General features: G+C 31.2%; 2 protein-coding genes across 2 annotated transcripts; both read right to left on the reverse strand.

Moving 5' to 3' along the window:
- Positions 1–622: 622 nt before the first annotated feature.
- mmy (UDP-N-acetylglucosamine pyrophosphorylase mmy) lies at positions 623–4,035 on the reverse strand. Its single transcript, XM_075371932.1, has one exon. It carries the CDS (start codon positions 3,798–3,800, stop codon positions 2,331–2,333), a length of 1,470 nt encoding a protein of 489 aa, XP_075228047.1. The 5' UTR covers positions 3,801–4,035; the 3' UTR covers positions 623–2,330.
- A 12,546-nt stretch (positions 4,036–16,581) lies between these two features.
- Positions 16,582–32,655, reverse strand: ND-B15 (NADH dehydrogenase (ubiquinone) B15 subunit). The gene is made up of 3 exons (XM_075371476.1): positions 32,442–32,655; positions 30,813–30,956; positions 16,582–16,785 (listed from the first exon to the last, which is right to left on the reverse strand). Exons 1-3 carry the CDS (start codon positions 32,574–32,576, stop codon positions 16,717–16,719), a joined length of 348 nt encoding a protein of 115 aa, XP_075227591.1. The 5' UTR covers positions 32,577–32,655; the 3' UTR covers positions 16,582–16,716.
- Between the last annotated feature and the right edge of the window lie 39,434 nt (positions 32,656–72,089).

The raw sequence follows: 72,089 nt of genomic DNA on the forward strand, positions 1-72,089 counted from the left end.
TTTTACTTAAACTTGAAAATCTTAAATAAATAAAAAAGGTAACTTTTTCTAAAGATTTTGTTTTGTTGAAACCAACAATTATTAAAGATATTATTCTAAGGTGAAAATGGACCAAACTTTCAGTGAATCATGACAATCTAATTACATGAACAGTAATATCAGTCTGATGAAAGCTACCATTACAGCTGCAAATGTTCTGATGCAAGTAAAAACTTTGTTATAACTAAAGTTTGGTTCAAAATGTCTTAACTTATCAGTTTAAATGAAGTTAATCTGATAATTTTATGTACAGAGGCAATCAACAAAATTTTATTATCTTTACAATCTATATATATAAAGTATTTATTTTGTTTAGTGTATGTATGTTAAATATTTATTAAATCCAATGTATCTACGTATCGATAAAAACAAACATTTTATTAATCACAATGTTGTTATGAAGGCAGTATTAATGTTGATTACTCACAGGCTAGTAAAGGGTAATTAAAATTTTTAACTATCAAATTCAATTAGAAGAGAAAAGAACACTCTTAAAGTAATAAATCTACTACTTTGACATATACATTACCACTATATATATATATATATATATATATATATATATATAGTGGTAATGTATATTTGTAAATATAGTGTATATATATATATTTGTAAATGTAGTATAATAAATAAATTCCTGACCTACCATCCACCTTAAAAACAGACTCTTTTTTGTTAAACTATTTTATTACTGGCAGATAAAATTATAATTTTCTCTTAAAGAAATTCCTTGTACTAGAGCTGGCTACTGGCCATGATTCCCTAATTTCAACAGTAATCTTAATTTAAATGGTCAATACAAATTATAATAAAAACAGATTACTAGTTCAAATTTATAAATACACCCTCTAATGGATGCAGGAAGATATAATCTGTTTTTTTAGTGTTAGAATGCTTAATTTCAATCAATACATAAAATAAATACTGTCCTGCTTTACATGTAGTCTGCCATTTTCAAGAAATTTGACACTTTTCATCAACAAACCCCAAAAAACCAATTTGTTTCCAGTTAATGGTATGACTTGTTTTATAGGCTGTTGTTAATGTAAGATGAGTTCCAACAAAGAATAGTATTGTTAGATGGTTTAATGATATCTGTGCTACACTTAAGAAGCAGCAGAAGAGAAAATGCTGCAGAACAGAGTAATAGTATTAATTAAAAAATTATAATAGAATTAAAAATTAAATCTAAATCTTTTGACAAAGACTATGAAACGTAACTTTGGAAAAAAATATAATATGGTATAAAATTAAAAACATCATACTTTAATTTGGTATTAGTGCAGGTGAATCATAAACATATTTTATTACACTATTCTTATTATTGAACTCAACTTCACACAATATGTCATATGTTAAATTTATACTTTTTACAAAGTTCAGGGATGGCTGTTTATACCATGTTTTACCCTAGACATTGATTACAAAAATAAAAATATTATCAAGTACAATTTTATAAAAAAAATTATATAGATAAATATATAATTTATAAATATAAATTAACAACTAATGACTGAGAACTCATCAGTAAAGGCAGATATGGAGAAGTAGATGAATAATACAAAATGTTTTACTTATTATTCATTATTATTATTTTGTTGAATTACATTCCTGAAATTTAAATTTTATGTTGTTATATTCTACATCTACATTACTAAAAAAGGAGCCTACTAAAAGCTCTAAAGAAATTTTTTAGTCTAGTTTTAGCTTACTTCACAAATTTGTAAGGTGAGTCACCTTAAATTAATTTTTTCAAAATTTTACTTACAATTGTTTTTTTTTTTAACATTAAACTGCTTTAGCAGTTTAATGCTTCAATTTCAAAATAAAAAATATATATTTTAAAACCTTTCTTCTAGTAAATGAGTTAAAGAAAAAACAATTTGTTTAACAATTTTCTTTTATATGAAAAATATTCTTAAATATAAAAAAATTTCTACCTTCTAGTTTTGTAACACTTTTATTATATAATTTGCTAAAAACACGGAATAGATAATCTAGGCCTACTCATAATAAGTAAACAATATAAAGCATTCTGATTCAGGAAACAGAAGTATCTTATTAAAAGCAAGCACAAATCAGTTGTAATAATACTTCACTTATGAAGTATAATCATTAGCAAAACATAAACTCAGTGACAACAAACCATCACCTATTTACAGTTTAGTATTTCATACCAAAAGGTACGCTTTTTTTTTTTATAATAATCAGTCTGTAATAAAAATAGTCTATATAGAAAAATAAATTTCTCATTTTACATAATGTATTTAATAACAAAAAAAAAATACAGTCTATGGTGAATTTCCATTTAAAACAATTGACGATTCATCATCAGCCTTTAATAACAATGGTGATGTAAATGTTTTGGTTTTAACAATATTTTCTAAACCTTCTCCAGCATATGACAGAAGTGGTGATATTTCACACACAGCTGGAGTACTTTCAAAATTTCCACCAGCAGCTATAATATACTTTTCATGTAGAGAATAAATGTCTTTCCTGGCTGTTGTCGGAGTATCTTTTTCAGCACCATCTGCATTTTTCAAAGCACTGAATTCTTCATCACGATTCACTTCCCAGACAACTAAGTTTTCACTGAATGAAAAGACATCAAACACAAACTTTTCCATCTTAATACCATTTGGTTTCTCAGGAATGCATAGATTTCCACTAGCATCTACATAAGGTATTTTCTTTTTAGCAACATGAAGTTTTAATTCTTTTTCATGTTTGTAAGCAATTTTTTTAAGAAAATCTAAAGTAAAAAAGTGATTGCAGATATTACCTGCACTAAACATCAATCTTCCGTCATTGTTACGCATTTCAGCAGTTTTTTGTGTCAATTCACTGTATTCTACCACCTGATATTTACCATCTACATTACAAACAACACCTAAAGCTTCAGATGGAAATGCTTTTTCAACAACTTTAGCAGCACAGTCAGCTCCTTTCTGAACACAATAACCGATAAAAACCGGGTCAGCTACCTTAACTAATATGTTATCTACACTGTGGGCATGTAAATATTTAATACCTCGCCTTTCTATTTCATCTAACACTTTCCTATCCCTCAAAGCTCTATATAAACCTCCATTACCATCAGGGGCACGAGATACTTTGTATTGTTTATCTAGAATAATTTTTCCATCAAATGTAAAACAGGGAAGTAAGCCTTGTTCAAACAGTATCACATCATCTTTGTTCAAACCAAAAAAATTGTGTTTCCTGAAAAAGTTCAGGGTTGGCTCCATAGTATGTTCACTGGTCATAATGAGCCAAGTAATTCGGCCTGTTTTGCCAGTACTTTCTTGTGCCAACTGTGTCAACCTTTTAATTCTTTCAGCTTGAATCTGATAAAGTGATTTATGAGATGGTAAGCCAACATCGTACATACCTTTAGGTTTTGATGAGCCCAGTCTCGTACCTTGCCCTCCAGCCATTAGAAGAACGCCAACTTTACTTTCCGATACTTGAATCAGGCCGGTTTCTTCGTAGCTCGAAAGTAAAGCAGGAGATGTTCTGCTGACAGCACCATACAGATGAGGTGGAATGGGCTTCAAACGGTTATCTAATTTCTCCTGATCTTCGGCTAATGACTCAACTGCACGTTTAAAATAACTGCATACTTCCTCGATATCTATTTCTGAAATATCTTGCAACAACGATTTTCTTTCATCTTCGGTTAACCTATCCCAAAACTGTAAAATATGAGCTTGATCGTACTGCTGCAATGTAGATTTTATTTTATTTAGGTTTGACATATTAAATTAAACTGATACACTGACAGATACGAACACCAGCTGTTACCGAGAGAGAATGTTGTTGTGGTCGAACACAGTCGCGAGGTGTGTAGAAAGTGAGAGCGGTGAACACCAACTCTTAACGGTACAATCACATTTTGACAACACAGCAGACGACAAACAGGTTTTTGTTACTCGGAGAAAAGTCATGGCCTTCGAGATCCCGCCGGCTATTGCGGAATGCATTCTCTTTCAACAATCGACTGCATTGGCTTGTCATGTAATAAAATTATTTATCGGTCAGTTTATATTAACTTAATGTATAGTTCAAATAAAAACTGTTTAAAATGTGCCTCTAATACCACATGACCACTCACCATAAAATTTTGTAATAATGTTACAAATATCTAGTGCGAGACCGTAAATAAATGATTAACTGTTACATAAACATAAGTCAAATAAGAAGGGGAAAGTATAAGTTTGATAACTGTTTTAGAACGTTTACAATATTCGTAATCTCAAAATGTTTCCGACAACAATATGTATACAATAATCTTTACATATTTTTTGTCATTATTTTGTTATTAAATTTGATAAAAAACTTGTGAAAATAATTTTCTGAAGATAAAAAAACTGCTACCGTAATATTGGAGGTTAAACCACCGATTTTAAATGGGAGTTGTTTTCCTTGAAAACTTTAATAAACACATTCCAGACACACCTACTACAACCACATTATGATTTAGTTATAACTGATACAGACAAACAGCTTCCTTATTATAATTTTATTGCATCCAAGGCGATCAAGTACGAACAGTTTTAAATTGAACGAAAGTACGCTTAAGGTACAACTCAAATAATTAAATCGTTTGTATATAATTTTTTTAAGAATTATAAATTACAGTAAACGTCCTGAACGTGAAATTTGTTAACTTGCTTCCTAATAAAATCTACGAACTCGCGCTATCTGTGGTTTACACTCTTAAGCGATGTAATACATCGCTTCACAATAGAGAATTCAGTTACTTGTAAATGGCGCGTTATTTGAAACCACCTCTCATCCAAAGGTCAAGATTACGTATATATAATCGTTAAAACTTTGTTAAACAAACGGTTCACTATAATAGTAGTTGTACAGATTTCATCATATGCAATTGATATAATTACAAATTGATATTTTATTATTTTGATAGACTATTTGTACAGCTAACAAAATATGCCGCAAGATTTTGTTTGGTCAACCCAAAAAAAATCTTGGAACAACTTAAAACTTATGTACTTGTTAATAATTTCTGTGAATTAACTTCCTACATAGCTATTTTGAATTGCTAATAAACTACAACCCAAATTAAATGAGAATATTATCTTTAACTTTTTTAAAAGATCTAATAAATAATTAAAGATTTTTGATAAACCATAAAGTAAATACAATTGACAGTTTGTCTGGTAAATTAGTGTAGTGTAGACCAAATAAAGTCATAAATTGTTAGATTGAATAATTAAAGATTAAGTACAGAATTTTATCATGATCTCATTATAATATATAAAAAATAAACATAGAGTTACATTTCAGTATAAATGAAACAAATCAAGTACGTAGACAGGTTTTGTACAAGATTTATGTTTGTTTGCTTATGTAAGCAATAATTATTAACTTCAAATTATTAACAATAATTTATATTATTGTTTGCTTATGTAAGAAACTGTTGTACATACACAACTTTAAACCTCAAAAGAAATATATTCTTTACCATAATATAAGAAGAGGTAAGGATAATATCTAAATTGTGCAACATAATTTGAAGTTATTTTGAAAGATCCCATCATACATGGTGACTAAATCATTATAAGCTCTACAATATCATATATTTAAAAAGTCACCATCAAGGACATTTTTAATTGATAATGCAACCTATTTAATTGACCATATAGCTTTATATTGCGATTATTTTGGCAATGTATGTTTAGTTTTTGATACTTCTTTGAGGTCCTTAAGATTTTATTAAAAAAACAAGAATGTAAAGTACAACTTCAGTATGTTAAGAAAGATGTATACCAGTAGTTGTATAACATTATTTCTGTGGAATAATTAATTTCTCACACAATTATGTTAATTGGAATAAGTTTCCCTTTCAATAAAGATTTATTGAAATCTTAATTCATTATTTATTACTACAGATGTGATATCTGTTTTATTTAACGATTCATAAGTGATGCGCCCAAAAATGAGTGGTTTTTACTATTTAGAACTTATAAAGATTATAAGCAACTTAATGGACATTTTGTTAATAGGAATGAGGACCTTTTCAGCAGACAAATTAATTGTGCATTATACAGGATCCGGCATATAAATCTGACGATTTTGTAGTAATTGTTATGTTGGCACCACTGTCAATGAGAAGGCGGGAGTGTTGTCCATCGACAGGTCTATTCATGCTATTTCAGTAGCCAGTATGTCGTGGTCGGGTGAACAACGAGCGTTTGTGATTGAAGCCTATTTTAAAAATAATGACTTGGTTATTGTAGCACAGCGTTTATTTCGTAGACATTTCAATTTAAATCGACATGCGTCTGTTTCTAGTAGGAATACGATATTGTTGTGGGTGAAGAATTTTAGGAATACATCGTCTGCTTTAAAATGAAACCAACAGGACGAAAACGGATTGTAAGAACGCCTGAAAACATTAACGCTGTAAGGTTAGCTGTTACGCGGTCTCCACGACGTTCAGCAGCTAGACATACTACTGCGCTAGCCATTTCTGATCGAAGTGTACGATGAATTCTTCATGCCGACGTAAAATTCCATCCGTATAAGATGATGTTAGTGCAGCAACTTAATGCAAATGATTGGGCGTCTCGCAAAGCAGCTTGCGAGGTGATCTTCAAAAATATCCACCCGGATGCCATTATTCTTTTAAGTGACGAGGCACATTTTCGTCTGTCAGGATTTGTGAATAAACAAAATTACCGTTATTGGGCTTCGCATAATCCATGGCAAATTCTTGAAAAATCACTTCACAGTCAATATGTTACAGTGTGGTGTGCGGTTTCAAAGTTCGGCAAAATTGGCCCATATTTTTTTGAGGAGTTAAACCGCAGAGTAACTACACCTCATCGATACGTAAACATGTTGAATGAATTTCTGCGACAGAAACTGAATGACTTTCAAGGACATGAAATTTGGTTTCAACAGGATGGTGCCACCGCCCATACGGCGAGAATCGCAATGGATGTTCTGCGAGAAACCTTTCCTGAACGTTTGATTTCCCGATTTGGCGACATTCCTTGGCCAGCGCGTTCACCTGATCTGGCTGTTTGTGATTTTTTTCTGTGGGGGTATCTCAAACATAAAGTCTTCAGTAGTCGACCACAGTCAATTGCAGAACTCAAGGAGGCCATTCATTCAACGAGAAATTGAAGCGGTTCCACAAGTAATGATTGAGCGAGCTATGTCAAATTTTAGAATGAGGTTAAGTGAATGTGTGAGGAGTAATGGAAAATATTTGGACGACATAATATTCAAATAAAAAAAAATCTATGTAATTAATTCACTATAAATTGAAAAAATTGAACTTAATTTGATACATTAAATGTTTTAATAGTTGAAACAGTTTAATTATTATCCCTCAAAAATCGTCCGGTTTATATGCAGGACCCTGCATTAATAAAAACTGAGGATTGGCTTTTTTTAATATTAGTGTGCAGTGAGGTACTGAGAATAATTAGTCAGAAGCTTCTATGACTATATTGTTTTAATTAGGAAAGAGAAACTTACTACAATAAGAAAACTAAATTTACTGAAATTGATAGTTTTATATTATTTTAATAAATTAACACTTTTTCCCAGTGTAAGTACAGACTACTTAAGTTATGTATAGTCAATCAACGTGGGACTTAATTTTAACTCTGTATTTAGTGAGAGCATGAAACATCATGTCACTGACAAGCATGCGATTCATTAATGTAACTACTGTTACATTAATTTTTATTTGCATGCCTTTAAGAGCTACAAATAATTATTGAGCTGTTAATCTATCAGTAACTACAATAAGACAGCAAATGTAAAGATCTAACTCCTTGTCTATACCACAATTTTACTGCAAATCATAATGATTTTTTATTATACTGCACCTTGATTATAAAAATTGCTCATGTTTAATATTAATAGTTTAGTTTCATTCTTCTTATGTTTATTATCACTATTTTGATCCTATTCCTTATGTAGATTTTTAACAATTAATGTTATACAACTGTATGCTAATGAATATTAATAATCATATTGTAAAAAGACCAGTATAGCAGGCCTGAGTAACGGATTCCTACCAATTATTATGAAAGTAGGAGAAAATATAATAATGGGAAAAATCCAGAATGGGACAATAAAAGAAACTCTTCTATTAAACGGTACAGGATTGTTTAACAATCGTCTTTTATTAGACTGCCCGCTAACAAACAATTAGTACCTGTTGTACTGCGAGAAGCTACCGGACCTGGATATGGAATTCTTGGGAATGAAAGCCATTATTCTCACACTTCAAGCTGGGTCCAGTTCAGTAGGTAAAGAGGCTAGAAGTAAAAATATCCCTGAGAAAACCAGCTACAAAAGAGTACGGGCGAATCAGCCTAGCGAGACAAGACATTATGACGTCAGTTTTGCGAGGAGAGGCTGCAAGATGTGAGTTGTGAGAGTTCAGTGAGTCTTCGAGAGCATTCTGAGACAGTAAGGCAGAGAATTTCCAGTGTGAAGTAAATTTGATACAATTTGAGTGATGCCATGGTGAATTCCAGTAAACAACAAATACTATCAGTAAGTTACAGTAAAACTATATGTGAAAGAAATAATGTAGTAAATCTCACTCATAAACTGTTAGGGTAGTTTTATTTGTGGACAGCAGAGGTATTTGTAAGTGAACTTCATATGATTATTTGTTAATAAGTCTACTGGTTAAAAAGAGTTATGACTAGCGGTTTCTTTTGTTAATGGGTTTGAATTCAGGTCTTCTATTTATATACCTGGAATAAATTCCAAACGATTATTTATTTAAAACTGTCTTGCATGTAATCTGTATTTATTATGTACTATTGACATTTATGTGTAACATTATGATTGTTATTCTTTGTTATGTATTAATTGATTTGTTGTTACTGACATAATATTATTGTTTACTATTATTACCCTGATTATTATTGTGGTTGTAATTACTATGATTAATATTTGTGTTCATTAATGCTGTATTATTGTCACTTATTATGATAATTATTATCATTATTAATACTGATTTGTCTTGTAATAACTATGAACATTTTAAACCAATAGACTGTAATTATATAAACAATCTAAATTGTCAATATCTCAATATCCTGATCGAGCCACGAACACAAGACAATACATTTTAATGGCATTACCACCAAATGAGATGAATGACTACAGTGAAATGAATGACTAAGTATTATTACTTAGTAGAAAGCAATAATAAAAAGTCAATAAACAACAAATTGAACTTTGTATAAATGAATATTGTAAATGAAATAAATATCTTAGGTTAAAATTTTATTAATTTTGAAAAAAATATTGTTCAATACATTATTCTTATTTTACAACACATTTCAATTAAATTTTGGACATGTTTTCTTCTTTCTTGATTCATCACAATTATATAATTTTTTTAAAAATAAACAAAACCTACTGGGTTGGTCTAGTGCTTAACTCACCGCAAATCATTTGTTTAATGGCTGATTTTTGAAGTTGAAGGTTATGAGATTCAAATCCTAGTAAAAGTTAGTTGCTTTTATACGGATCTGAATACTAGACAAATGGATATCGTGTACTGTGGTGTTCAATTAACACCTTTATCCGTATACGAATAGACTTTATTTACATGTCATCCTCATCTCATTGGACTGTATGCGGGGGAGGTCACTTATTATTCACTAGTTGAACAAATCACAACATAAAAATTGTAAAAGAAAAAAATAAACATAGTAAATTTACCAAAACGATGGGCAATTTTTGACATCAGTTAAAAAAAAAAAAAATTATGTTAGCTGTTGATACATTTAGTGGTATCGTGTGTAGTCCAAGTTTATTTTTTTTTGTTTGCTTTATTTCTGCCTAATATTTACCACGCATTTACATAACAGTCAATGTATTTTAATAATTTCTCTTACCCTGTGATGAGAAGAGTAATATCGTAAAATTGAATGGGTAGTTTTTTATAACAAGTTGTAACAATCATAATTTTAATTTAATAATTATAATTTTGTGTTATAATCATTCTTTTGTGATAGTTCCCACCAATTGTGAATGTGACTTCATAAAGATATAAAAAATTTATAAAAATTATTATAAAGATATACTAATAATAATGTAAAGGGGCACATGACATAGTGTTTGAACTTAAAAAATACAACAGATGAAGATTAATTTGTTGGCCATGTTAAATTTACAGCTCTGAAGATTTTAACAATAAATACTTTTTAATTTTATGTATGTATGTATGTATGTTTTTAATTCTATTTTAAATACTACAAATTTTTTCACTAAACTTCTGCAATACACACGAAAAATGATTAATTTATGAACTACACTGCTAATAAAAAATGAATCATTAATTTATTTTACACATATATATATTTTGATAAATATTTAATGATTATTAAAAATAATTGTACTGTAAAAGAAGAGGAATTCTCAATGATTTGTTAATTTAAAAGTTTCCTCTGCAAATTAATTGTTATAAACTTAATATGCAAATCAACTGGATGCTAAGGGTGGGTATATGGTGTGTTAACAACATGCTCATTACATATTGACCTAAGATTACATGTTTTTATGTTGTATTTACTGTAACAAAAAAAATTTCATACATATCAATCTAATTCATTGCATACTTATGCTTTCTATGCTTAGTATATACTTCTTCCCAGAAGCATATACTATGTGATATAACAGATAATTTAATAACCAGATAAAAAGTATATGTAAACAATCAATGTATTTTCTTAGTGTGTGTAAAATAATAATACTATTAATTAGCCAGCTGGATAGTTCCATAAATAAACTCTACAGGACAGGTTTTAAATTAAAAAAAAAAAAAAAAATTGTTCACTAGATGATATAAGAATGAATTTGAAAAACAATTAACTATTCTTACTATATTTACAAATGTGTAATAGAGCTTTCAGAATGACTTTAAAGCTCGATTAGTGATGATGTTTGGATGTTTCAGAGCATAATTAATTTATTGGATACCTTTAGCAGCATATCTACTTCAGAACTGTTGGCTGTGTTTAACACTCTTTTCTTACTAATTTCTCTGATAATATAAAGATTTATTATCAGAGTATTATCTGCAAGTAGTTTTGCTTCCAAACATTTCCTGAGAAACCCTATATACCCACTGCATCAAAGTAATTTTTAATTACTTCTCCTTTCAATTTTTATATTGAAGATTAATATCATATGAACAAGTAGAAGCTGATGGCTTTAGTTCACGTTGAAATTTTAGTTCTACTGGTATGAATAAATATGCAGTAAAATATGTTAGTACCACATCGGACAAAATGTAGCTGAAATATACAAGCAACATTACCTACAAAACAGAAACTAGGTAAATGTTCACAAATGTAAAAAAAAATTCCTTTGACATACCGAGTAAATTAATACGTAATATACAAATTTTATTATTAACTTCAAAATAGAGTAACTGATCATAACTCACCAACTAACAAAGTATCTAAGCACTTAAAATGAATGAATTTAATCTTTGGCATGATATATTTTTTATTTACATACAGATATTTTCAATTACTTTTTTTCAGCTGTATTTTATTAAATAATATTTAACATATACCATAATAATTTAGGAATATTCTACAAAAAAAAGAAATATATATATATAAACAATAAGTACCAGACAAACTAATCTAATTAATAAATAAATGAATAATTAAAATGGTAAACACTTCCATTTGTTAAACAAGATTGCAGAATAGAAGAGGGTCATCAAGAACTTTCTTGACCCTGTTCCAATTCTTCTGCTGCAACCAGAAAGTTTATCAAATCTTTAGATTAAATTTTATTCTTATTAACATGTTGAGCACTAACACTCGTTAACATTTCATACTGAGCTCTGCCAAGGACAGATGATGTATTAAATGTGATAATTAAATGATAATTAAATGATGATGTATTAATCTGATATTTTGTATTGCTGTTATTCGAGTTCAGGCAGCTGGCATGAGTTAGTTTATGTTGTGTCATCATGTGGAAAAGTTCTTCCAATGCTATTGTTAAAGTAGTCCATAGATATCTACCCCCATAATTTTTAATTAATTTTTTTTCCTAGTGCTTATTTTGCCATCATAAATTTCTGTATTTTTGTAATCTTTTGTTTTTTACATTTAAAAAAAAAAATATTAAAATAATACAATATAAATATAAAACATTATTTTGACTGAGCTGATTAGATAGCCTACGAAAATAATTACCAAATGGAAAGTGGTCACATTCTATATAGTATAGACGGAGGACATGTCTAGTATTAATAAGAATTTATTTTTTCATTCTAATGAACTTATAATTTTCTTAATAAAAATGTTGCTTCAAATAAGGATAGTAAAGTACTTCATAAATTATGGTATAATATAAACTAAACTGTGAAAAAAGGTAGTTCACCACGATAGGTGATGCTCTCAATGAGACATGTGAGTTTTTATGAGCATGCTCAGGCTTAGCAAATACAGTTGTTTTCCTGCAACACGCTGAAAATGTTAATATTTAAATAGAGAATGGTCAAAACTGATAAATCAAAGTATAGTTTAACATTGACTAACATAAAGCACAATTTTTTTAATATTTTTTCATGAAATTATAATTTTTTTATTTGGAGAGTTAATGTAAATAAATGAAACTGCACAGCTCTATCAGGAATCATTTCCAGATGGATAACAGCCAAATCATGAAACCTTTCTCAATTGTTTTTTTTTTGACTTAGAGAAACTGTAACATTAAAACATTCGCTAGAAATCAAGGAAGGGAGAGTAAATCAAAAACCTTAGAATTGTCAGTCAAAATCCTAGAGTGGGCACAAAGTCAGTATTATAACTTAGTTGTATTACAACTATTTTCAGACTATGAACAGAATATATCAACAGTTACTCTTATCTTACTACATGCAGGGTACTGCATGTCAACTACTGACTTCCCAGTATGAGTTCACTTTTGCCAATGGTTCCTCTGACAAACCATAAATCCTTAGTTTGTAAAGACATTGATGTTTACCAATGAAAAAAATTTCAGTAGGAATGGGACAAACACAAATATCAGTGGGCAGATAATGTTCCATAGGAGCATCAGCATAAATTGAAAGATAACATGCGCTGAAAGTGTAGGTCCTCATATTCTACTACTTGACTTGATTTTCAATCAAACATTCTTACCCATCTCTTGGAAAATGTACTATTGCATGTTAGAAAACACTTGTAGTTCATGCAAGAGGGGTTTCCAGTTCACTTTAGCTAAAACATAAGTGAGCTGCTGAACAACACATACAGTGAAGAGTTAGTAAGGAGAGTCATTTTGATTCTCCTGATATGAACTCCTTTGAAACAAAATTCAAAAATGTGAATTCACTACCATTTTGAAATTTGTAAAAAAAAATTTACATTTTTTTCCATTAACAATGTCTGTTTAACGTACATATAAAATTTTATTAAAATATCTCAATGCATTCTTGAGATATGAATTTATACTACAAAACACAAAATAGCAAACAGATGCAAACCAAGCAGTTCTATAACATAAGAATACATCCAAAAACTTTCATAATATATATTCTTGCATAATATATTCTTCAGCTTCTCTATATACTTCAAGGATGTGTGTGTGTGTGTGAGTGTGTGTGTGTGTGAATATATATATATATATATATATATATGAGGGATGATAAATAATGAAAATGTTAGTAAAATTGTGATGATGTAAGAGAAGGCTTCCGAGCAAGGGTGGAACATTAATGCAAAGGGTTTACGAGTAGTACAATGGTTTCAAGAATGCTGTGAAGATGTAAAAAGGGGTATTGTCCAAATATATCAACAACCAATGAAAATATTGACAAAATAAAGGATATTGTGATCAATAATCATTGAATCACTACTAGAGATCTTGACTGACCTTTTGGGGATGTTAACAAGTAGTTAATATTAACTTTATATAATAAATATAATATATACATAAATAATAATAATAAAATAATTAATTATTAGAAAAATAATTAATAAAATAGAATAATATTTATTTATAGTACTAAGGTTAATAGGTGATAAAATTTGTTCCAAAACTGTTGAAATTTCAACAAAACCAACAGTGCAAAACGATAGCCGACATCACTGATTATTCTTATTACTTACTGTGTCATACAGATAATGAAACATGAATGTACAGTTATGACATTGATACAAAGGTCCATTCCAATGAAAGTTTCCTGAAGAACCAAAACTGAAAAAAGCATGCCACATTTGATAGAATGTTAAGATTCTAACTGCTTTCGATTACAGTGGCATCTTCCATTATGAGTTCTTAGCAAAAGGTTGTACGGTCAACAAACAGTATTATTTTACACTATTTACATAAGGCATCCAAAGAAAAAGACAACACATATGGGCAAATAATTCTTAGATTGTACACCATAATGCTCCAGCTCACACTTAACTACAACTAAAACTATTAACTGGAGATTATTAATCTGATGTTTCAGCCTCTGTATTCTTTAGATACAGCATCCTGTGACTTTTTCTTGTTTCCACTGATTAAGAAAATATAAAAAAATATGATTTATGATGATAGATGAAATAAAGAAAAAATTGCTTAAGAATGAACCAAAACATGTTTTTCCAGAAGTCTAAAGGATTGGAAGAAACACTGATATAAGTGTGTTGCATCTGTGGGAAACTACTCTGAAAGGGACAATAACAATACCATAAGAATAAAATAAAAAATTCAAATATATATATACTCACACACACGAGGTGTGTGAGAAAAGTAATCAGACTGGTAACACTGCAAGCGATTTGGCAATGCTGTGTCTATTGATCTGTGCTAGACCAGTTTGTTCATCCCTTCTACATGCTCAGTACAAGTTTCAACTCCATTCAGCCAACACATTATTTTTGACATCGCCATCAGTGAAGAAAAGTTGAAACAGACCTATAGGGAACATTGTTTATCAAGAGCATGAGTTTTCCGCTGGCACAAATCATTTTTGGAAGGCCGAGAACATGTTGAAGATCAACCTCGCTCAGGGAGACCTTAACTTCAAAATCTGACGAAAATGTTGGAGCGTGTGAGGATTCTTGTGAGATTAGACCGTCATTTAACAATAAGGATGAGTGAACAGTTAAATTTAAACACATTCACCGAACATCAAATTTTGACAGACGATGTGGACATGTGAAAGGTTTGTGCCGAAAAACCTCACAATGGAACAGAAGGAAAATCGAAGAAATGTGTGCGTTGATCTTCTTGAGAGGATTGACAATGACGAAGAATTCTTCAATCGTGTGATCACAGGTGTGAAATCCTGGATATTTGAGTACGATCCTGAAACAAAGTGAAGAGTGGCACACTCAGTCATCTTCTCGACCGAAAAAATGTCAAATGAGCTAATCAAAGATCAAAACCATGCTGATTTGCTTTTTTGAAAGTAGCAGTATTGTGCATAAAGAATTTGTAACTCCAGGGCAAACTGTCAACCAAGTGTTTTACAAAGGTGTCCTTGAAAGGCTCAGGAAAAGAGCAATTCGCGTAAGACCAGACATTGCAGACAAGTGGATACTTCATCATGACAATGCCCTGTGTCAAATGACCATTTCGATCAGGGAATCGTTGACTTCAAAACGCATTCCTACGGTTCCTCAACCCCCCTATATTCACCTGATTTGAGTCCTTGTGACTTTTTTCTTTTCCTGAAATTGAAACATGTCTTAAAAGGACATCATTTTGGAACTCTGGAGAACATTAAAAAGACTGACTGACCAGTCCAGGAGTGGGAAAAACGACTCTGCCGGTGTATAGCCGCCCAAGGGAACTACTTTGAAGGGGATAATATTGTTGTTTGAAAAAATAAAAACTCTGGTAAGTAAAAAGTCAGTCTCATTACTTTTCTCACACTCCTCGTGTGTATATATATATATATATATATAAATATATGTTTATATATATAAATATACACGAGGCATTAAATATGATAGGCTAAAAAGTATATAAATATAATTTATATTTATTCATATTTAATATAATTATATGGTAATTCTAATTAATATGGTAAGTTTAACTTGTCTATTTACTGTGTTTTGGTGATTTATATTTCATTTAATAAAAAAAATATATATATAAATTATAATTATTATACATATTTTATAAATATAATAAAATATATATATATAAATACATATGCAAGCACACAAAAAAATCATACCTAACAAAATTTATGTTCTTATAAATCAGTTCATGAATAGGTATTTGAGGATATGATGGTTATTTCACATCCAGTTGTATCAATAATATGATAAAATAATTCAAACATGAAACTACAAAAATCCTTTTACCCATTCACTTTCTTATCTTAATTTACTTTCACATTTCAATCTTAAATATAATAATCCTTAAAAAGTTATGCTAGCATACACCGTGAAACAGATCTAAACTGTTGAAAATTAAACTGAATAAAACCTACCTAAATTCTATCCAGTAATTAAATACTCAGTTTACTAAAGACACTGAAATAATTAAGCGAACAAAATATTAACAATGTATAGAAACATTATTTATTTTTATACTTGATAATTAATAACTGAATAATTACAAACAATAAATATATACAGCTAAATTACAAGCATTGATAACTACAATGCTTACTTATGAAAATTTCTTATATTTCTAAATAAATTTGTAGTTCCTGTCTTTGTAGGCTACTTGTCCTGAGCGAAGCAATGCTTCTCTCGTCTCCTATAAAAAACAAAACAATATAAAATGTAACATTGTTGTTCAAGTAGTGTAAAAAATATATTAAATATAAAAACAATGTTGATTATGCAATTTTTAGTCTAATTTATCTAGTTTAAGACTGATTTTCTATTCTACTGAGAACAAATATTCTTTAAGTAAAAAATTACATCAAGACTATAATCATCTTTGATCTACTGAACCATCCATTACATACATACAAATTGACAGAAATATTTTGAACAATAAACAAGAGAAAATTGAAAATTGTATACTTCTAGAGCCAAAAAAATTGAAATTGAAGAATTAACACTATTGTGGTAACTTTTACTAGCCACAAATATTTCAAAATTATAAAGAAATATTTTCAAAATATTCTTTAGTGACTTCACCATTAACATGTTTAACAATTTAATTAACAGAAGTATTTGAATAGAAAACAACATAAATTAATACTCAAAAGTATAAAGTAATAATACTACACTAAAGACAACAAACAGTGCTACTGATCATAATTATATAAAAAAATATTTGCTCCTTGTGGTGCAACTTATCATTTTCAAAATAACTGAAACATAACTCATCTCTATAAACATTTCTGTTATGCACTACAAAATACAAAGGTCATACAAATATAAATCAGAATTTTGCATAGACTGAGGAAGAGAGAGGTTAATGTCATGGAGCACTACGGGTAGTTAGTTGAATATGTGTGGAGGGGAGCAACCAGACATCCACACCCTTAGATCACATTCAGTAATAAAATGTCTGAGCAGGAGATACAATCATCCGTTGTGCAACAAATTATAATCTGATTTCTTGCCAACTCCAGGCAGTTTGGAAATGCTACCCTAACAAAAATTAAGTGTTTGATTGGGCAAAAAAAATTTGAAGTGGCCATGATGCAGTGAAGAACGAAAATTGTCTGTAGACCAGTGTCAATGATGACAGCAGTCACTTGTGACCTTGTAGAAGGTGACTGTTGCATATTATCACTGAGATTGCATCACAGGTGAGCATAAGTGTTGGGAATGTACATACAATGTTGCCAGCTGACACTCATTGGATACAGAAAAGGTTAGTAAGTTCCACGTCTTCTCACTAAGGCACAGAGAAAAGTCTGGAAAGGCTTTCTGGACTTTCAAGTCAGCAGCTTCTGAATTGCTTTGAGGAAGGAGAGGCATTTTTAGACCATAATGTGACCTGCAATTAAACATGGGTCCACCACTACATCCCAGAAAGCAAGAGAACAAGTATGGAGTGGTGGATAAGTGAAGAGGAGGCACTGATCAAGGCCGAGAAATGCTTGTTAGCCGGAAAAGTTCTAGCAAATGTGTTTTTGGACTCAAAAGGTGCTGCTGACTGATATTCTGCACAAACAATGGACAGTAAATGTGGCTTATTATTGCCAGTTTTTGGATGTCAGAGCTGCTTATTGTAACAACAACAGATTCTTTTCAGGAGGGAAAAGATTAGAAGATGATGCCGCAGTCGAGCATTATGTGTGGCAAGCAAACTTTATTTTATAAAAAAATTCTAAAACCTTATGTAGCATGAATTTAATGTGTAAACATTGGTACCAATCTTATGTTACAGTGCAACTTTTATAATAACTATTTTGTATTATAAATGATGCATCAGCTCAAACTGCCTCCTTAAATGTACTGAAATTGGTATGAATGTGATAAATATATGAATATACTTTATTATTATTCACTGAAACCAGCAACACAATAATTATATCTCCTCAACTGTAAAATGTATCATGATCATTATAGAACCATTATTACTATATCTATAGACTCTTATTGGATGGTTGATTATTTTCCATTCTGCATGCACAAAAAAACAGAGCTAACAAAGAAGGAGGTGGAATGAAGAAATAAACTGGAAAGTAAAGATAACTACAAGTGGATAAAGCAACATAAACTAAAATGATCAATGAATAATAAGCCATACATAATATTATGAGGCACATTCATAAAGTAAGGGCTGTTGGCTTACATTTAAATATTAGCGGGTTTGAACACAGTTTCACACAGCAGGGCCATCTATCGGCTATTTACAAAGCCACTGCAGTTGTTTTCATTCAGTACACCTTTGCATGACAGTGAATGCAGATTGCAATGTCTGCGACAATCGTTTCTCCCGCCAGTTGTGAAATGTGCGCAGTGATTTGATTTTTGTGTGCAAAAGGATCTTCAGATGCTGAAATTCATCAGAAGTTATGCCTAGTGTATGGAACTACAGTAATGAGTAAAGGAAAGGTTTGACAATGGTGTCAAGACTTTAAAAATGGCCACACAAATATGCATGATGATGAGCAGTGTGGCAGCCCCAGTATTCAAACCAATGAAATTGTTGAACAAGTGAACCCAAAAACTGTGATGTGATCAGCAATTAATTAGTGTTCTGGCTGATGAATTTCTGCATGTTGGACGTACCTCTATCTACAAGATTGTCACAGAAAAGCTCTGATATCTCAAACTGTGATATCTGAGCTTCACAACTTACCGACCAACACACAGAGCAAAGAATGTGCAGTGGATGAGTGTTTTTGAATCGCTATTGACAAGATAGAGATGATTTTTTCCCACAGGTGATGAAATGTGAATATCCTACACACCAATGCAGAATTGAAACAACAGTCAATGCAGTGGCGCCATTCAAGTTCCCCAAAACCAGAAAAGTTTAAGCAATCTCCAAACTAGAGTCAAAAATTGCTGGCTACCATTTTTTGGGACAAAAAGGGTATCATCTTGGTTGATTTCGTGGCACGTCATCAACAATTACAGATGACGTGTATTGTGAAACTCTCACCAAACTGAGACGTGCAATCCAAAATCAATGATACGGGAAACTGTCATCCGGTGTAATCCTCCTTCACAACAATGTGCGTCCTCACACTGTTGCCTTAACCAAGAAGAAGATTTTTGTTGCGAACTTTTTATGACCATCCTCCATACAGTCCTGATCTTGGACCTAATAATTACTTACTCTTCTTGCATTTGGAGAAGTGGCTTGGTGGACAACAGTTTCATAACGATGAGGAACTCGAGACTGTCATTGTCAACTGGTTCAATTTCTAGGTGGTAAACTTCTATGCAGAGGGGTTAAAGACTGGTGCAACGTTACGAAACATGTTTAGAACTGAATGGCGATTATGTGCAAAAGTGATGTAGAAATGTAGTAAACTAAAACTGTTAAGTAAAAATCTTTTCTCATGAGTTAATTTTTTTTAATAATCAAATGGCACTTACTTTATGAATATGTCTCATATTTACTCTATTAGTTTAAAAGTTACTCAAAATAGTTATTCATTTTAATCAAAATGATATGAACACAATTAGTCTGAAGTAAATTATTACTTCTATGTGTTAGTTGAATTCACATCCTATTTTAAAAAACACAATCACCGCTGTCCGAACTGATCCGTGCAACATAATAATGCCACATAGCAGCATTAATTAATAACTTTCTTGCATGAACTGCATTCAATAACTATAACTATACTGTATTACACCTTAGGCAGAGCTGTAACCTCAGCAGCAACTCTTGACAAAAACTACCATATTTACTCAAATATATCCCCTCTTCTATTTTGTAAATAAAGAGAATAAAACAAATAAATGTAATTATATAAGACTAAAATTGAACGTTAAGTGACACCCTTAAATGAAATTTTTAATTTTAAGTAAGAGACTAAATTATTGAATAGAACTTATACATTTTACATACAGGAGTAAATATCATACATAACTTTGAGCTCAAGAAAGGTAGATTCCTAATTTTTAAACTGGAAGGTAGAAAAAAGTACTTATTACCAATGGGAATTAATGCTTAAATTACCAAATGTTTAATATAACAAAACTATTATTCTCTGTTTTCTTTTTACTGTCAGAGTTGTCAGCCTTTTCTCTGTTACACTGAATATATGTCAAACTGGATAATCAACATGATCAATAACGACTTATGTTTCTCTTTTTTAATAGTAAATACAAAATCAGTATTTGTAGAAATTTCACCCTTCTCTCTTTGAACATTATACCAGAAAAAGTGAAGATTGAAATTGTAAAAAAAAAAATATGATGTCTTCTTCACTGAGCTAAATATATTATTGCATATCAGCAGTTCTAGTGAAATATAGCCATTCTGCCATGTAAGTGACACTGTACTGTCATTATAATGAGTGGTTCTATGTTGAGAACTGTTACTTCAAAAAAGTATTGGAGCTGATTGGCGTTCAGTTGGTGTGGCTAGCAAGATTGTTTCCTTAAGTGCTGGGTCTGGAAGAACTCCATGATGGATGTAAAAATGTTATTAAATAAATTAATCTAACTTACTACCTCATTTATTTTTTCAAAATTTGCATTTACAGCTCAAATAAGACATTACAGATAGGTCTGCATATCAGCACAGCTTTCTTTTTTTCTTTTTTTTTTTTTGTCTTCAGTCATTTGACTGGTTTGATGCAGCTCTCCAAGATTCCCTATCTAGTGCTAGTCGTTTCATTTCAGTATACCCTCTACATCCTACATCCCTAACAATTTGTTTTACATATTCCAAACGTGGCCTGCCTACACAATTTTTCCCTTCTACCTGTCCTTCCAAAATTAAAGCGACTATTCCAGGATGCCTTAGTATGTGGCCTATAAGTCTGTCTCTTCTTTTAACTATATTTTTCCAAATGCTTCTTTCTTCATCTATTTGCCGCAATACCTCCTCATTTGTCACTTTATCCACCCATCTGATTTTTAACATTCTCCTATAGCACCACATTTCGAAAGCTTCTAACCTTTTCTTCTCAGATACTCCAATTGTCCAAGTTTCACTTCCATATAAAGCGACACTCCAAACATACACTTTCAAAAATCTTTTCCTGACATTTAAATTAATTTTTGATGTAAACAACTTATATTTCTTACTGAAGGCTCGTTTAGTTTGTGCTATTCGGCATTTTATATCGCTCCTGCTTCGTCCATCTTTAGTAATTCTACTTCCCAAATAACAAAATTCTTCTACCTCCATAATCTTTTCTCCTCCTATTTTCACATTCAGTGGTCCATCTTTGTTATTTCTACTACATTTCATTACTTTTGTTTTGTTCTTGTTTATTTTCATGCGATAGTTCTTGCGTAGGACTTCATCTATGCCGTTCATTGTTTCTTCTAAATCCTTTTTATTCTCGGCTAGAATTACTATATCATCAGCAAAACGTAGCATCTTTATCTTTTCACCTTGTACTGTTACGCCGAATCTAAATTGTTCTTTAACATCATTAACTGCTAGTTCCATGTAAAGATTAAAAAGTAACGGAGATAGAGAACATCCTTGTCGGACTCCCTTTCTTATTATGGTTTCTTTTTTATGCTCTTCAATTGCTACTGTTGCTGTTTGGTTCCTGTACATGTTAGCAATTGTTCTTCTATCTCTGTATTTGAACCCTAATATTTTTAAAATGCTGAACATTTTATTCCAGTCTACGTTATCGAATGCCTTTTCTAGGTCTATAAACGCCAAGTATGTTGGTTTGTTTTTCTTTAATCTTCCTTCTACTATTAATCTGAGGCCTAAAATTGCTTCCCTTGTCCCTATACTTTTCCTGAAACCAAATTGGTCTTCTCCTAACACTTCCTCCACTCTCCTCTCAATTCTTCTGTATAGAATTCTAGTTAAGATTTTTGATGCATGACTAGTTAAACTAATTGTTCTGTATTCTTCACATTTATCTGCCCCTGATTTCTTTGGTATCATTACCATAACACTTTTTTTGAAGTCTGACGGAAATTCCCCTTTTTCATAAATATTACACACCAGTTTGTATAATCTATCAATCGCCTCCTCCCCTGCAATGCGCAGTAATTCTACAGGTATTCCATCTATTCCAGGAGCCTTTCTGCCATTTAAATCTTTTAATGCTCTCTTAAATTCAGATCTCAGTATTGTTTCTCCCATTTCATCCTCCTCAACTTCCTCTTCTTCCTCTATAAAACCATTTTCTAATTCATTTCCTCCGTATAACTCTTCAATATATTCCACCCATCTATCGACTTTACCTTTCGTATTATATATAGGTGTACCATCTTTGTTTAACACATTATTAGATTTTAATTTATGTACCCCAAAATTTTCCTTAACTTTCCTGTATGCTCCGTCTATTTTACCAATGTTCATTTCTCTTTCCACTTCTGAACACTTTTCTTTAATCCACTCTTCTTTCGCCAGTTTGCACTTCCTGTTTATAGCATTTCTTAATTGCCGATAGTTCCTTTTACTTTCTTCATCACTAGCATTCTTATATTTTCTACGTTCATCCATCAGCTGCAATATATTGTCTGAAACCCAAGGTTTTCTACCAGTTCTCTTTATTCCGCCTAAGTTTGCTTCTGCTGATTTAAGAATTTCCTTTTTAACATTCTCCCATTCTTCTTCTACATTTTCTATCTTATCTTTTTTACTCAGACCTCTTGCGATGTCCTCCTCAAAAATCTTCTTTACCTCCTCTTCCTCAAGCTTCTCTAAATTCCACCGATTCATCTGACACCTTTTCTTCAGGTTTTTAAACCCCAATCTACATTTCATTATCACCAAATTATGGTCGCTATCAATGTCTGCTCCAGGGTAAGTTTTGCAGTCCACGAGTTGATTTCTAAATCTTTGCTTAACCATGATATAATCTATCTGATACCTTGCAGTATCGCCTGGCTTTTTCCAAGTGTATATCCTTCTATTATGATTTTTAAATTGGGTGTTGGCAATTACTAAATTATTCTTCGTGCAAAACTCTATAAGTCGGGCCCCTCTTTCATTCCTTTTGCCCAGCCCGTATTCACCCACTATATTTCCTTCCTTGCCTTTTCCAATGCTTGCATTCCAATCTCCAACTATTATTAAATTTTCATCTTCTTTTACGTGTTTAATTTCTTCATCAATCTCTTCGTATACACATTCTACCTCATCATCATCATGGGCGCTTGTAGGCATATAGACGTTAACAATCGTTGTCGGTTTAAGTTTTGAATTTATCCTTATTACAATGACTCTATCGCTATGCGTCTTGAAATACTCCACTCTCCTCCCTATTTTCTTGTTCATCACGAAACCTACTCCTGCCTGCCCATTATTTGACGCTGAGTTAATTACTCTAAAGTCACCCGACCAAAAGTCGCCTTCCTCTTCCTACCGAACCTCACTAATTCCTACTATATCCACGTTTACCCTATCCATTTCCCTTTTTAAATTCTCTAGCCTACCAACCTTTTTTAAGCTTCTAACATTCCACGCTCCGACTCGTAGAATGTTATTTTTTACTTTTCTGGTGACCCCTTCCTTAGTAGTCCCCACCCGGAGATCCGAACGGGGGACTATTTTACCTCCGGAATATTTCACTAAGGAAGGCGCCTCCATTATTGCTTTTGAAAATGCAGAGCCACATTTTCTTGGAAAAAAAAAAAAACAGCTGTAGTTTTCCATTGCTTTCAGCTGCGCAGTACTCAGAGGACTGAGTGATGTTGATATGGCCGTTTAAGTCATTGTGACTTACGCCCCTAACAACTACTGAAAGAGCTGCTGCCCTCTTTCAGGAATCATTCCTTAGTCTGGCTCTCAACAGATACCTCTCCGATATGGTTGGACCTTCGGTCCAGCTACTCTGTATCCCTGAGCACTCAAGCCCCCTCACCAACGGCAAGGTCTCATGATTCATAGAGGAGCTTTCTTTATTAGGTAGTAAGTGGAGTAACAGTTTCAAGACCATAACTCCTTCACAACGGTTGGTATACTTACTGTGCAGAGTAAAGCCATAGATATGAGGTGCAAAGAGCTTCAATCATAGACCATGAACAAAAACAAAGCTTACTTACTGGCTTCAAATCCTATCATCCTTCAAAGTACTTCCTCCTGACTTCACACAACTAACCGAATGGTTCTTTTATTCTAGAAATATTTTCCATAATTCTCTTTTGGATTAGCTGCAAGCAGTGCTACTGTACTGGTCTTTATGTCCATCTGGCTAGACAAATGGGACCATTTTTCAGTGGCAACTTCACCCTTGGATAACTACCTTAATGCCAAGGAGTCATGTCTGGCAAACCTGATGTATTCCATCCTTCATAAAGAAATGCTGGATTTGACATGACAAATAAATAGGTATGTTCTACGGGACTTCCTTTCCTAATAAAATTACATTTTATGTGGAAAGTTATTGTGTCAAATGCATGGTTCTCCCACAGGTCACTATGGGAATAACACAGATGATGCACAACTCCGAAGTAGTTGAAAAAATGCATCACTTTCAATCTTTTCCTTATTTTTCTTGCTATCTTTGGCCTTATATAAGATTATGTTTTCCAATGTGATTATGAGCTTTTGTTTCTGGATTGTATGTGTACACCCAAGGTTCATCACCAGACATGATCTTAAGAAAGTTACAATCACTGTTGGTGCACTCCAGCATGTCCTCTAGAACATCAAAATGAATCTTATTCTGTTTCAAGTGAAAGCAGATGCAGAAATTTTACAACCATTCTATACATGCCCAAATCATCTGTTAAAATCACATGTATAGAAATAATATTAATTCCAACGTCACTTGTAATTTCTCAGACGGTCAGCCAACTAATTAATTAATCTGTACACAGTACTAATAACATTCGGATTTCAGTTTGTTGATGGCCTAATTCGGATTTTAGTTTGTTGATAGCCTGCTGGTCACTCTCAACTGAGGTTCAGTTATTATATAATGCACTCTTAACTTGTGCAGAAAACCCAAAATATTTTTAATAAATTATTATCTTATCTTCTATCACTTTCATTTTCTCCTATACATCTGTATTAAGTACAATTGGATTAAAACAGACTAAGGAAACATTATTGAGCTGAGCTAGAATGTAGTAACCAAAAGTTAAAAAACAATTTCAAAATTCTCTAATTATTACTTTCATACATTTCACATTTCTAATACTAGGCGATTCAAAAAGGACTTAATGAGTTTAATGAGATAACTTACAGATTTGGCTGAGGTCTCATTTCATAGAAAAATACATTAAGTTTGTCAGTCAACATTCACTTTGGTTTGATATGGCTTCTATTTGTAATGTGAAATACATCCCACCTGAAGCTGATTTCATTCTGGATTGTAGCCAGCAAGTTTGGTATTACCTCTGCAGCTATGGCGTTAATTCAAAGTCTTAGCTCAACAAGATCAGCAGGTAAAGGTGTGGTACTAAACCTGATCTTTAATGAACCCCACAAGAAAAAATCTAGTGGAGTCAGGGGAGAGAGGTGGGCATGCAATCAGACCTTCATGACCAATCCACCAACTTGGGAATCAAGTATCAAGAAAATCTTGGACTTCTAAGTGGGGGTGGTGCCCCATCTTGCTGATAGTAATGGTATCTTACCTTGGTCATCATCATCTAACTGAGGAATTAGAAAATTTTGAAGCATGTTCAGATAAACAATACCATCTACAATTGCCTACTGGAAGAACAGGCCAGAGAGTCTTTGTTTGCTTAGGGCACAAAAAACATTGACTTTAGGGCTATCACAAATGTGCTGAAAAGTTTCATGAGGGTTTTCGCTACCCCATATTCGGCAGTTACAGGTGTTCACCTTACCCCTGATGTGAAATGTTGACTCATCATTAAAAATTATATTGTCTAAAAGTATATCATTGTCTGCAATTCTATTCATCATTTCTACACAAAACTGCAGCTGAGCAACTTCATTGTCATCTGTAATGTGTTGAACATGATTAATTTGTATAACTTCAAATGCAATCGTTTATGTAATATGTGCCAAACAGTCGTTTGTGGAATGCCAGTCTCATGTAACACACAGAGAGTTAGTTTCTTTGGACTACGTGCAAAGCTTTCTCAGAGTTGTTTCACAGCAGCTTCAGGGACATGTGGAGATCCTGGTGATTTTGTATGTTTAACCCAATAACCTGTCTCTCTTTTTCCTGTTTAGCCTCCGGTAACAACCGTTTTAGATAATTGTTCAGAGGATGAATGAGGATGATATGTATGAGTGTAAATGAAGTGTAGTCTTGTACAGTCTCAGTTGAACCTTTCCTGAGATGTGTGGTTAATTGAAACCCAACCACCAAAGAACACCGGTATCCACGATCTAGTATTAATAACCTGTCTCAATGATAGTTTGGTGTCAAAAGTAAATAGTATGCCTACAAGGAAGCTCCCTATCATAAGCTCTATGAAAATTACATCAAATAGTAGTTACCGACTGCAGTCATTAAACCTAAACAAACAACGAGGACATTTTGAACCAGTAAATGTATCCATTTTTAACAACACTGGTGATAGCGTTGGTGGTCAAATTCAGTACTAATAAACTAAGCGAGTCAAAACTTGATATAAAGTAAAACTTCCCAATATTGGATAAGAATTATTGAAAGGAGTCTGCTATGCAGTAAAATGTGATTATAGTATTATGCTTGATTATTGTACAGAAAAAAAAAAAACACTGAATACAACAGTATTGTATATATATTTTAAGTAAAATTAAAAAAAAAAAAAAAATAGTTGCTAATTAAAATGACTTACTCTATGTTCTCTATTTGTACTCTTATGTTCTTATTTGAATAAAAAAAAATGATACTGTACTACTGTAATCAACCAATATAATACGAGAATAAAATTACTGTGCTATACTACAATGGAATAAAAACAATGTAAGCTGCAAAAATATTAATAAAAAAGAAGTTACAGTATACAAGAATATTAATCAAAACACATGTACAAAAAATGATGTAAAAATCAAATTTGGATATGTACAATATGGATACGTGCATTGAAAAGAATATGTTAACAGGAACTAGTTCAAAGTAAAATAGACAACTATTTTACACCATCTAAGTCCTGTTACATATTTGTTTTAATAAGTGACTGTACTTCTGATAATCCTTTTTTAAGAAACATTGCTTTAATTTTTATACCTCTTCTATTGCTTCTTTACTCATGATTGTAAATCCAGGTTCATTGTCATTCGTTTCGGAAGTAGACAAATCTGAGGCAACAACAAAATTATGGATGTCAGTCGATACATCCTCTGAGTTAAGCATGTGATCAATGTTCGGGTACTCTTTGTAGTTTCCAAATGGTTTTATAAGTTCTTGTAATTCACTCCGATCCACAGAATTTTCATTTGGTTCAGTAAGATTTTTAATGTCAAGATTGAAGTAAGTTTGTGGAAGTTTAATACCTGCTTTTACGAAACAATTTCTCACTGTCACAGTAGGAACCTGCTTTACAACTATATGAATCTGTAAAAATGCATTCCACACACTGATTTCTTTAGAAAACTCAACAGCATCCTTAACTTTCATTGTTGATAATAAATATTTTAACACCTTTTTATGTACTGAATTTTAAAGTTCTGAATGAACCCCTGATCAAACAGTTGACATACTGCATTAATATTTGGGGGAAGAAATATCAATTTTACAATTTCTAAGCTAACGTTAGGGTGGGATTTTGCACTGTCCAGGAATAGTATGATCCTCCTATTTTTGCCATCCCAATCTACAATTAAAACTTAACAATCAGTCCATCATTATGTCCCTAGTCATCCATGATTTTTTATTTGAATACCATTCAATTTCTAATGCCCTTAAAACATTGTGGCTTTGCAGTTTTGCTGATTATTAAGAATTTTTCAAATTCACCTGACATATTTAGTTACTCTTTCGATATCGTTCCCCTGTACATTTTTTCCCCTTTCAAAAACATTGTTTCACAGGGAAAACCCCAGAAAAAAGACCAGCTTCATCACAATTACAAATGTTTCTTTCATTATAACTCGCACATATTTAATTTAACTTTTCTTTCCACTAGAACACCAAAATCTCATCTACTGCACCAACTTTACCACAAACATTTTTATTATATGAAATGTTGTCATCAAAGTTAGGAAACATTATGTAGTCAAACTCTGAATTTATCTAACCAACCCCCCTGATGCTTTACACTCCTCATAACTTAATACCTTAGCAATCTCTAGGGGGCTCTCTCATGTATCAAGTTCCAGAAACTGGAATGTTATTAGTACGAGCCCTGCAAAACCACTAATAAGATATTGCTTATCTGAGTTTTCCTGACATCAAAATCTTTTGCCATATCATGCACACTGAGTTTTTCTTTTTCGTAGACATTTATGTTTACTACTTTTTCCTTTAATCTCAAGTGTTTATGATTTTGAGATATTTTAACATGCAGTAATGATTTTTATAAAATACACAGAGTTGAACATACAGTAAACATACATATACAAAATGTACTAAGAAAAAATACAGTATTATACCATAAAAAAAAACAATTATACATGTTCATGTATAGTATACACTTGCACAGCAACTGATGATGAATCATGCTGGTTAATGAATTGATTGAAATCATAACATCAACGTCTAGGGAGGAAGTGATGCAATTCACAGCAGTTAAACAAATTAGTCATATCAAGTATAAAATAAAAAAGGAAAATTACAATTTTTATTCCAGCTGTCTGTTTTTCAGAATTGATTGAACAGTTTTTATAGATAAATTCATTGTTGGCTTCCATTATTTAGAAGTCCATTATTGAGAAGTATTATATCCATTAATACCACTATAAAACTGCTGGAGAGTCTAAAAGAGTCCAATATTAAGATGAGTCTGTTATTGGGAAGTGTCTGTTAAGGGAAGTTTCACTATATTTTGCTATAAAATGAGACCTCAACCAAATCAAAAGTTATCTAAATAAATTTTTATATGCTTCTAGTCATTAAATCCTTTTTGAAATAGCTGGTACTGCAAGTTAACCCTTTAAACAAAAGAAAACATAACAGTTATATCCAAAGGCTAGTTCCCTATCTTAATATTACATCATTCTAATGTAGGCATCTAGCTATCACACATTTGAAAATTAAGTTCTTTCGTTTATAAATAAAAAAGATATTTGCTTGTGATCATACTGCCACTTTTTTGATGCAACTTCTTTGTCAAATAAACAACGTATTACATGCAATATTACAATGTATTAAACAAAAAATATGTCTGTTGGCGAGTGACGTGAGTGTAGGTTGTTTGTTTAGATTATGTTGACTTTGTGTACCGATGAATCATATGTATATCAATTAGCATTAATACCATATAACATGCATATTTAATGGTAATTAGAAAGGTTAGTGAGCGTAGGTTAAGTTATGTTGATATAACACAATTCGTCAGTACACGAAGTCAACATAAGCTAAATGTTTTGTAATTTTTATTTTTCATTATAAAATGAAATGAAATTTGTCCACCTTAAATATTATCTGTTTTCTCATGAAATCTGAACAAGTTGCATAAAAAGTGAAAAAAAAGTGGCGGTGTGATAACAAACAAATACCATAGAAAAGAAGTATTTAGATTAATGTACCATTTGTACAGCAATTAAAAATGTTCAAATTTATATCTGGATCGTTGTGGAAGTAACCATTTCCAAAATTTAAATTTGGTAAATTAGTTTTTTATCCATGTAAGATATCAAGTATAAAATATGTAAGTTTTCATCATTTCAAAAAAAAAAAAATATATGTGTATATATATATATATATATATATATTACTACATATTATATATGCTACTACAGCACATTAGGAAATTTTAATTTTTTTCTGCAATTTATAAGATATTTCAAATTTTTATAATTATCACCTGTTTTCAATAATTAAAAAAAGTCATTGATATATTTGAGCAACAATTGTTATTTGTTATCAATTGTTCAGTTTGCTATCTAAATATTAAAAAAAAAAAGTTTTTCAAAGTTAAAAATGACAAACTTCAGCAAGCTCTGTGCATGAATTTTGTATTTTGATTAATATTTAAAATTTTTTGATCTCTGTAATTAAATAATTTTTGTTGCAATGGTGGGAGATGGGCACACTAAAATCCTTTTGCCTTGGATACAAACCACCCTAAGGTCAGGTCTATGTGTCTTGTATTAATGTTATTTTATATACATATATCCTTGGTTACTAATATTTGATAACTTACCCTATCTTTTTTAAACATGTATACTGTTGCAGAGAATGGGACTACAAACATAGCAAAAAAGAGGAATCCATTCCAAGCAGTTGGTCTAAAATTCTTGGACCTTGTAGCATTCATTGACACGTATCTTTGGTGTCCTGGATCAAACTGAAACATATAATTTATTTTAATAAATGGAATTATAAAAAATCTTATAACATTTTATATACTATAAGCAAAAACAGTAAGAAACATTAAAATTCATTAAATGAACTGGCCAGAGCAGTAAATTCAAGATTGGAAAATGAGCTACAGCAAATACTAAGTACTTTTCCTTTTTACAGAGACAAAGAAATCCCAAAATGAAAGATAGATATCAAAGCACAGGAAGGTAACTCTTCAATAAGATAATGCAGAAAAAGTGGAATAATTTAGAAGAGAACTCTTCTTACAATAGAACACGGGTCTTTTCTGTTATTCCCTCAGACTTTTATTTTTTCCAATTCATCACATTTGCATGAAATTTAATTATCAACAGTAATTTCACTGGAGAAACACATTTCTAAATTGTAGAAATCAATTTATAATCTTACCAAACTTAACCTATGCTTGCTAATCTTGGCTAATTAACAGTATTGTTTTGATTATTTAAATAATTGCAACAGTTACTAAAGATGACATGATTGGGACTAATTGACAACACTGATATAAGTAATCGATGTTGTAATATTTTGAAACATAACTATACAGTTATCTGTATTTCTAAACAATGCTTGGGGGGGGGGGTGTCTTTTCTGTGATTCACCCAAATATAAAAAAATGGGTTTCTCCACCGAAATTGACATTGATAATTAAATTTCATGCAAATATGAGTGAATTGAATAAAAAACGTAGGCAGGGGGGAATAAAAGAAAATACCTAACACAAATTAACAAGATTATAACAATTCCTCAATTAGTGAAATGATCAAACCTCCCATCATCAATGTTTGGTATAGCTAAGATCTAAATTATCTGGGCCTTGAACTTGTCAATAAATCACAGCAGTATGTGGCAAAGTTAAAACTTTAAAGGAAGCAATGGAAGTGAATAGACTTAGTTCATACATAACAGAACACAACAAAAGTATTAATACCATTAGGTTCTGCATATTATTCAATTGTCCATATAAATAAATATGTAGAATAAAACTTTTTTTTTATCCGACAACCACTTTTTTCAATATTTTCTTCCAAATCGGTGGGCATTTGCAGAAAAATTATAAATATAATCTAACCACCAAACTTAACCTCCGTTCAATAGTCGAGGTAAGCGAGCGTAGGTTAACTTCGGTTAGATTACATTTATAATTTCTCTGCAAATACCCACAATTTAGTAAAAAAAATTGAAAAAGTGGTTGTCAAATTCCGACTACTCGTATGAAAAAGAGCACAGTACCAATCAAGAGAAAATGAAGATAAGACTCGATGATATTGTTCTAACGGAAATAAAGAAAAGAAGGATGAATTAAATACTGATTGGGAACAAGATGTAACAAATAAATTCAACAGTCATTACTAAGTGCATTTACATGTGGTATGTGTAAAATTCTATCACATATTTTACATAACATAAAAAATTAAAAGAACAATTTTAAGAGGAGTAGATACGTTACGATAGTTTCTCCGTAAACATCAGTAGGTGGTTTAGTGATTTTTTTCCAATACTCCTGACGCAATGCATTCCTTAATTTCTGTTTTTGTTGTTGTAGATGTGCGGAAAGATGTTCAGTACCAGTTGACGGGTTCATGTTTAATATGAATTTTTCTCCACTATAAGTTCCAACAACTTAACCTAGAACGGTTTCAATGTGAATTGCAAAGAGATAAGAAAATGGAATTTGTTAAAGGTCGTAAATCATAATGGCACAAGTAATCGAATTATGTAAATTTACCCTGATACATTTTTATTGTAATAATATTAAATAAACTCTAAAATAAGTTAAAATTAATGTGATTTAATACCGTAAAAAATTACTACTTCGTAAAATGTATGTATGTTTTACAAAGCCTACACAGAACAACATTAAAATTATCATTGTGACTAGAAGTTAGTTAAGACCATTGCTTTGTTCACAAATTAAATTCTTAATGTAAAAAAGTCAGGAAACTAAGTAGTTTTTGTATTTTATAAAAAACAGAATCCATTCTTTTAAAAATATAATATATAATAGATTTCTAGCCTTATTTAATAGTAAACGTAAATTATTTTTTCTTTAAATCAGAATATATGACAAATATGTAGTCTTCTATAAAACAACATAATACCACAGTGAACACAGAAATATAAACAGTACATAACATTAATAAATTTGATTAATAATAATTAAAAATATATAAATATTCTTTTATATACCAATAAATGAATTACCATACTTTATGTAAATTTTTGCATATTAGATATTACTTCTTTAATTTATTTCATAATGGATAAATCAAACTAATTTTTACCTACTTACCTTTGTTGTGAGGGCCAATACATTGCTATGCCTACCAATATTTGTTAAATCTTCATTGCAATGTTGATGCTACAGTCAGATGAATATACTGGTGCTCTGCTTCTGCAGTACTCCTTTATTATTGTGTTTAGGCACTTTCCATGTGCTTTCTCTATTATTAGAATATTATCACCTGTTAGAGGGTAGACAGAATTTTCTTTGTGTGTCATGGCTCAGTGAACATAATTACCTAGTAAATTTCAAATAAATATATTACCTCGCCATTCATCAGAAGTAATGCAGTACATAAAATAATAGTTGTAAACACATTTCTTAGATTTTGTAAAATATTATACCATGCAGGTGTAGTCCAGAACAATTATGACAGAAAGAAGCCAGTAGGATCTTTATGAAAAAGAAAAATCTGGTGGAATCAAACTTAGAATTAGAATTAGAAAGAAGTTCTTAAAATATATGTATGGAGTGTTAGCAGCCTTATTCTATTGCACCATCTTTGTACTAGCAGACTGTTAAATGATATGATACAAGATCATAAATAACAATAAACATACAGACATGTAACACGTGTAGACAGAAAATGTGCAGTGTTTATAGTTTTGAATATTTGCTGTATTATAATCATGACTCAATAATAGCAAAAACATTTATATTGTAAGGAGATTCATTTCTTGAGATAACTGGATATTTTTCTAAAGTCAATACATGTAAGTATTGACTTACTGCTGTTATAAAATCAGCAACAGATGGCAGCATATTTTTAGATAAAAAGAGATATCAGAATGTACATAAATAATTTCAAATCCACTCAGTAATGTAACACTGACTGGCCAGGTTACATGGTATAAATATTCCAATTATTTCATTTTAAAATTTAATTTTAATTCTTAATTGACATCATATTTAAATATATGTAATTATTTTATTTAATTGACTTCAGGTTTTGAATATATGATTTTAATTTTTATTCTAAAAAAAAAAAAAAAAATATGTGTGATATGTAATTTTATATAATTTATATACAACTGATGATGTGGGTTACCACAAAAGTGCTGTTGGAATAAAGAAACGAAAAATAAGGGAAGTGTCACTTCATTTACTTTGTAATTCTGTACTTGGGTTGTTCAAGTTGGTTTTTAATTATAAAAAAAAAATACAACTGGATATTTATTCAAAAATAATTATAAATTAACTTTAATAAATAAAATAATGTTAATGATTTACACAAACTAATATAATACATAAAAATCATTTTAGCACTAGGACAATTGTTAAATTATTGAAAGCTTAAGTTCAAATCACTTAAGTTCAAATCAATACTTCTTAACTTAGTAAGGTAGCCTCTTCAATAACCAATCATTCTCTACAACTTTAATTTTACTGATAATGCAAAATGAGTAAAAACGAGCTGTTTATTGAAAAATGTTCCTGTAAACCTGAGCATTCGTGATTTTTCTGGAATTTACATTGAAAACCATTCAATTGTTTGCTATCTACGATCTAGTATTCAAATAGATATAACAGTAACTACCTTTACATGGATTTCAACCATAGAACTCTGGACTTTGAAATCAGCAGATTTACGATGACAAATTCACCACTAGTGCCAAATTCATTAGACCTGAACTTACATAAGTGAAACTGCTTTGTAATAACCACTAAAATCAATCAATTTTTAAAGAAATTTTAGACATCACATTTCAAAGATAAACATAAAGGGGTCTCCATGAAAATATACAGGATATTTTGATAACATTCACCTAACAGTGTCGCTTTATATGGAAGTGAAACTTGGACAATCGGAGTATCTGAGAAGAAAAGATTAGAAGCTTTTGAAATGTGGTGCTATAGGAGAATGTTAAAAATCAGATGGGTGGATAAAGTGACAAATGAAGAGGTATTGCGGCAAATAGGTGAAGAAAGTAGCATTTGGAAAAATATAGTTAAAAGAAGAGACAGACTTATAGGCCACGTACTAAGGCATCCTGGAATAGTCGCTTTAATATTGGAAGGACAGGTAGAAGGGAAAAATTGTGTAGGCAGGCCACGTTTGGAGTATGTAAAACAAATTGTTGGGGATGTAGGATGTAGAGGGTATACTGAAATGAAACGACTAGCACTAGATAGGGAATCTTGGAGAGCTGCATCAAACCAGTCAAATGACTGAAGACAAAAAAAAAAATTCACCTAACTGGAAAATATTAAACTCTTAATATGACTATTATTAAACATTAAATAATGCTTAGAATAAGAATATGCATAGGAATCATTTTACTGCATCAATCCTGTCAGTAATACTAATTAAGAAATATTATTGAAGAAAGAATCCAGGAGAGTTTTTATTCAAAAGAGAAATCTGGTGGTATCAAAGCTAGATTTAGGAATCAGAAAAAAACTTCTTTAAAATACAGGTAGCGCACAAAATTATCCAACATTTGGTTTTGTTAAAAAATATTTATTTGAATTGCAATACAGAAAAGTAAACTACAGTGTATTTACTATAGACCTGGAGATTATGTTCTGGTTATTACATATTCAATATGACCACCATCACGTCTAGCAACTTCTTCAACACTAACTCCTACGTTATTAATATCTCAATGAAACATATCCTCAGTTAACTCATTACATGCCTCGTTGATCAGCACTCACAGTTCCATCACTGTACGAGGATATTTAAGGAAAATTTTTTCCTTTAGAATTCCCCAAAGAAAATAATCTCACAGATTCAAACCAGGATTGTTCGGGGGCCAGTCCTGTCCACACGCAAAACGATCACAAAATCGGTTTCATACAGAAAGTGTAAAATAACATTAGCTATGTGCGGTCTGGCTCCATTCTACATTAACCACTCGTTTTCTAATCAGAACCCTTTTTCCAGAAGCTGAGGAACAAAGTTATTACATAGCATGTTTAGATAACATCCACTGTCTGTTCAAAAAGAATGGTCCTATTACCCTGTGACTTGAGATAGCAGCCTGTACCATTATTCATGGAGTGTGATGCACCTTTTCATGAAGTATGTGTGGGTTTTCGGAAGCTCAAAAATGCACATTTTGTTTATTAGCAACCCCGTCTAGGTAAAAATGTGCCTTATCTGAAAACCAAACATTGTTCAACAATATGTCTCGGTTCACAGCTCGTTCAGCAAATTCCATTCTTTGATATTTGTTATCAACCGTTAATTTAGGCGACACTTATTTTTTACAGATAGAAATGCAAAGCGGTTTTTAAAATTCGCTGTACAGGTCATCTAGAAATTCCTAGTTGTACTGCTACTTTTCTTGTTGATTTGTCTGGGCTCCTTAGCTATGCTGCTCTGACAGCTTCGACATTCTGTGAAGAATGAACATCAGCAGGCCATTTACATTTACTCTCAAACACTGAACCATCACTAAAAGATTTTTCGTAAAGTCTACATATTGTTTTAAATAAGGGCAACCACCAAGTTTGGAAATGTGCACGAAACTGTGTTTGTGTAAGCACCACACTTTTCATTTCATTAAAAAACAACACAGTCTTTATGTGCTGTTCAACAGTCAGTCTTCCTTTGTCAGCCATCTTGGAATGATACACAAACAGCGCACTCGGAAAGAGAAGAAATTCATGGACTGCTGTCACTTCTGCCAACATAAAACATAATAATTATTAACCTAAAAAATTATTGCCGAAACAAATGTTGGATCATTTCGTGCACTACTCTGTATGTTATGGAGTGTAACAGCCTTATAACAATAAGATAGGGAAAGTCTATTTGTACACTATAGTGTAATCCAGAATTTTTTTCAAATGTGTAAATAACATTGATAATTATAAATCTATTCCGTCAACCTTATACTGTAATAGTGAATCTGCTGATATATGTACAAGATGTTAACCGTTTTGCTAAGAAATTTAGAAGTGTCTATATTTCTAATGATTTTACTTCAACAAAAGTAGATTTTAATTATAATGATTGTCTCAGTGAATAACACTAACAAATGTCAAGGTTTCTTCTGAAGTTTCTAGATTTAATGATAAGGGGGTTGCTGGTCTGGATAACATCCATCTGAAATTTATAAAAAAATACTTCTTTTTTTGTAACATTTTTAGTGAACTATTTAATTTATCTCTTTCGACTGGAACATTATCTGAATGTTGGAAAGCTTCATTTATAACTCTAATACATAAAAAAGATGATGCCTCTGATATTAATAATTATAGTCTCATTAGTAAGTGTAATGTTTCTAGTAAATTAATTGACCATCTTTTTGCAATAAAATGACATCTTATATATTGAAATTCATTGTACACAATAGCATGGATTTTTTGGACAGAAATCTTGAATGAATCAAATACATATATATTGAAGATGCTGTTGACTCAGTTACAGTGTTTATAATTTGGATTCAATTTATGCTGACTTTTGATGTGCCTTTGATATGGTTAATAATTGATTTACTTGTAGGAAAGTAAGATGCTTTTGGTATACATGGTAATTTACCCAACTGGTTTGCTTCTTTACTTGTTAATAGAATTCAATATGTTAAAGTAAATAATTTCATTTCTGATCCAATAAAAGTTACTTCAGGAGTTGGTCAAGGTACACACCTTGGACACCCTTTTTCATTATTTACGTAAATGATTTTTGCCAAAAATTAAAAAATTCTAAATGTTTGTTATTTGCTGATGACATGAAAATTTATAAGCAGATTGCTAATCTCATTGTTACAGATGTTACAAATTGATTTAAATTATGTACTTGAATGGTGTAGAGAAAATGGACGTTTGTTGAACTTAACAAATGCTTTCACATGTCTTTTGGTGGAAGTACTTCATATATTAATTATAATTTAGATAATAATATTGTTTCATGTGTTTCAATTATTATCAAGGAGTTATTTTTTTATTTAGGAGTTACTTTTGATAGTAAACTATCTTTTCAAATTCACATTGAATTTAGTGTATCAAAACATACTAAAACAATTAACTTTATAAAAAAATTTTCTAAAAATTAAAAAAAATTTGATAAATTTAGAACACTTATTTTTTTTTTTTTTGTTTACCCATTTCTTAATTATTGTTCTGTTATATGGCATCCACACATTGCAGTCAAAAAATAAGTACTAGAAAAACAATTGTCATAATTTTTTACATTACTTGGCATTTTGGTTCTCTGATGTATTATTCTGATCACAATTTTACAAACAACTCTAATTTATTAAAGATACCTAGTAATGTGAAATGCCTATGATAAGAGCTGATCTTTATGCATACAGTTTACTTTTAAATCCTTATAATTATCCTGAATTGCTACAGTTGTTTGATTTTTATATACCTGATCTTTTATTAAAAGGTAATAATTACTATTTTATCTTGTCTAGGGGTGAAATTTGGCACTCAACTATTGGTCTATCATACTTTTGTAATCAACATTGTAACTGGTTTGATATTTATAATTCTAATGTATACTTTATAGATTTATTTTCAAAAAAATGTTTTGTGATATGAATGATTTATTTTGTATTGTATCCTAACATTACTTAAGTTATTCTTCTAATTTAATTGTGTCAATGGCATATTTCCTGCATATTTGTTAATAAATAAGTAAATGTTGTACTCATTTGGTTAATGCAGTAATAGTATTACATATTTAGTTAATAAGTAAATATAGTAGATTATTACTAATTCAGTAAAGCATAGTACATATCACCACCTAAGTTCTAATTAATGACAAATGGTCAAGAAGTGTGTCACCTATTAATCCAGCCATTTACTGCATGGAGAAACAGGGAAGGTAGTTTGAAAATTTAATATGAGATGAGAGGAAAATAACATTATTTAACAGAAATAGTTTTATTAGGCAGTATTTTTGATTCATGAGATTAAAGGACTTTTTTTTTTAAATAAAAGATAGAATTAATTACACATGAAAAGTAATTAAATTGCACATTTTTATTTATTTAAATTAAATTAACTTCTTCTAGACTGTAAGTTTAATTAAAAGAAATTGCTTGTGTCACAAAGATCTTCAAAACAGGTATCACATAATTATATGCCCTATTCAAAATTTTTGAGCCATCCCTATGCCTAGGCTTAATACTATACGAGATGTGTGAGAAAAGTAATGAGATTGGTAACACTGCGAACGATCTGGCAATGCTGCATCTATCGGTCTGTACTAGACCGGTTTGTTCATCCCTTCCACATGTACGAGTACAAGTTTCAACTCCGTTCAGCCAACACATTATTTTTGACAGCGCCATTAGTGAAGTTGTGTTTTTGTTGTGTATAACGAAAATGGAGAATCGGAATTTAAAGCAACGTTGTGCAATCAAGTTTTGTGTTAAACTTGGGGAATCCGCGAGTGTGACCTTTGAAAAGTTGGCCTATGGGGAACATTGCTTATCAAGAGTACAAGTTTTCCGCTGGTACAAATAATTTTTGGAAGGCTGAGAACACGTTGAAGATCAATCTCGCTCAGGGAGACCTTCAACTTAAAAATCTGATGAAAACATTGAGCGTGTGAGGGTTCTTCTGAGATCAAACCGTCATTTAACAATAAGGATGAGTGAACAGTTAAATGTAAACACTTTCACCGAACAACAAATTTTGACAGGCGATTTGGACATACGAAAGGTTTGTGAGAAATTGGTGCCGAAAAACCTCACAACAGAACAGAAGGTCCATAGAAGAAACGTGTGCGTTGATCTTCTTGAGAGGATTGACAATGACCAATAATTCTTCAGTCAAGTGATCACAGTTGATGAATCCTGGATATTTGAGTACGATCCTGAAACAAAGCGGCAAAGCTAAGAGGGGCACACTCCGTCATCTCTTCGACCGAAAAAATGTTGAATGAGCAAATCAAAGATCAAAACCATGGTGATTTGCTTTTTTGACAGTAGGGGTATCGTGCATAAAGAATTTGGAACTCCAGGACAAACTATCAACCAAGTGTTTTACAAAGGTGTCCTTGAAAGGCTCAGGAAAAGAGCGATTCGCATAAGACCAGACATTGCAGACAAGTGGATGCATCATGACAATGCCCTGTGTCAAATGACCATTTCCATCAGGCAATCTTTGACCTCAAAACGCATTCCTATGGTTCCTCAACCCCCCTATTCACCTGATTTGAGTCCTTTTTCCTTTTCCTGAAATTGAAATATGTCTTAAAAGGATGTCATTTTGGAGCTCTGAAGAACATTCAAAAGAATGTGACCGACCAGTTAAAAGCCCTACCAGTTGAAGCCTTCCAGCGCTGCTACCAGGAGTGGGAACAACTCCGCCAGTGTATAGCTGCCCAAGGGAATTACTTTGAAGGGGATAATATTGTTGTTTGAAAAAATAAAAACTTTGGTAAGTAAAAAGCCAGTCTCATTACTTTTCTCAAACACACCTCGTATAATACTTAATACTATATATGTTCTGGGTCTAACCCAGGACATATTTTTGAAATTACTTAAACTTATTTTGAAATTAATTACACATACAGTTTACTGAAACAATAAACTTTATTTATTCAGTTGCATTTTTCACTAGTCATGACTTTTTTTTCAGAGATGGCTTGTTTGTTTTAATTACATCATAAAATTCACAACAAGAAAGTTCTGAATTAATTTTAACATTTAGCAGATGTTTAACAGTAGATACTGAAAGTCTACCCCTTTCTGCAACCAAATGATCCCTGTAATTGAAAAAACTCTCTCAACAGCAGCAGATGTCCCAGGCAGAGACACCACAAACTCAGCCATTTTAGAAATATTGCAACATGAAATATCAGTCATTTGAAACGCATTAAAAATTGCTTTCCACTTCTCTTCAATAATATCTGGTACTTTTTCAGAACTTTAACCATAACCTACCCTTTTGTTTTGAATTACCTGGTTCAACAATGTGCATTCATCAAATAGATCATCAATATTTATGGATTCTTTCTCAGTTTGTAAATTTATCCACTGAAACTTATTAACTTTATCAAAACTGGTTCTCCACAACTCTAAGGATTGGATACTAGAGTTATAAAAATTGTCTATGCTTGAGAAGAATTTTTGTTCTGTACATCATTTTCTTTTAAAGTGCATAGCAATTCTTTGGCAGAAGATGGTATAAATTTGTGGGTTTTTCTTTCCTGAAGTTAACAAATTAATTCAGAATATGATGAAATGCTTCTTTTGCTGTGATAGAATTAGCTTCCAATTTCAGAACTACATTATTAAATAACTATAGAGTTTCATATAAAAATTTCAAAAACAGTTCACCTTCTAGATTTTCAAAAAAATCAAATAATAATCTTGGGCATTTTTTACAAGATAAGAAGTATGATTTTACACCATCAAAAATGGAAAGAATTCTTTCTACTGCAGATAACAAACTAAGGAACCTTGTGATGCTATGAGATAATACTTTTTTGTAATCTGTTTTCATAAATTCACAGAACTCTTTAAATTCGTTACTCTTACTGTATATGTATGAAAATATTTATAAATTTTTATAACAATAAGTTTTATGTCCAGGGGTATAGAATCACATGCTGTTTGTATTGAATTGTGTATAATATGGGCTGAACAACCAATTCCTAAAATAGGTCTATCTAAATCACTTTGAACTTTTCTGAATACATTTTCATTCCCCTTTCTTTTCACTCCACCAGAATTACTGTTAGTGTTATCAGCAATATAACAAGACAACTTTTCTTCAGGTTTGTATTTTTTCACATACTGCAAAAGATACCGAGTCAAAATTTGAGAAGTTTCACCTGACAGTTTGTTGAAATTTAAAAGTTTAACTTGAATTTCCTCCTCCAGACTGAAATATCTTACAACAATCGGAACAAGTTATACATTGTTAGTGTTGCGTAATTAATGTTTTCTAAAGAATGCAACATATTTTCAAATATAAATGATGAAATAACGTTAAACAATAATTGCTTTGGTTTTGGTTTTAGCAGATGAAAATATTGGGTCATATAACCCTTTTTAAGCAGCTTAAATGTGGAGTCTGATGTTTTGAAACTGAGTTCATGTCTAGCAGTGTGGTATGAGAATGTAGCTTCTTTATAGCACCACACTCCAGATCACTGTTATTGTTATTCCCATCTTTGGCTTTAAAAATATATCTTATATCTACTGAAGCAGTATCATTAATAGCTCTCCTATGTTTAGCTGTTTTCATGTGGTCTTCAATATCACCCTTTCCTTTATGTGCAACAAAAAATTCTCCAGCACATAATTTGCAATAAATACGTTCATTGTTATTATCATAGAATATCAAAAATTTGTATTCTGTTGCAGTTTAATATTAGACACACATTTTCTTTTGCCCATTGCCCAACAATGAGACAAAAAATAGATAGAGATAAAATGTGTAGACAAGTTACTTCACACACGAAAACAACATAAACACATTACCCCTGTTGTGTTGCCAAATGACTAAGTAAAACATTGTGGCGGGACTGGTAGCCATGCTTCTGTCAAAATTGACATCAGCATTTGCTCCAAGGTTGGCTGAGAGATGCACGGCTGTAAGAGAATGTTTAAAAACAAAGTGCCGAACATATAGGTCTAAAATTAAAAAATATCCTCGTCAGTCATAAAATTCTCAAACCCTGGACATTTTTGCAACCATGGACATTACCTTGGACAGCACTATAAAACCAGGACTGTCTGAACTAATCCCGGACGTATGGTAAGCCTACCTATACCCCATCCATAATGAAGTTTGAATACTCTAAACTAGGGCTTACTGAGTTAGTCTCTTAAATTTCCAAAGAGAAAATTGGGATAACTCAAAAAAAAAAATAAAGGGGAGCACACAACCACAGTTCTAACTATCTGAAACAAACACATTGCTGGTCACCATTTTGCACAGGCAATCAGAATTTAATTTTAATTGTATCAGTTTTCTCGTCTAATCAAGCTCTTTAAAATGATATATCAAATGATCATTGGTCCCATTTGAATTCTTTGAGTTTCCATGCTACTCCTGCCACCCAAAAATCAGAATGATGTAATACGAGTATATGTTAAATGAAGTAGCCCCTCAGTTCAAAAAATAATGCCACAAACAGCATCCAGTTATCTCAATTATAAAGTGGAAATAGTCACCTTAGCTTCAGTTGTGAGCCTTTGAGCAGGTGGATATTACTAGTTTTGTGCTCTGTGTTACACATGTTGCTTTCATGTGTTTAAAAGTGGATATTACTCTGAGAGAGCGTACAAAAATTATTGCTGTTAAAGATCACACTTCTATGACAGTAAGAAATTTGAATTCTTTGAGTTTCCACGCTACTCCTGCCACCCAAAAATCAGAATGATGTAATACGAGTATATGTTAAATGAAGTAGCCCCTCAGTTCAAAAAATAATGCCACAAACAGCATCCAGTTATCTCAATTATAAAGTGGAAATAGTCACCTTAGCTTCAGTTGTGAGCCTTTGAGCAGGTGGATATTACTCTGAGAGAGCGTACAAAAATTATTGCTGTTAAAGATCACACTTCTATGACAGTAAGAAATACAGCTTCTGGTGTAGGCAAATCAAGTGTATAAGAATTCTGATGACATTCAAAGAATTTGGATCATCATCTCCAAAACGGAGAGGAAAATGTGGGTGCAAATAGAAAACTACTCCAAGAACTTATAAAATTCTAATAAGAATGTAAAATTAATCATGTTAATGTTCAAATGATGTGAGTAGTTAGTAGTTCAAATGTATGCCGTAGGCTTCTGGAAGCTGGCAAGAAGACCAAAGATAAAACAATTTTTAACTTCTAAAATGAAGAAAAACTGTTCAGCATGGGCCCAGAAATACAAACCATAGACTGCTGATGACTGAAGAAGGTAATTTTTAGTGATGAAACTCATTTATTTCTGCAGGGTTATAAAGCAAATATCATGAGATGAGGTTACAGTGAACCTTTGAGACTTTAGCAAATCCAACAAACTGTAAAACACCTTCTGAAACAGATGTTTTGGGTTTTTCACGACAATTGGCACTGGAAGTTTAGTTTCTGTTCAAGGTATGTTGAATTCAACCAAGTACATAGAAATATTACAACGTAGGATTGTTCCATTCATGCAAAATTTTGACGGGACATTTCAACATGACTTGGCCCCCGGTCATAATTCAAAATTGGTCAAGACTTTCACACTGGAAAATCAAATTAATGTGCTTGATTGGCCTGGAAATTCATTATACTTAAATCCCATTGAGAACTTGTAGAATATTTTGATGAGATGATTAGGTAAGATGGATTGTACAACAAAAGAATGCATGATAAATAATGAATGCTACAAAAGTTTTCTTCCGTGATGATGAATTCAAGAATATGTGAATCTAGCGGAGTTAATACCAAAATGCCTTAAAGGAGGACATACTTCATACTAATACATGCATTTATCAATATATATATAAAAGCATAGAAAGAATAAAAGTATAATTTTTTTGAAAAAAGAATATTTCTTTATATTTTCCCAATTAATTTGCACAGTATAGTATATATTTATAAAGTATTTGAAACATTGTTTTGTTGCTAAGCATTCTTTTGTTGCTAAGCAATCACAGTAGCAAAATGGCAGCACTTCGGTATGGCATCAAAATTTTCCGTACAGTTTCAAAGCCAAAGGTAAGTCTATTTAAGCATAAATTTCATTGAAAAAATAGTTTTTATTTAATGTTGTTACTTTTTGCAATTATGCAAGTTAATTTATTTTAAGTGGCTACAGTAATTATTTACCAGCACATGCCATTAGAACATAGTAAAACTGGACCCCACCTTGTTTAATTCAGTGATCTATGGAGATCAGTTTTATAAACATGGCTTTGTCCTCTGGAATGTTACTTTATTCCATTCCCTTCAAATTCAATATACAGTAATGCCTTGACATGTTCATTTTGAGGAACCATCAGATTGCAATGATTGCAGTCTATTTCCTTACTTAGGACCTGAATGCTAATTATTTATTATTATATATTTTTTTAAATATTTATCTATTTATTTAATCTAAAAAATGTTATACATTTTATAGCAGTATAAAATTCTTTAGATGTAAATGTGGTTTTTTTTATATAGGTTGAGAATATAGTTAAAACTACAACTACAACTATAATAAAAAATAAAATTATAATTATAAACTAAGAATGTATTTATCATCATACAATGTAATATATCATCATACATCATAATGCATCATCATACATTATCATATATCATAATATTTTACTTGATAATATCTCATTATACATCATAAAATATCATCATACATCATAATTTATCATCAATCATAGTAGGGAGCGTTCAAAAAGTGACAGAACTTTATGGGAAAATAAGTAAGTTGCAATAGTTATTGAAAGTGGCCTCTATATTATGCAATTCATTATGGAAACATTCTTCCATAAGGTTGCATCACTTTTTGAACACTATATTTTAATGTACATCTTCATTTATCATCATGCATCATAATCATAATAAATCTTCATATATCATCTCATAGATCATAATATTATTTTTTTTATTTGTTATTATTTCCATTAATAAATTATAAATATTTCTAGTACACACAAATTAATACTGCTTGTAGAGGTAAACATTTTACTTAATGTAAGGCTGGAAAATACAATAAAAAAACAAAGTTCAAAATGATTCTTACCCAACTAAACTTTAATGGTCCTACCATGTCCAAACCAGACATGGTAGGACCATTAAAGTTTAGTTAGACAAGTTTAGTTAAATTAGTTGAACCCACCGGGTTGGTGGAGTGGTTAACGCGTCTTCCCAAATCAGCTATTTTGGAAGTGGAGAGTTCCAGCGTTCAAGTCCTAGTAAAGCCAGTTATTTTTACACGGATTTGAATACTAGATCGTGGTTACCGTTGTTCTTTGGTGGTTGGGTTTCAATTATCCACACATCTCAGGAATGGTCGAACTGAGAATGTAGAAGACTACACTTCATTCACACTCATACATATATCATCCTCTGAAGTATTATTTAAACGGTAGTTACCGGAGGATAAACAGGAAAAAGAAAGTTAGTTTAGTTGGACATGGTAGGGCATTTCTGTGAATAAATATTTTAATAGCTAGTAAAATAAAACACAAAAAGAACATTTTAGTTAATGTTACAAAAATCATGTCAACCAGAATGTTTAGTTAGTTATTTTTTCATAAAACTTTAATCTTTTGAAATGTGACATTTAAAAAAAATATTTATTTAGAATTTTAATTAGTAATTTATAAGAATGGAGAAACCCGCATCCAGTGTTCCTAGTTTTGGTAAACCATGGAATCCGGTTCATCGACCGTGACTTTGGCAATCGATAATTTACCTTACTTCGCATCCTTGATTTCCATGATTGTACTCTCTGAGAAATTCCACATACTGTGGAACTATTATGTTGTAAAGGGGATGCAGTTTACTAACTTATCAAGGATCTAAAATATAGTTTGTTTTTTTCAGTTTTTCGAGCCATATTCCAATCCACCATCTACATCATCAGGATGGTCATCGTCATCATTAACATCATCAATGTCATCAAGTTGTATAACTTGTAGTCGAGCAGCTCTATTTTGCATAAAAACCAGCTGCTTGATTACAAAGGAAAAATATTCGATCAAGAATAAAGCAAATAACATTTTGTATAAATCATTATGCAAATGGATTTGCAATATCTATAGTTTTTTAAAAAATATTGCCATAGACGTAGAAAATTTCTGTAATAAATATCCTTTTCGAGAAAAGGATAACAGAAATCTTTATTTAAATACCCTGAGTAGTGTGAACATACCTGACATGAATGATATCCAAGATACTACACCTTTGACGACAGATAAACGCAAACTAGATGATAAAGAAACTGACGATAATTTACCAAAAGAAATATCGAGCAATATAAAAAGGAAAAGTGATGTATGTTTAAAATCTACATTAAACAATGAAAATATTGATAATAAATCAGTAGATATGATATCAACTATTAATGAAAGTTTTCATTACGATTTAAATAAGAAAAAGAAAAAAAGTAACGATATTATTACAAATACTAATAAAGAGTTGTCTAAAAAGCGGGCGAAGATGTTAGTGACAAATATTTATACATTGAAACAAAATAATAATAATGAAGAAAATTATTATTGTAGATTACACGGTGATAAAAATGAAATTAGCTTATCAATACCAGTAAGTGATGAAGATGGTAAAACTGTATCCTCATTTAAAACTTTAAATACAATTAAAAACCAAGATTTAAAGATAAGAAAACTGGTGCTACCAGATTATAATAGACAAATATCAACCTACAAAAATATTTCAGTAGCTGAAAAAGTGACGATCGTATTAAATTGTGGGAATGAAGTGAATATGGCCTTACGAGAACAATTTAATGAAACTCATATAAATAATCGTATAAATGACTACAATGAGTACAATTACAATATCTTAAAAACAGCGGTAACAATACTGCTGATGAAAAATCGGAATGAATTATTGATTAGTAAATCTAACGCGCTATATAATAAATTATTAAAACTAGTCGATAATCCTCATTTATTGGTAGATAATGTTAAAAACAAACGGATATTGGATGTAGTTTATATACCCAAACTAATCGATGGTGATGATAAAATGATTTATGCGTTAAATAAATTGATAGAAATATTCTTTAAAAATGCATTTGTATCTTTCAACGAAAAAGAAACATTGGAGAAAACCGAAAGAGATATAGGTCTATTAGAAATAAAAAATAGAAAAAATATTTCTAATGAAGATAAAGAGCACATTTGTTGTATTGAGAACATAAAATCGTTACGAAGCGATAGAGTAATAAAGACTTATACAAAAAATGTTAGAGACATAACTTATAACACGACCTTCTGTATAAACGAGTTACTAAATAAACAATTAAAGGCGGAGAAATCCTCAAAGCCAATAATCGAAGAAAAAACAGCGGTTGAAATAAAAAATAAAAATTTAGAGTTAGATAAAACGGTGCAGAATAAAACGATCGATAACTCTGGAATTGATAATTTGGTTCCTATCGTAGCAAAGTATTTGAAATCGGGTGATATACGAAAACCTCAAAATGAAGTTATAGTGTACAGAAATTTATCAGAAGGAAATAAATCGGTTAACATACTTGCGAAGTTCTATACGACTTTCAGCGATACGTTAACGACAAATGTATCGGAGAAACATAATTCCATAACAATGCCATCAGAATCTTTAAAAACATCATTACCGTCTCAAGATGGAAACGATTCGAAAAAAATAAACTTAAATAAAACACAAAATATAATGAATAATATAACATTTGAGAACGAAACATGTAATAAAAAAGTAAACGATGTCACCGATAAAATGAGGGAACTTATTAAATATACTACAATAGAAAAAAGTTCTAATGTTTTCACAACAAAATCGACGCAGATTTTAAAACATTTACTGATGTGTAAAAGAAAACTAGAAAATACGCTTGCAGAAAAATCATTATCTCTGATATCACCGAAAGGAGACGGTAATAATATTTTATCAGATAACAAGGAAAACAAAGGAAACATGTCATCAGTATCGCTTCCACAACGATCAAGAGAATTTAATTTTGACAGAATAACGAAAAGCAAGAAAAAAATAAAACAAAAAGATGAATCTTACGATAAAAAATGCGCAAAAAACACGAATCGTGAATTAAAAGTTAATCCGACGGTACAGAATTTCGAACTCATTTCAAAACAAACATCTCGGAATTCAATCAGAAATAACAATCATCGACCAGAACTTTTTATAAACATAAAAGACAATGAAATAATAAAAAAAATTTATCAAAGAGAAACAAAGATAAAAAAAAAAGGAGTACCAAAAAATATCAGCCTTCATACGACACGAATATCTAAAAAACCGTCTATTACAAGCGATATTTATAAAAAAAGAATAAACAACATAAAACTGAGCGATTTAAAAATGAATAATAATGATTTATCAAAATTTAATTCCATTAAAATTGCACAGATAAATAGTCAACCAACAAATAAACTAGAAACGGATATAAAAAAAAATCACTGTAACGGAAAAGTAAAAACAAAAATAACTGTAAAAAGTAACTCTAAAGTACAACGAGCAGAATCTGATGAACAGTCAAAATCTAATAAAAATGTGGGATACGAGGACAATCAGCAAGGAAATTTCTATTATTTTAATGAGTTAAAATATAAAAAAATAACTCCGATAGTTCCAGGAACTTCCAAGAAGTTCCTGGAAAAAATCCAGGAACGACCGATTAGAAAAATGAACACAAATGTTGAAAAAATTTTATCTTCAAAATCTACAGGAAAAGTTAACATGATACGTGGTACGGGACTGTATAAAAAACAGCTTGTATGTGATGTTTTAACTTTAAATAGACGTCCGTCCAATAAATTTAATAAAAGAAATGCAATTTCAAAATCTTGTGATCATCAAATCAAAGATACATACGTGAGAACTAATAATAATATAAATAAAGTAAATAAAAAAAATGGAAATATTACATCGGAAATTTATAAAAGTACTGGTTATTATAACTATAAAACGAATAAATTTAATAAAAGTGTTAATAGAAGCAAAGGAATATTAGAAAAATTAAAGCCTACTTTAAAAGTACAACATAAAATTGAGAATAGTAAAATTGGAGAGCAAATCTTTACAAAAGAAATTAGAAATAGATCGAAGAATTGTGATGAACTTTACAAGAAAAAACAATATGTAAAAAAAAACTTAGATCTTTTGTGTAATAAAATAAAAAATGAAACGATTTTTAAAACTAATAAAACCATAAATACTAAAGAAAACAAAAAATTTAAAGAAAACAAAAAAAGAAATGCTTTAGTAATGAATTCTGTTAATAAAGAATTTAAACGACCAAAAGTTAATGACGGAAATGCGATACAAGGAAGAAAAACATTAACATTAAAAGAATACATAAAAGTAAATAGAGAAAAACATTTTAAGGACTCTGTAGGAAGTTTGAAAGCAATAAATTTTTATCAAGAAAAATATAAAAAGAAACATAAAGAATTAGCGATTAAGTCGAAACAAAATAATCAAAAAACAAGTTCCAAAAACCAAGGGAAGGAACAATTTAAGATTACAAAAACAATAACAAAAGAAAAAAATATAGAAAAAAGTCATAAAAAAATCAAGGATCCAGTTTTTAAACAAACAGTAAAATTGGGATTGGTTGATAAAATTCCCTACATTAATCGAAAAGGAAGTGGAGATAAATTAACAAAAAGAGCTAAGCGTAAATTTCCTTCGCCAGGTAATCTTACCAATTCAGACTACAGAACCAATAACGGTGTAGTGATAAACTCGCATAACTCGGAATTACTCGATTGTTTCAGATTATCTCAATGTAAAAAATTAATCGACTTACCTTCTAATTATGAGCGAATGGATCAATCAGATATCAGAAATTATGAAAGACTGTTATATCAATCCAAAAATAATAATAATTTAATATATTTTTATAATAAACTTATAATGAAAGACAAAAAAGAAAATAAAAGTGTAAACAAAGTTATAAACATAGAAATGAAACCGGAAAGCGAGGTAAGAAAAGAGATGTCAGATAGTAGTTTAACTAAAATCAAATCAAACACGTCAGCATATAAAAATAAACAAAGTAAAAATGTGTTTGTGAAAAAAGATGATATGCTTAATAGCGAATTCGATGTTACTAAACAATTCGGCTCAGGTACAAATAATACATCGAACATCCATATACCATCAAGAATATTGCCGACAAATTCTTTAAGTTCAGCAAATCTAGCAAAAGCTTCGAAATCTATGACCAGATTATTAAATAAAAACAAATCTGGCGGGCGTAAAATTGAACTTCAAAAATGGGCTCATTAATTAATTTATTGAAACTGTCGGAGAGATAATTTATTTTATTACTCATCTAACTGTAATGTTGAAATTACTGAGAAAAAATACAAAAGTGACTTTAACAATATTAAAAACATTAAGCGACAAGCATAAAATAAAATTATTATTATTTGTAGATGTTTGCATAAAAACGTCTACGGTTTTTATAACGTTCATGGTATTTAAAAACATTAAGCGACAAGCATAAAATAAAATTATTATTATTTGTAGATGTTTGCATAAAAACGTCTACGGTTTTTATAACGTTCATGGTATTTAAAAACCATGAACGTTATAAAAAATATTAAAAAATTTTTTTGATGTGTGTTTTAGGCATAAATGTTACTAATTAAAAATTCTTAAATAAGCATATTCTTTGTGTTCTGAATTTTACTGATTAGTTTGTTACATCTACGAGAATTCAATTCATCGCCCAAGATAGTTTTAGTTTGGTTTCAGTGATCGGTTGGTAAAATAATTTCTAGGGAGTAGTACAATAGCATGTATAGTCTTCAATAGCCAACTGGAACGAGACGTCCGCCATCTTAGACCGGGAAGTTTGAAATCCAACTTCCAACTTTCCCTATGAGACATTCCCATTTCCTCAGGGTGTTTGGACTGGGAAGTTTGAAATTCAGTGACCATCTTGGAAATTTTCTTGTGGGAAATTGCCATTTCCCTCGTCCTCTAGAACCGGGATATTACACAGGACTGCAACGTAATTATTTCTTTACAATTTAATTTAATTATTTATTTTAACTATTTGAATATTTCAAAGGTTGGTAGTACATCAGCTGTTGTAGTCGTCTTTGATGTGACGTCACAGGTCAGCAGTAGGATTAAATAAATGAATAATAATCTTTAAATTGTATAAACGTAACGGTTAAGATTTTGTACTGGGTCATCTGATAAAACGGGGTTCTGCTGCTTTGGCTCGCGCAGCCACACCGGCTCCTGGATAGACTACGTGAAATTTGCTCGTATATAAATTGTGAAATTATATTCCGCCGCTAGATACTGCCTCATTGGTGCGATATTTAAATTAATTTGTATGTGTGTGTGTGTGTGTGTGTGTTTATGTAAAATAATAAAATATAATTTAATCTCCCGCTCTGTGCGCGCGCGTGCGCGTGGATGGTGAAAATACTGTATTTGAGAGAGCGAGAGAGTGAGAGAGAGAGAGAGAGAGAGAGAGAGAGAGAGAGAGAGAGAGAGAGAGAGAGTGTGTGTGTGTGTGTGTGATTAAATAAAAATAAATAATAATAACGTGTGTATGTGACATTATCAATAATAAAATTATTTAAGTTCGAGAATAAGTAAATAAATAAAAAGTAATAACGTAATGTGTGTGCACGTGCGTGTGTGTGTGTGTGTTAAGGTTTTATTGTAGCGAAGGCAGTAGACAGATAGTAGGCTGACAATGTTCTATCAGGTTACATTACCAAATGTTGAGTTACACGTACACATATAACAAACACTCTTTAACACATTAGAAAATCTATATATATATATATATATATAAATGTTAAGTTCGTTTGTGTACGCTTCAAAAACTAAAATGTTCTGCACAGATTGAGCTCAAATTTTAGCACGATATATAACCCGCATCAAAGATTGTTTTCATCTATTTTTAATTTGTACATTTTCATGCAAGATGGCCGCTGTCAAACACAAAGACCAAATTTCTTTGAATTATATCTGTATTTTATTAAAAAAAAAAACACGACAAAAAAAAGTTTAGCACGATATATAACCCGCATCAAAGATTGTTTTCATCTATTTTTAATAAATTTATCTATTTTTAATTTGTACAGTTTTTTAATAAATAAGAGAAATAAAAAAAAAAGTTAATAAATCAGATGGAAATGTAAACAAAGGAAAACCAACCAGATCAATGCAAGATGGCCGCTGTCAAACACAACGACCAATCACAAGAGCCCGTATGGCCGTTGCCAATGTAAACAAAATCACAACTGATTAAGTAACACATTTCTTTGAATTATATTTAACAGCTAAAACATCTGTATTTTATTTAAAAAAAAAAAAAAAAAACAAAAAGAAAAGCCACCAAGAAGGATGACGTACAGTAAATAAATTAAAACACCCAACTTTCTTATAGACCAGATAGACTTAAGAGTGTGCAAACAAAAAAAGTCGAAATGACTAAATACACAGAAAATAATATCCCTACATAATGACCAAAAAATTCTTTGTTAGGTTAAATATTCACTTTTGTCTGAATTTACAGAAGGCATTTACAACGAAGCATTGATAAATATTGAAGACAAGTGCTTAGCTCAGCCAAAACTCTGCAATGGCACGCGACTTGCACTTAAGAAATTGATGAATAACGTAGTGGAAGCAACGATTTTAACGGGGCCTTTCAAAGGTGATGTTGTCCTCATTCCTCGATTGGCATTTGCAATCACAATCAATAAAGCTCAAGGTCAGTCTTCAGAATTGTGTGGTTTAGATTTAGATGCGAATTGCGCCTCACATGGACAACTGTATATGTGTGTTCCCGAGTCGGCAAACCAGATAGCCTTTATATCTACGCAGACAGTGGAAAAACAAAAAATATTGTATATCCACAAGTATTGCAAAATTAAACTTCTTTGAAACGTATGCTTTGTTTTGTTTCTCATTTCTCATCCATGCAACCACAATGTGTCACAGCGAAGCGTGGCGGGTACAGCTAATACATTTATAATTTATTAGTAACTTTACATAGAAATATTAAAAGAATGTTATTTAAAATTACAACAAACAGAGAGAAATGGAGAGGGAGAGAGAGAGAGTGAATGAGAGACAGAATCTAAAAAAAAATAAATGAATAAATGACAATGTTCAACTAGATTTTAATTTCTCTCTCTCTCTGTGTGTGTGTGTGTGTGTGTGTGAAATAAAATAATATTGATTTAATTACAGCTTACACCCGTCTGCTGTAATTAAATAATATTTAATAGTTATACTTATGATATATTTCAAATAATAATAAATAAACGGAACCGCCTCCGATAGAGAATGCCAAACATATTTAGTTTAAATAAAATATTATATATTAATAATAATATAAAAGAAATATCACTGGTAAAAATAAACAAGCAACTTAGCCAAGCATATGAAGGAAAAGTTGCAAATAAAGTAGGTTCTTCATTGAACCGAAGAAACTGCCATATATAATTATTCTATGGTCACGGTTACTCAATCAAAGGTTACCGTTAATCACGGTTATTCTATGGTTACTCAATTTTACAAGTATAAATTTCGTTACATTAGGATTGGATTTATAACATAATCATTACTTTCAGAGACTGCAACACTTAATATTCTTCTATTGCATTTATTTAACAATGACTTTAATTCATGGAATATTTAAAAATAAACTTGGTTACCTCTTTCTGTCAGAAAATAATAACTTATTTGTCTACATCGATTTTGTAAGAGATTTTTAATAATTATAGGACCTTTATCATTTTTGTAGAAATATGGATCAAATTTACTTAAAAGTTATATAATATTTATTTTAGTGGTATTTTAATATATTAATTATTATGATTTTAATTTTTATAGTTGGGGTTCAATTAACGGAAACACGTTAAAAATGAGGTAGAAATTTTGATCAGATTTACTTAAAAGTTGCCTATTTATTTTAATATATTCATTACTAATATGGTTTTATAGTTGGGGTTCAATTAACTGCACTACCTTAGAATTGAGATGTGACATTAAAATTTTGTAACCTTTACCGTAACTCGTAGGAATTATTCTGAAATTTAATTGTATCTCCAGAACGATGTGACCGATTTTGAAAATTCAAACGGTATTGACTATCAACTAAAGATTAGTACTATCTGTAAACTTGTCATGCTTTGCATGGGCCACATAAATATTATTAACAGTTAACGTTACTAAGTAATATATTAAAAGTAATGACAGTATATTTAAAATTAAAATAAAGCAGCTAATTTTTGTTTGTGGGAGTGAAAGTAATATTAATAATAAAATTAGAAACATTGAAGGCGTACAATAACTATTTATTTTGTGTGAAAATAAAATATAGACATAGTTAGAGGATGAGCCTAGTCGCCGTAGTCACTAGGAGAAGTCGTCTACGCGGTCGAGAACCACGCTGTAACTCGTTACATCTATTATTGTGATTTTAAATTTTACTGTTGGGGTTAAATTAAGGATATTACCTTAGATCTAAGATAACTCACCACAGTTACCGAGGAAGTCATGATACTCAATAATTCCTTACTTGACGAATGCTCAACTGTTTGTGGTGTGATTAAAATTTCATATATCTTTATGTTAATACGTATCTCCACCATTTTTGATGAATTTGTTCTTCTGTTACTTCAAATTCACCATCAGTCGTATTCAAAGTTTTTGTTAGGTACTGTTAGTAGTGTTTACTGATGGGTAAAAACGTTGTCTTAAGTACGCTGCTGTTCATGATGGTAATGATGATGTGCTTTCGACAACACTATCTTTTAAATTAGGCGAACTGCTAACAGTGGTTGTTGAAGAAGTAGTGGAGGAAACAATAAAAAAAATCATCATAGAAATGTTTACTGCTAGGAAAGTTTTGAAATATATATACCTCTAAAAGATTGTAGTCATAAAGATTAAATAAAAGCAAGCAAGAAACATAAAAAATAAATCTATTAAAAATGGTAAAAAGTTTGGGTAAATAATGAAAAAACTCCCTTTTTTGTAAATTTATGCAGATCGATCCATTTATTATGCAGGATGATGGAAGTTCAATAAGATAACAATCGAAAAATCTACAATTCATACAATTCTTTTTATGTAAGTATTATTCACTTTTCATGTTCACAAAAGAACTACCTTGCAATTTATGAATGAGTTGAACGTCACTTCACTCCTGTTCGCAAATAACTCACCAAACAACTTCTTGTTTTCAATCACTGTCCAAATTGAATACTCGTGACGCAGTCTTCACTCGTTTGTTACCAAACATTTACTGTAATCGCTTTTATCGCATACTGCATGGAACTAGAACTTGAAAAACTAACTGCCACTCCGTTGGTCCCCGGCAGTATTTATATACCCTGACTTGCAGCACCGGTACCCGACCCGTCCTTTTAATTGTTCAAGTGTAATAATCTTCATTGTCTGCACCTTCTACGCTTTTCTGTAAGTCCTGATGTAGAAAGAATCTTTTTGCCGTTTCTTCTAAATTCTTCTTTTTTATTTTCTCCCTTTCTTCCTTCTTGAAGCTTATTTACTCGTTACAATATAACAAATCCGATTGTTGTCATGACAGTAAAATGAAGTATTCATTTAAGTAAGTTTTCAAGAACGAAGTAGTAGCTGTTTTAGTGATGAAATAAAAATAATAGATTAAAGAGGAAGGAAGGTTCTAAGTTAATTATGAAGAAATTTGGCCATGTAACTTGCATCACAGAAGTGTGTAAATAATGAAGTGTGTAAGCTAATGTTGTATTAGCTTTCAACGTATGTCTTGTACGAGTAAAAAGCTTCGGGTTACAACTCTAACCAAAATGGAGACCATTTTTTTCACAGCTAGTTCTAGAAGTCTTCTACAACACCTATTAAATAACTACTTTAAAAAATTTTGGTAAATACTGTTAGCTGAAAACGAACTAATTTTCAGTATTACACCACTAAAATAAGTTACTTTAAAATTCAGGTATAAAATTATTAAGTGGTCACCACTTTGGTTACGGTTGTTGTAGCCCAGAGTATTTTATCAAAATAATTTTTAATACCCTTTAGAATGATTTGTGAAAACTCCCAATTCTTTCCAATTGAATTTTTTTAGGTGCTTCCCCATGGGTCCCCCTAGATGTTTGGAATGAGGTGGTCTCATACCTTTATCCGACAAAAAGTTTTATTTTTTACCCCGTTTTTCTGAAAATCTAAGTGAGAAGTCTGGGACCACTTTTATCCAATTTCTTAGATTAAAAGCCATAAGGAAGCGCCAAATTTACGTTCGATTGTACCCCAAGAATTTTAGTAAGGTTTAATTTCATAGAAGGAGAAGAAAGTAAGGCTAAATGTTTCGCGGGCCGAAACTCGTTAACAAATCGTTTTTTCATCTGTTTATTGTAAGTTTTTTCTTATTCTTTAGCTATAGAATCATTTCCCGAGAAATTGTCGTGCAATTTGGAATCATTACATATATATCATTACATCATTACATATAATTACAAAACTTCTGTCGTGAATTTTAGATCCAAACTTACCAAAACAGACTAGGTTATCTTTCACTAAGAAAATATGCATGTAAACGAGGTTGCATGAATTCAAGGGGCATTTCTTTCACTTAACTTAGCAACTTAGGGGCATCTTAGCGACTTGAAACTGTTGCTAAAATGTGTTATCAGAAGTAAACATGTATCCAAAATTTCAGAGCGAATGGATAAGCGGAAGTGCTTCACAATTCGACTGAAAGGTTCAGTACCATGAATTTCACATACATAGTCCAAGAGCGAGTTAATATACTGTGTGTGTATATATACATTTTATATATATATATATATATATATATATATATATATATATATACCGTAAAATTTATTATACCGTATATATACTGTCTTTCACAAGTAGAATATTACAGCCCCGCGCTAGTTAGGCAACCATTGCCTAGATCTTATCTGTGCCAATTCGGCTTGGGCAAGTTATACGTACATACGTCACGCCGAACTAGTCAAAATTTTTGTTGAAATCTGAAAACCTAAATTTTTCGCGATTACAATATTTCCTTTACTTCGTACAAGTAAGTAAACAGTAATAAATGATATAGAAGTCATTCTAAGCAAAGAAATAGCCAAGTGTAAACAATGGATGATTTTTAATTACAGAATAATTGTTGTCAGGATTGGAATGAACCCAAAGGATTTACTTTTAATGCAGGTATTCGTGGGACTAGGCAATATGAGAATGATGTGGTTGAAGTAATTTATTTACTGATTAATAAAATAGATAAATTACTTATTAAGTAATAAGCTAAGTAAATAAATAAATCATAAGTTAAGTAAATAAAGTTTTATTTATTGGATGAAGTAATTAATTAGAGAGAATAGAAGAGGAATAATTGTGTGGGAACGGAATGCTGTAGTAAGGAAAGGATGAGAAAAATGAGTAGTAAGAAAGTGTGGTCTGGGTACACGGAATGAAATGGAAAAAAGGCCCACTGAGATTTTCAAGGAAAATAAAATATTCATAAAATCATCAGGAAATGAAAATAGGTATCTAATCGATGTGTAATTGCAGAAGAAATATTCATAAATATGATAAAAATGCATTAGGCACTTTAAAAAGACAAATTAAAAAACAGATTATATTAGTTTATAATTCATAATTCTGAAATCAGTAATATGACCTTTTTTCTAAATAACGTCTGCAAGTAATATTTCTGTAAAAAATGGAACCGATCACTGTTAGTCATGAAATCGGTACCGAACTCAAACTTTGAGAATAATTTTTTGATTGCCTTTCATAATAAAAGTGAGGATTTTCAGAACTCCATAGTCTATTGTTTTGGTTTTTAATGTATCCAGAAAAATGAAATCAAGCTTAATCTGAGTAAAAAAAGCATCAAAAATACCCACACCATCTCGAATGAAACTTAGAACCACTCATAGAACTAGTTATCTGTTAAAGATAGGTTCTCCGAGTTCTTGCACTATTAGGAATTCAAGATAGTAGAAATATGGTACAAAATTTTCTACCATTTTTTCTCTGTTTTGGATTAGTTACAGGGATTAAAGAATAACCTACCCTTTCCAGAATTTAAAAAAAAGTTATGTTAATACTCTGTCTTGGTTCATACATAAAAAATATTAGTACATACAATTATGCATTGAGTGTTCTTTTTATAATAAAATAAATATTTGTAATCATGCGAAAGGAACCAGGTTTGAACTTCGGTCAGACGCTATTATTTTTCATACGCTACAAATTATTATTCCATATTCCCCCACTCGAGCTTTGAACTAATGCGGTGAATTTAATCCTAAATAAAACCTTTTTTTTTTTTTAAATTAAACAGACTCCAGAAAAATAAAATAAAAAAATTTTAAATACAAGTTTTCATTGAAAAGGGAAAAATAATTTTTCCACGACTCCCTCAGTACATAAATACTACCTTTGAAACTTATTTTTTGAACGAATTTCATAATCCGTATCTCTTACTTTCGAAATTGTATAACGCGTAACTTTTGTAATCGTATTCATCTAAAATTTGGCACTGATTTGATTTTAAAAAAAGACGTTAAAAGATTGAATTGCGGAAAAGATCTAATTGCAAAAATTGAATAGTGGAAGGATTATTATTTTCCTATTCAGCGCAATTTTTTTTAAATTTATTAAATTTTTTTTAAATTTATCTTTGTTTAATTCATTCGATCCTTTAAAAAAAAATTTTATTTCCTCTTTTTTGTAACGTTCTCTTGAAACAAATCGGAATCAATTTTTGCCAGTTATATTTTCTCAGTGGTTAATACAATAAGCAATAAGCAATGGAAAAACCACCACTAGAAACTCAACTATCGTTTAAAAAAAGAATTATCAAAATCCGCCATATATATATATATATACATATATACATATATATATACATATACATACATATATACATATAAGTAGTATATAATGTAGTATACATATGTAAGTTTGGATCTAAAATTCACGACAGAAGTTTTGGGAAAATTTAGTAAAAACGAAAATCGCAAATATCTCGAAAACGGTCGCTAACAGCGCTCTGAAAATTTTTTCGATTCCCAAGATGAAAACCCCACCGCTACCAGTGGTATCCGTCGGATAATAATATTTTCAAGTGTCCTCGAAGCGCCGTTCGGAAATTGTGGAAGGTGTGCGATGGAGTCTCACCATAATATCTTGGCAATCGCTCGTCCGATTTTCACGATTCAAACGGCGTATGTATCAGCTAACTGCTTAACGCATTGGGTACACTCTTGATCGACCGAATCTTGGTTATCCGGAAATTAAATCGTTTAGTCTTATGGTTTGACTGCACTCACACACCGTAAAATGTACCGATCCGATCTTTCGCTAAATACGCTCAAACCTGTACGCTAGCGCAGCTGTAAAGTATAAACTTATGAAGACTAAAAAGTAGAAAATTAAAAATATATTTAAAAAACTTTTTAAAAACCACTCTTATATAAAATGCACTAAAAAGTAGAAAATAATTTTAGGATGGTATCTCAGAATGGACTTGACGACAAGCTTTGATGGTGAAAGATTATATCGTAGCTTCAAAACAAAAAAAGTCGTAGCTTCAATTTAAAAATTTAATGTTTTTGCCAATTTTTTCATATGCGTGATGAATGGCCTAAAGAGTGGGGTGGGTGCTCCCCACTCTTTAGGCCATTCATCCCAGAACAACCAAAATTAACAACCAAACACCGTAGCATAAACAGTAGACATCAACTTTGTGCGTGTTTGGCTTGAATATCTTATACAGTTATAAAACTATAAATACATTTAGGGCTAAACATTAATCAGTAACAGTCGATTAGTCTGCATAATATTGCGTAACATATCATCTATACCAGTATCTACTAAAGAAGTAAATTATTAATTTAATAACATATAAACTCAGGATTAAATAAGTAACTAATAAATACAAGACGTGAATTTGTTCATTGATTGGAATAAACAATAGTCGTACCGTATACATACGTATTTAATCGAGTAGTTTTATAAATTTGTGCTCGTTAGGCAGTAAGATATACAGCTATGCTGTTCATCAGATCTGTGCCAATTCGGCTATACGTACGTATATATCTCGCATAACTTAAAAACGATTAGCCGCAGACAATATCTGCGGCCTTTTCTCGGCCTCTCACGTATGACTTCCAAGATGACACCGTGGACCCTTGTTTTAGTGACCCGGGAGACTAGGATCTTTTCCCTCCGCTGGTCCAGGGTCTTCTTCAAGATTAGCTACGTCACTAATGATGAAGCCCCCAAACCAAGTTTTAGCGGAAGCACCTTAACGGTAGTTCGCTTAATTTTAGCCGCCGGCGCCTGAACTGGCAGCGGTGGTCTAATCCGCTTAGGCACAGGCGCGGTATCCACTGCGACGGAGACAGGCTTTTTAAACTTCTCCTCCACCCGTTTTATACACTTGTGGAGTTCACCCGTCACCGGCTTGAAGCCCTTGACTCCTTCCATAACCTGGTGCACCTTGCCGGACAGTCGTGAAACGACCGAGTCCAAGGTAAGGTTGGCACCTTAGAATCCCTCGCATTTTAATGCCAGACCCGAGACCAACAATGCACATTGACTCAAATAGGAGTCGACAAGCTGCCGAATCTCCAAGGACACTCTCGGCTCCTTTTTTGAGAAGATTTTGGTCCACTCTAACCGCATCTTCTCGATCCGCCGCCCTAAACCTTTGGACCCGGAATTTACCTGCTTTTCAGCAGGCTTACCTCCCGTCTAGGGCCGATCACTGCACCGCCATCCACCACTTCCCTTGACTTTGTGGGGAATCGTCCTTCGGGCTTGGCTCGCCCCTTCATTCCGCGCACTCCTTGTGTAGTTCTGGTCGCAGTCTTCCCGGCACAACTCGTGACAGAGGTTTCGGCCGGATTTTTTGAGTAATCCGCTTCACGAAGGCACAGCACCTTCCCTGTGGAAACCTCCGGGGCTTCTGCGGAGACCTGCCGATTGACCTTCTCGGCTGGAAGGGGGTCAACGGCCACCAAGTCCTTGGCAAAACCAACCAAGTCCTCCAAGTAATCACCCCCGGATTGCTCCATCGTAGCTTAAACAAATAACACCGACTGGGACGCCAGGGACTACGTCCACAGCCTGAAAGAAACTAACACCTAACTCAAGGCAAGGTGTGCGTTTAACAATTTCTTTTCCGAGCTAGGCCACCTGTTCTCACGTAACATCGCTCGAAACGACAAAAGCTAAAAGCTCCTAAGTCAGACTACTGGCGAGGTCGGAGCGAAATCGCTTCCCGAACCTGCCAGAAGATCCAGAATGTTTGTTGGCATCACGAACTATGAATTGTGGACACCGACACACAAAGAAAACGCCCTTATTTAGCCGACAGTGGCCTTCCTGCAACACACTACGCCGCTGTTCCATGAAAGACTTTGCACCGCAGGTTGCCAACGATCGTTGTACAGCCCCGACGACGTGTACGTAGAACACTGTCCTTGCAGAAAATCGCTACCGGTACTGCAAATTGCAAGTTTACAGTACCGGGCCAGAGGCCGAGAAGCGATAGTTAAAAGGAGGGACAGATTTATAGGCCACATATTAAGGCATCCTGGAATAGTCGCTTTAATATTGGAGGGCAGGTAGAAGGAAAAAATTGTGCAGGCAGGCAACGTTTGGAATAAGTAAAACAAATTGTAAGGGATGTAGGATGTAGGGAGTATACCGAAATGAAACTACTGGCACTAGATAGTGAATCTTGGAGAGCTGCATCAAACCAGTTAAATGACTGAAGACAAAAAAACTCGTACTTTAAATAATACTAAAATTTCGTTGGATTCTTACATTCGATTTGCAACCCCCCTCATTGTTGCCGTTTCATAAACGAAGCTCTTTTGACAGCTTAGTCTTTGGAATTCCTGATTTTAACAATCTTTTTTATCCATTACACATACCTTCGACCGACACATTTATGATCAAAAAGTCTTTCAACTGGAATATTCTTGATCGGAATGTAATAAAAAGAAATACATCCTCTCTTACGACTTAAAAATATTGCAATAGTTGATCATATTCTAGTGAATCATATTTTTAAAATAAAAGCGTGCTCTTTGAAAAGGCATGAAATGAAATTTTTGAAGTAGTTTCATAAAAAGTAAAACAAACTACTTCTCTGCTTAAAAAGAACTGCTAGTAACAAAGACCGAATTCATAAAAATAAGGTAGTTGTATTTTTGTATCTTTTATATCTTTGTATATACGTATATAAATTTTAGTGTGAACTGTGACTTGTCTAAAATACAGAGTGATTCAGAAACAAAACAAAATGATTAAATATTTTAGAGAAATAACAAATACAAACACAAAAAATAAAACCAATTTACAAACAATTAAATAAACTGCTGAAAATGTTCTTCACCTCAGTGAATGTAGTACTCTGCCTGATGAATAAAGTTTTTGGTGCTTTCCATTTTTCAACAGGGTTGTTTAGTATTAGTTATTCCGCATTAATAACTAACTAACTCCTTATTATTCCTTTAATAACTAACTCTTCTCTTTAAAAAACTTCAAAATTCTTAAATTTTGTATTAAGTTTTTGTGGACTTTATTCCTACCATTTTACTCAGAATCAAATTCTCTACAAGTTTTGTTTAATACTTTTATTTGTTTAATACTTTTATTTGTTTATTTCCCTTTTAACGAAGCTATTTTAGCCAAACATAAAATACGCTGATCATGGCAGAATGGTAGCGTCTCAGCCTTTCATCCGGAAGTCCTGGATTTGAATCCCGGTCAGGCATGGCATTTTTCATACGCTACAAAATTTCCACTTCACATTCCCATGTACAAGCTTACATGATGAAGTACATCATAAAAAAATATATAGTGTTTTCGACCCCAATCTTTTGTCTTCTACCCCAGATTCTCGAAAACTACTAAAAAAATGCATTTCTGAAACCAATTTTTAAAAAATATTTTTAGGTCAGATTTCATATGAAGCTATGAAATTTATTCCTTAATTTGGGTATAAAGAATTATAGTTTGATCAATTTTACTGTAGGCGCAGAAATCAGGGCGAAATCTTTGGCCAGCCAATACTCGCTACCGAAGCGTTTCTAACTGTTTTTATTAACATCTTTATTTTCACTAGTAGAACATCTGAAAGTTTTTTATATTCTTCCTGAATCACTCTGTCCTGTTTAGGCTTCGTATTTGTAAACAAAATGTAAACCTAAGTTAACTATGATAAGTATTTAAGTTTAATAGGCTACTTTCTGTAAAAAATAAATTTCTACAAAACAGCTTTTCCGGAAAAATTTGAATTTTTAAAAATATTTTGTGTGTGCGCATGTGCGCGCGCTCGCGATTGATGTAGTTCATATAATAATAAATCAGCAAAAATATTCTCTCTGAAAACTACGTATTTACGTATCTGTTTCGCAACTATTCATTGTTTGCATGAAACAGAATTTAAAACAGATACCATATAATAACATAAATATAAAAAATGAATAGTATAATTTTTGTTTGGTTTACTTTTGATGAATACCAATAAGTTTCTCTTAGAATGACTGCTTACACTACGTCTAAACGTAATGGAAAAGATACGTAACTTTAAACTGGTACAGATTAAAATTGCATTTTCATTTACATTAACTAGCGCAAAAAAACATTTTTACAGATGAGATAATTTACCCGTCACTTTTTTAAATTATTCTTTTAGATGCAACACTTTAAATTCAAACTTCCATTGACATTTAACTCATTTTAAAGGTCTCATTTAGCGAAGGAAAACTGAGAAAACAAAATTTTTTCCACAATACAAAATAGTGGTGATAGGTTAGTTTCCAAAAATTTCCACGTAGCTTATTTAAAATTTTTTGGTGACTACAAGCTACTAATAGTGCATTTTTGATAACTGCCCAATAAATCGTAGAATTAAATTTTGCAGTTTCCTTTCACTAAATTAAATCTTTTTTTACTTATTGAATTACTCTTTTAGAATGAAACTTTATCGATATTATAAATTTATTCCACCAAAAGTTATTCTTTTTTTTTACTCCAGTAAACGCTTATACGATCTCACTTTTCTGCTTTTGACGGTTTTTAAAATTACTCGAATGCTCTAAACTTTTTTGAACGCATATAATTCGGAATTTATTTTTGTTACACAAAAGTATTTGAAAAAAAATTATTGATGGTAAGAGAAAAAACTTCTAATTTAATATAATATATTCAAAAAGTATTCAGTAGGATCTAAAAAAAAAAATTTAATTTTTTTTTTGTAGCTTAACTTAAAACTGTATTTTTAACAATATAAAACCTTATCAGTTGTTAAACTATCAACTTGTAAGCCTTATCACATTCTTGAAACCAAACTAAATTGTAGGTCTATATTTAAAAAACAAAACAGAAATAAAATAAACATTTAAGTAAAATACCGTTTGGAGGAGAGGGAGAATCCACATTGATACTCTCCAACTTGTGGATTAATTTGTTCTTCTAATTTTTCAAAGATAACTTTAGAAAGAATTTTGTTTGTAATTGCCAGAAGAGATATTCCTTGATAATTGTTGACATCCAGTTTGTCCCCTTTTTTGTGAAGTGGATGAATTAAAGCCGTTTTCCACTCCTCTGTGTGTTCTTCTTTTTCCCAAATTCCTGTAAGCACTCTAGGTAGCGAGCAGATTGTACTTTGGCATATTTCCACATTTCTGCTCTGATTGAGACTTCATTGACTCTGGTATCCATTGTTCTGGTTCTACTTCTGAAAATCTTTCCTCTATTTCTTTACACTTGAGTAATTTTCAGAATATTGCGCCAGAATTTCACTTTTTTTATTATAGATTTAACTAATTCATTAATACAGTATTACTGACTCTGGACATAAATATAAATATAATTTTTGATGGCATTTTTATCCAACAAGTGTTACATAAAAGTTTGTTTCTCTTAAGTAATTCTTTTGTTACATCTTATAAATAACTGTAATTTCAACTTATCCCTTTCTTTTTTATTATTATTATTATATGGCCAAATAAAGTAATCGATTTTTGTTTTTCATAAATGTCCTTATCTTTTTAGTAATCCAGTTTTGTGTTTTATTGTACTATTTATTTGTACTATAAATCCTTCCTGTAAGTTAAAATTTTACAAATTATAAGTAATTTAAAAATATTGCTTAATATTTTTATTGTCTTTTCCACAATTAAATGTTAATTGCCTTCTATTTGTAATTTTGGTTTGAATCAACATACTCAGATTATGTAATTGACTATATATATATAATTATAATTTTAACCCCTCAATCGGATTTAACTTCTTTGGAGAAAAGTTATTGACTGATATTTTCTCTATGTTAATGTTTATTTTTAATAAACTTTATATATTAATGGTGACATTAATATATACATAAAAACAATCTGTATCTTAACAACTCTTTTTTTTTCTCTTAACACTAATCAATTAACCATTAACATTAATAATTACTTTGGGTAGTATAATAGTTTATAAGCAAATTAACTGGTGGTGAATTTTTATGTATATTATTTATGTTGCTATAATATATTTAAACCTAGATCATTAAGTTTAAACATAACAGCTGGTGAATTTATTTGTTGATCAACAAAGTATTCAAAGAATTAACTAAAATCTAATTGTTTAAGGTTAAGATAAATAGCTATTAATTATATGAGAAACAGTTTGAGGGACGTTTTCTTTTTTCCTTATTTGGATCTTATTTTTTCCTTTGTTCAAGACGTTCATAGTAGAATCCTTTAATGTAAAATGTAAGAACAAAATCTTCTTGTTCTTAATGACTTCTTTATCTAAACCATTAATTTGGATTATTTCTCAGAGATATTTAAATTTTTTAACTTTTTTGATTTTTCCATATTTTGAATCAAATTTTTGTTATTGGTCATGAATTCTGCCTTATTGAAGGACATTTTTAGCCCTATTTTATCTGTAATTTCTTTTATTTGGTTTACTTGTTCTGCTAGTGTGTGATATTTTTCGAGAAAATTGCAGGGTCGTTAGCAAAGGCTTGGCAGTTAATTCAAATAACTTTCAATTTCAGACCCAGTGTGATTTCATGGTGTGTTCCAATTTTTTTCATCTTCTACTTACATTCTCTTACTTTTTCTAAGACACAGTTAAAAATAATTGATGATAAACTACCCCTTTGCTTTACTCCTGTATTAATTTTAAATTCTTTTGAGAATTCATTCATTTTTCATTCTTTAGAGAAGTTCTACCATGAACTTTGGTTATTATTATTCTATTTGTTATAATTGTATAAATTACATTCTTGTATTTATTTCAGAAAAGTTATATGGTATTTGAAACTATTTTGACCCAGTTCTTATTGTTGAAGTTGTTACATTGTATAGGAAAATAATTCTTTCAAATATATTGTTCAAGTACTCTAATCTACTAATATATTTCAATATATCTGGTATTATCAACCCCCGATGCAACAATATTCGATTGTTCACTTCTATTCTGATAAGGTGAATGAATTATTTCTACTAATATTATTATAAAAATCTTTTTGCTTCTGTTAATAAATTTTATTTTTTCATCTTCATAATTAAATTGTGATTTAATATATGTTACTTTTTACTGTGAATCACCTTCAGCCTATTGTTGTAGCTCAAATGTTTTACCTTTGATTCGTTTTTACAGTCAATTTAATGTATTTATGTTCTGGAATTGATCGATTCCAAATCTTTAGGAAAGTGTTTTCCAAAGACATTTCTCTTGTTTGCATCATGTTGATTTGTTTTTTATTCTGAGTGTAAATTCGGTAATCTTTTAAAATATTTTTGTTTCATGCCATTTTATTACTACATTATCATTTACTGCTCCCCTTTTATCACAGATTGTATGGGTTTTATCTTTTTTCTAGGTATTTAAATAATGACATTGAGCTACAACTGTTGTAACACAGTAAACTGACTGTCTGTGAAACATTATATTGCCCTTTATCTTTACTCAACGAATAATTTTCTAAAGAGAATATTCTTAGTTGGTGGCCAACTTTTCTGTATATAAGATCAACTTAAAAGTGTTTCGCGATCGACTTGTTGTCATAGGCATAGTCTAAGGGACAAGAAGTGGTGTGAAATGCATATTATCTTTATACACTGTGTTTCAGTATAAGGTGTATTCCAGCGAGGTATGGGTAGATAAGTAAAATATATTATTTTTTAAATCACTTATTAAGTTTTAGAGATATAGGCTCATGAAGAAAATAAATTTCCAGACCCAAATTTTGATAGCAGCATTCCGTACATGCTGTTCCTACAAAATGCGATTTTCCGACACTTTTTCAAGATAGATTTTTACTAACTTAAAATAGGACGCTCAACCTTAGGCCATGTTCGTCAGCTGTTCTTCAGTCGCGCGCCACACCTCGCACAGTCAACAACTCATGCCGCTACGTCAATGCACGCACATGAACACACACGCAGCCGTCCCTCCTGGTGCACGAGCCACGTCGGGGTCCTGGAGTGGCGGGTGACGCCTGTCAGTGCAACGGCTACGACGACCAGGATCATCCTCGAGGTACGTCTAAATTTTTATTCAAACACACACACACACACACACACACATAATATATTTCATTTTTCTCACGCGCGAAATTTATATACAACATTTTTCACTCAATACAAAAAAGGGAAAAGGGAAATTCCCACGGATTGGTCTCCTAGACAGACTGCAAAATCAGAGAACATTTTTTGAAATTAGAAAAGGGCGCTCCTATCCAGAACAAATCTCGAGTCTAAAATTAATCATCAAATATTACGCAAATCAATATTTGCTTCATAATTTTTATAATACAACACGATTTGATAAATCTAATACTTCTAAGATATTTTACATTGAAAAATTGAAACGACCGCCATTTTGAAATTTTCAACGAAGAGTATCGTTATTTTTTTCCTATTAATAAAAAATATTAGTTTAAAATAAAGTACAAGTAATAAAGTTGCGCTATTTCCAGCCGTGCTTGAAAAAAAATTTTTTCTTAAAAATCACAAGATGGCAGAAAAATATGCGTTTTCGGACCTACGTTCTCTGGACATCGTTTCTTCAGTATATTAAGTAGAATCACTTCCTAGAGTTTGGCCTCACCTTTTAACGACACTGTATACACTTAATATTAACTAAGTTAATATTATATTAATAATAGGTAATTCTAACATAAGAGAACTGTATGCAGTTGATTTAGTGCTTCTTGGTTCGAACTAAAATCTTTCAAAAGAATTACCTTAATTTTAAAAATTACTTTGAGAAATGGAAAATTATATTTATACAAGCAAATAAAAATATTACTGTAATCAAAAAAGGAAATAATTGACGAGTGAAAATGAAAAAAAATTGAGTTAATGAAGTATAAGTAATTGACTGCCACGATTACGTATTGAATTTTGAAAAGCATATTTTCCTTGAGCAATATGTGGAGTGTAATGATGTATAATAATGAAATCCCACTAAAGGCTAAATGGGATCTGTTTGAAATAGTGTTTATTATAAATTATAGGAATAAAGGTGAGGGCATACGGCATATAACGATAAGTTTTTTCTCAAAAAATTACTCTCATTACCGTGGAACACTCTAAATTACGCGATATATTTAAACTGATAAGGGATTTTTTGTACTTTACTTATATATATATATATTGGATTTAATTATATTAAAAAATTATTAAATTTACCCGAATTTCGATATTAAAGATATTAATTTAAAAATATTATTCCTTAAACTTTATTTTATTTCTGTTATCATAATATTAAATAAAAGGTTTCTGAGCACAGATCTTCATATTAGTCATCTAATCTAATTTGTAAAATATTTAATATTTTAAATGTTCCAGTAATTTGTTGTATGATTATTATAAAATTATTATTATAATTAGTAGAAAAAAGGCGCAGCGAAAATGTTATATAGTTTTTATATTTCATTACAAATGATTTTTTAAAAAAATGTTTTTGCTAATTGTAACTAAATAACATTTATGAATTTAGCGTACTAACAATAACAAAAACTTTAACAACGAAAGCTCCAAAATCCTGGAGATTTTTAGCTGTTTCTTGAGTTATGATTTTCTAACCCCAATGTTTTCCTTTTTTATCCCCAAAACACAAATATAATATTTGATAATATAGTTCGTACCAAGAAGTACAAATTGTTCGAACGAATGAATTGTTCGTGCGCTGCGCGCAGCCGCCCGGCACACCACCATTGGTCCGCTCTGCGCCAATAGCAGCTAAAATAAAAATATGAGCACATATATCAAACAAACAAATCCACGCACCATTCTTATTTATGGATTTATGGAAAGTAATTATTATTAGCTTAAATTATCACGTTTAGCGAACTTTTATTGTTTATTTTGGCTGTCGATATTGGCTTGTCAAAAGTTAAAAAAAATATTCCTTCAAGCAAGAGAAGTAACCTTTCTTATTATTCAAATTCTACGAAAAGAATGTGAGTATCTCGGTCCTCTAAAACAGCTGAAGTGTGTAATTCTCGGTTGACTGCTGACTGACAGCACATCGGCCCAGACTCGAGATGTAGCTTCGTCTACAGCAGAAGTTTATCAGAGCTTCTATGTCGGTGGAGGAAAACGAGCTTTTCAGGCATTAATTGCTATTTATCAGTATTATTCTTACGACCATGAGGATAACGAACATAGCGGGGGTCTAGACGGGATCATCTAGTGTATATATATATATATATATGTGGGCTTTAAGTGAAAAAGGTAACTAGTAGTACCTGAAGGAGTTCAGACATTTTCGAAGAATTAATGCAGAGTTTTCATTTATTCCAGTAATAAAAAATTATCTCCCATCTCTCTACTGTAAGAAAATATATACAAAAATTCTTCATTATAATTTAGTTAGAAACGACAAAAATAGTTTTGTCGCTAAGCAACTCTTTATTCTAGTTAATAATAATAATTACTAATAATTAATAATAACAATAACAATAATAATAATAATAATAAATAAATAAAAATTAAAAAAAGAACAATTAATTCATCAGCTGTATTTTCATTAATTCTAAGATTATAACTGAGCCTTATAAAAATTAAATATTTTAATCAATAATTCTAGATTATAGTCGCAAACATCTTATAAACATGACGTTACTGTCTTACAGACGTACAAATTAATTTTATTCCGGACGACCGACTATTATAAACATAATAGTTTAATTTTAAAAACAATGATTGATTTTTTTTTTGTAAATAGTTTTAATTGCCACTGTTTTATTAGGTAGATTTCATAAGTAAGCTGTCTATTGTAATGGGTACTCTGGAAAATTTCGACTTCCGGAAATTTTCGACACACCCCCGTTTCACATCCCCCAGACTCCAAATCCACCGTCAGTTCAAAAGTTTATATATACATTTACATATATTTCACTTTTGTAAACACGATACCGCCGTAATTTTACGCCAATCACTTTCTAATTGATACGTATAATATAATGACCCAACTCGCTCCAGTTTTTTAATGGGCAAAATCGGACTATGAAGGTGGAAATGGGGGGGGGGGGGTTCGAAAAATGTCGCTATAACTTTCTTATTAAGTAAAACATCGAATTCGTTTAAAGTTCCTACTATTTTCTGGATTAGTGCCTAAAACGTATCTCAGTAAATTTTTTTGATATCGCCAACCATTGGCCCAGGGGATAGAAAAAATTTGGTTTCGAAGACAAAAAAATCATACCTCTTTTAATTGGCCTAGAATCCAATCGGTTTAAAGTGGTCGTATTTCCTCTAAACATTACCTAAAACTCTTGTCTTAAAGAATTCTTGATATGACCAATACCTCCGCCTTCCGGTGTACCGAAAGGGATATATTTTTTTATTGTGTTCTACTGTATTTATATTTTTTCTCACTTACGTGGCATTTATTATCTTTCATATGTTGCCATCATTTATTTAGGATTATTCATTTATTACGTTTGAAAACAAATGTCATTGATCTATTTGTGTTAAAGATTTTTATTTAAAATGTGTGTGAATATAGATTTTTATTTAAACTTCGGTTATTCATGATGAAAAAATGTGGAAAACGTGAAATATATACTGGAATTCGTGGGCAGCCAAATTTCCGCCACGCGAGCGCTTGTGTAACTTTCCAAGGCACGAGCGCTTTATGGTTAATTAATTTTTATGTAAAAACCTCGGAAAGAGTGGGGGGGGGGGCGTAAAACGAAAAA

Source organism: Lycorma delicatula, chromosome 7 (assembly GCF_047948215.1).
Source record: "Lycorma delicatula isolate Av1 chromosome 7, ASM4794821v1, whole genome shotgun sequence".
NCBI lineage: Eukaryota > Metazoa > Arthropoda > Insecta > Hemiptera > Fulgoridae > Lycorma > Lycorma delicatula.

Bases quoted from the DNA above. Each gene is read 5' to 3' on its own strand.
- ND-B15 (XM_075371476.1), bottom strand. From the start codon at position 32,576: ATGAACCCGTCAACTGGTACTGAACATCTTTCCGCACATCTACAACAA. The intron at 30,957-32,441 runs GTAACGTATCTA...TATATGTTTCAG, and splicing joins ATGTTTACGGAGAAACTATC to TTTGATCCAGGACACCAAAG. The intron at 16,786-30,812 runs GTAAGTTATCAA...TGTTTTTTATAG, and splicing joins ACATGTTTAAAAAAGATAGG to GAGACGAGAGAAGCATTGCT.
- mmy (XM_075371932.1), bottom strand. From the start codon at position 3,800: ATGTCAAACCTAAATAAAATAAAATCTACATTGCAGCAGTACGATCAA.